At 33.4% G+C, this 72,089-nt stretch overlaps 3 protein-coding genes across 4 annotated transcripts; all 3 read left to right on the top strand.

Annotated features, from left to right (window-relative positions):
- Positions 1-54,450: 54,450 nt before the first annotated feature.
- On the top strand, positions 54,451-55,997 carry LOC121214534 (ATPase 6, plasma membrane-type). Its single transcript, XM_041088306.1, has 6 exons — positions 54,451-54,544; positions 54,907-54,972; positions 55,074-55,180; positions 55,378-55,476; positions 55,559-55,696; positions 55,781-55,997. The coding sequence occupies exons 1-6, from the start codon at positions 54,451-54,453 to the stop codon at positions 55,958-55,960; spliced, it is 684 nt and encodes a 227-aa protein (XP_040944240.1). The 3' UTR covers positions 55,961-55,997.
- LOC121214701 (plasma membrane ATPase 2-like) lies at positions 55,985-57,557 on the top strand. Its single transcript, XM_041088745.1, has 6 exons — positions 55,985-56,031; positions 56,161-56,280; positions 56,379-56,498; positions 56,598-56,682; positions 56,769-57,007; positions 57,276-57,557. The coding sequence occupies exons 2-5, from the start codon at positions 56,179-56,181 to the stop codon at positions 56,867-56,869; spliced, it is 408 nt and encodes a 135-aa protein (XP_040944679.1). The 5' UTR covers positions 55,985-56,031; positions 56,161-56,178; the 3' UTR covers positions 56,870-57,007; positions 57,276-57,557.
- Positions 57,558-58,389: 832 nt separating this feature from the next.
- Positions 58,390-62,673, top strand: LOC107910637 (RNA-binding protein 38). 2 transcript variants are annotated; one of them, XM_016838566.2, is made up of 6 exons: positions 58,390-58,532; positions 58,725-58,857; positions 59,452-59,587; positions 59,942-59,981; positions 61,080-61,344; positions 61,458-62,673. In XM_016838566.2, the coding sequence occupies exons 1-6, from the start codon at positions 58,443-58,445 to the stop codon at positions 61,499-61,501; spliced, it is 708 nt and encodes a 235-aa protein (XP_016694055.2). In that variant the 5' UTR covers positions 58,390-58,442; the 3' UTR covers positions 61,502-62,673. The 2 variants fall into 2 exon arrangements, with proteins under 2 accessions (XP_016694055.2, XP_040944678.1); XM_041088744.1 differs by having other exon boundaries at positions 61,438-62,673.
- Positions 62,674-72,089: the final 9,416 nt, after the last annotated feature.

Raw genomic sequence — 72,089 nt, 5'->3', positions numbered from 1 at the left:
ATGAAGCAATTATGCTTCCAATCACTAAAATGTGGATACAAATTTTTTGCACTCGAATTGCTCCTACTTTGAATGTCTCTAACATTAATACTTTTCGATAGGTTTTGTTATATGTTGTCCTGTAGACGAAACAGGTGTGCATCGGGACATGGATGTACCATTGTATGAAGTGGTGCATTAGTAGATAAAAAGTCAGCATTTTCTTCCCTCACTTAGTGACGGCCTTGTACAACAAGGCTGGAGTTCTAATGAAAGCCACTAAAAAATTTATGAAGCCATCTAAGAGCCTCACCGGAGACTCATTATACACACAGTACATGGAGCTTTAACGAAAGCAAATAAGGGATTGGAGCAAATGCCAAAAGGAAAAGATAGAAGTCACAACTTCATTGAAATAGAAAACAAAATCAGCATCTCAAAAAGAGGTGGGTGAAAGCATCATTCTAAACACATGATAAGATGGATTCAAGAGATGGACCCAGTTCTTCATGAATTCGCAAGGCAAAATAATAAGAGATTACCAAATTACCCTCCAAACAAATATGGTCCAATACGTTCCCATAATAGACCAAAAGAGCAATGAAGCAAGGAAGGGGAAGGACGTGATGACGAGGAAGTTGAAGAGGAAAAGGATGAGATGGAACAAGATTCTCAGGAGGAGGATGAGGATTAACAATTTTGTTTTTATTAAATTTGGGGTTGTAAATAATTAATTAAGATGTTTTTTTTTTATTTTTTCATTTTAGGAGTAAGATTAACAATAGATTTATATATATGTGTTTTTTTTCTTTTAGGAGTAAGATTAACAATAGATTTATATATATGTGTGTTCTATTTTCGAATTTTCAAATTTCCTATGTAGGAACCTCACATTAAGAGAGCATGACATATACCAGCTTTCAATGAACAAGAAAGGAAGCACCTACTAGAAGACTATGGCAATGTCATGATCAATTGGGCAACTTCATTCCTTATCTATTTAAGAGTTACAAATTAGAGGCAATGTACTCTCTAAAGTGTACGGGTAAGATCAGAATTTTTTTTATTATCAATGTTTGCTTGACCTTGTAGAAATACAAATGATTGGTTAGGAGCATGTATATAGATTGATTGTATTTACTATAAATTTGGCTAAGAATGAATGATTCTAAATTTTTAGTTATTAAACTAATAAGTTCTATATATTACACTATAAATATGCATTAAGTAATTGAATATACCAAGTGTCATAGAAAATATAGGGAAATGAGCATGCTAGTATTTATGATAAATGGTTAAAATTGTGGTTACTTGATTGATTAAATTTGTGAATATTGAGATACTATGGATGACCTAAGGCATTATTTGGCATAACCCAAAGCCAAAATTTTAACCTTATTCATCAATCCTCAGTACCTATTTTTTTGCCAAAAAAGGCTTCTTGATGAACCTTTACACAAAACTCAAGCCAAAATATAATTTTGCACTTACCATTTTTCTTTGATCACGGAATTGGACGAATTTAAACATTTGGCCATACGTATTGAGGGATAGGTAGATACATCATGGCGATTTTGTAAAAAATTAGACTGAAATAGGAAGGAGCAGCGTGATATAAAGATTACAGGTGTAGCAAAATGTTACTCAAAAGCAAAGTGAAAAGTGACTCAAAAACAAAGTCAAAACATTTGAAATATCAAATCATTAGTGCACAAAAACTCGTGAGCTAACCGTAGTTACTTTATCATGTTCTGACTTCCTAAATGGGGAAATAAGAGAGCTGAGAGAAAGAGAAATAAGGCAATCAATGGGTAAGTGTTATTAAGGGAAAGAATATGGAACAATACGATGTGTCAAAATACTTTCGTGCTTGAAACTCTTTTGATGCTTCCTATTTTTGAAGTCCAGACCAACCTTAAGCCTTAGAGCATTACAAGCTGAAAAGTCTTATGTGACCTAGGTAAATCTATTTATGAATGGACATTTATATTAAGTAATTGCAAAGATGACTGCTTGTATTTTGCTAGGAAAATCAAATTACCTGTATGAATTTTCAATGGATCCATATATTTGAGGACCTTAGTGTTTGTATACTTTGTAATATATTCAACTTTGGTGTTTGAAGTTGAAAATGGTAAGTCATTTATATATCATGCCAAAATTATATGTATGTATGATTTTTCCTATTCATATGGTCCAAAACTTGTCCTTATATCATATTTGTTCAAGAGATGTCTTTTATTTTAGTTTTTTCTATTTTCTTTGCTTGAGGACAAGTAATGAATTAAGTGTGGGGGATTTTGATCTGTCGCAATTCGTTGTAGCAAATTAAACTAATTTTTGTACTTAAGGAGCTTGAATATAAGCAATTTTTTATGTTTTACTTAGTTTTTCAATTTTAGTTTTTAATTAATAAAAGGTGTGATTTGAGTCGTTTATATGACCTTAGGGGACGAAGTAGGCCCAAGGGAAGGATAATGTGTTTAGTGAGTGTGTAGGACACCATTTAGAGGCATGAGAACTTGAGACTAGTCACCTTCTACAACACAGAAGTTCAATGTCACAACATCAAGAGTAAGAACCCAAAATACCAAGTTTGCCTTCAATGTCGCGACATAGACAGAGGATGTCACAACACACCCCTGAAGTTGAGCCTGAGCCAAGTAAACTACCTTCAATATCGTGACATAGGTAGTGGATGTCGCTACATCAGCCCTGTATGGGAAGAAATTATGAGCTGGGGGCATTTTGGTTAGCATAATGAAATTTAATGTAAAAATGATATGGAACTAGGGCTAGGGACGATGGCCAACCCTAATATTATAAATAGGCTTGATCAAATACTTGAAAGACACCTTTTCTGTAACTTAGAATTTTCTTTTCAGTTTACGCCTAAGTTTTTAGTGTCTTTTGTACTTAGGATTTCTTTTCAATTTATTTTTGTTCTGCGGAGAATCTAACTTGTGGATTCAGCAAACTATTTGAGGATTTTTGCACTTTAATCGTTCGAATACAAATCAGGATTTCTCTTTACTTTTACTCTTGATCTATTTCTCATGTATACTTTATTCTTCAAGCTTATATTGTTTATGGGATCCATGTGTAACATCCTGAAATAGGGCCTAAACGAAACAGTGGTTGTGAAACTACAAATTCGAAATAGAAAAGTTTATTACGATGAATCATCATGATTTACCGATTGATTGGATGCATGTGTTAGACTAACGATAAGAATTTTATAGATTGCATGTTTAATTTGTCTATTAGGGCTTATTTGCAAAAGTTGCAAAATATGTGTTATAGTTCATAAAGTACTTAACTGAAATGGGAGTTTAAAGTAGAGATCCTTAAATAGAAATTCGATCATTAAAGTTTGATGGAAAAAAAAATAAACATGGTTAGTAAATAAGGTATTTAAGGGCATTTTGGTAAAATGCCTTAATTAATGAATAAAGACAAAATAACATGAAATAAGCTATCATCTTCTTCATTTCTTTTCTCCATGGCTGGATGTATCAAAGGAACACCATGGCTAGGGTTTTTTTCATCTTCTAAGCTTCATAGTAAGTCTGTTCTGTCCCGGTTTTCATGTTCTTTACATTTTTAGAATCCCAGTAACTCGCTTAAGCTAATTCTACCATTAATTCGAGCTAGGATTTATATTTGGAAAATTACTCATAGATGAAAAGCGTGTATTTTGATGATTCATGATAGAATATGAAGCTTAGAATTATGTTAAACGATTTTTGCTAAGCGATTTTCAGTGAAAAGGAGTGAAACGGCATAATCGGCAAAAATTATTATTGTTCATAAGTGCATGTCAGAGCAAGAATTTGATGTTACCATAGAGGGAAAAATGTTCAGCATGTCATAAAACATAAGAAAAAGGAATAAAGTTTAATTTCCGAGCCCAGGGGAAAAATCGTAATTATGCAAAAGTTTAGGGGCAAAAATGTAAATTTTGTCAAAATATGTTTTAGGTCTAAAATGATTAGTAAATTGATTAAATAAGTTAAATATGATGTTTTAGATCCCAAAAATGAGATTTCGACCTAGAACGAGAGAAAAACTGAAAATCGGGAAAGTTGATCAAATGGCCGTTTTGGTATCGAGGTAAGTTCATGTGTTTAATATGCATTTAATTAAGCATGTTTGGATCCTAAACTGATATATTAGTTATAAATGCTTTAGTATTGATTTTTTAATATAATGATAATAGTTAAGAAATGTTCGATAGTGATTCGACATTAAAAATGAGAATTCGAATAAGTTTACATATAAGACCATAGTTGTAATGTGACTTTGTATAAGATCAAGAAAGTATTGAATAGCATAATTTGAGGAGAGTAAGATAAATTGAGGATATGATGAGATTGAGAATGTAAGTTGAGTAGCATTTTATTATTATGCAATTGTTGCTATTATTATTATTGAGTTATGTGACTGACCTTGAGAATTTGAGCAAGTATGTTTCAGCTATGATTTGTCAAGGCATTGATATCTCAAGGTCCATGTTTATAACATGGAAATTAAGGAAGAATTGACGGAAAAGACCATGGTTGGACCATGGCAATAAGTGTGCCAGTGTAAGACCATGTCTGGGACATGGCATCGGCACAGACCGAGGAGTGCTAGAGTAAGACCATGTCTGGGACATGGCATCGGCACAGACTGAGGAGTGCTAGTGTAAGACCATGTCTGGGACATGACATTGGCACGGACAGAGAAGAGTCAGTGTAAGACCATGTATGGGACACGGCATCGACTCGAGATGAGTGCCAGTGTAAGACCATTTCTAGGCACAGGTATGTACATAAGGATTAATAATATTGAGGTTATAAGTTGATGATATTAAAAGTATTTTAACGAGTATATTCAAGTATTAAGTAAGTGATAAGTTTTCAGTTATACTTATGACGTTTTGTGACATGATTGGCAATATGCCTATATTATGAAAGAGTATTAATGTGTTAAATGAGATGTTGCAGGTACGTAAGCAAGCTATTAAGTAAGGTGCTTTATTTTTTTTATTCTGAGCTTTTGGTAAGGTTACCGATGAGTAAGATGGCAAAGTATGAACTTAGCATGATTTATGCAAATTATGAAAGCTTAGTAATAAGCTAAATTCATTACTAATGATTGTCATTTTACATGTGAACTTACTAAGCTTTATAAGCTTACCTCTTTCCTTTCCTTTGTTCCAGAGTCTTATCAAACAAGCTCGGGTTGGAGGTCGTGGAAGATCGCTTCACACTATCAACTACCAAGTTACCAATTGGGTATTTTCATTGACAAACGTTTTAAGTTATGGCATGTATAGGGACTTAGTCATTTTGTGTGTATGTCTTTATGAAATGGCTAATTAGGAGTATGTTTGATGTTATTTATGCCTAAATGATAGTTAATACAAAGAAATAATAAAAGAGTAAAAATTTGCAATGGTACAGTTTTTGGACAACAGCAATGACATGATTTTGAAAAATCACCAAAATTAGTAGAAATGGAATTAGAGAGTGAATGAGATATATAATTAAATCTTATTGAGACTAATTTCATATGAAAGAAACAGTGCAGGCAAAGAAATTTTATATTATGAGATATTTGAATTTTAGTGTGACAGGGCCAGAATGGTTTCTGAAGTCCCTTATTCTGAATTTAGAAAATAATTAAAATTTGTATAGAAATAATTATGAGTTATAATTTATATTCCTAGAATTCTTAATGAGTCTATTTTCAAAGGAAACAAACAGAAATATCATCTGAATTTTGTACAATGAGATAATTCATTTTTAGTGAAGAGTGGTCAGAACTATCAGACAGTGAAACAGGGGAGACTTTAACTAATAAACTGTACTAATTGGTCAATCCAAAAATTCTTAAAATTTTATTATAATAATATATATGAGTCTTGTTTTAGGGAAAATTTACAGATTTAAATTTCAAGTTTTGTAACTCGAGTTACAATTAATTTAACAAGTGTTGCGCAGTTAGATAGTTTTATTGTCAATAGTGAAATAAATTATTTTTAATTTGTTTAAGTATTTGGAAAATTTTTAATGTTCTCGGTTTGGACTTGAACCATTTTCATTGCATGTTTTAGGGTCTCGAAGATCCTTTTTAGGGACATATTGATTGAATGCGAGCGAATTAATTTTAAAAGCAAATTTTTATGCTCTGAATTAGTAAGTTAAGTTAGGTAACGCTTCGTGCTCGATTCCGGCAATCTCGGGTAAGGGGTGTTACACCATGAGGAACTAATCCTATGTAAGGCTTCTTAGCAGATAAGTTGTTTGGGATAAGAAGAACTTAAACTCTAGGTCTAACAACCTTAGGAAGTCATCTTGGTGGGAATTAACCCAAAATTGGTATTGCATATCCATGAACCCCTTACCCCAATCCGGTCTAGACTGTGAGGTCGAGAGATAAGTAGTTCTTATCGACTTATTAGTTTAGTGGAAGATCAAAAGTTCTTGCTAGGTTAGCAGCTAGTTGATTGAGTAGAACCTGTAACAGAAATTAGTTATGACCACCGAAGCGAGTTAGTCTCCTATGCTTAGATTTGATTGAGTCAGCATATCAGTTCTTCAATTTTATTATTTATGCAATTTATTTCTTTTCTTATAGAAACAAAAACTTTTTACTTTATGTTCATCGTACTATAATTTATTTAAATTACTAATTAGATCTATTTACATTTAGGTTAATATTAATTTAATAGTCGCCTCTTATGTGTACAATACTCAGAGTACTCACGTACTTCGTTATAAAAATATATTACAACCTGACTCATATACTTGCGGGCACTGCCTCAATTCCATATTTTTAGTAGTAGTATTCATACTCTCGACATTAGTATGTCAAGAGGCGGTTATGTCCCAAGCAACAAGATCATTAGCTTGAATGAACAACATCATCCTTGTCTTCCAGTAAGAGTAATTGGCTCCATTTGAAGTATGGAGGTTTAGAGATATATTGAGATTCACCATAAAAAAACACTGGCCCAAAAATAGATGTCATCTTGTGTGGATTGAATTTATGAAAGTTAAGCTACCTCAAGGATCTTCTCTCGGTTGTTAGATTGTATTTTAAAGACTAGCTCTGATGCCAACTATTAGCTCAAATAATCAAATTGAAATTGCCAATAGGGGTTAATTGACTTTTATAAATTTTGTGAAAGCTAGCGAGAAATGATAGAAAAATTGAACACAAGAAGTTATAGTGGTTCGACCCCAATTGCATACTCCACTACATTATCTTTTCAAAACTAAGAATTTTCCCAAATTAACTAATTTGATAACCTTTGAGGATAAGGTTTAACCTTACAAACTCCATTAAGGTTTCCACCCAAACCTCAAGATACAAACCCTCTCAAAAATATACAAATAAGAAAACAAAGAAATAATCCTTACAAGATCAAAGTGTTTAAGCTCAATTACAATAAAAAAACACTTGATTAAAATAGAATGACAATAAAGCTCACAAGTGTATGAAAGAACATTATGGAAATATTTTGCATAAAGGTTCTTTGATTGATATTTATTGTTGAATATTCTTTCTTCTTGTTGTATGACCTTTAGAAGCTGGTATTTATACCCTCTAATTCATTTTCAACTGTTGTGGTTGGTGAGAAAATAAATAGAGTCATTGGGGATGAAAATATCAGATCACTATATTTGCTTGCAACAAAAAGTATCAATATTTATTCTACGAGTATTGATACTAGTAGCATTTAGTGCCTGATTCAGTGACTGTCAAAGTTATTTTCCAATGGTACCAAGGATGATTTATCAATACTTTATAAAAGGTATCGATATTTTTGAATAGGTATCAATGCATTTTGTAAATGTTTGAAAAATCCATCAAGTCAGACTACAAAACTGGTATCGATATAAAATATGGTATCGATAAAATTCAATAGGTATCGATATATTTTTAAAAGTATCAATACTTACTGCTTTTGTTCAATTTTTTATTCAAGTTAGAGATGAACTTTGGTATTGATAAAAATCATATAGGCATCAATACTTTTTGGAAAATATCAATACTTTTTGTGAGTAGTTTTTCAAACGATTTAAAATTGTTTCAATTAAGTTCAAGAGCTTAAGAAAGATTTTTGAAAATTTTCAAAATCTTCTAAGTGTTCAAAACATTTTCTAAGATGTTTGGAAGTCTTGAACTAATTTTTTATTCTTTTAACTTAATAATTTATTTGTTCAAAACCAAATTTTATTCAAAAACATTTTTTTAGTTATATCAAAATAATTTATCAAATAAATCTAGTTTAACACCATGATCAAGCCAACTCACACGTGACCTATTTTCTTCTATTTCTCGTTGGTTTTTCTCCCATGCCTTGTCGAATTTCACATCTATCCCTACCATTTTTTTTATACTCTTCTTCCATCTGCATGGTTAGTCATTCTTGGCGCATTGTTCGTATACTCCTTACTTGAGGTCCTAGCGTACTTTCTGCATTTTTTTCATGGCAAACTCTAGGGGTTGTCGTAGCTGAGTTATGGTCTTATACCCTTCCTCCTCATTTTCTGTGTCCCATCAGACTTACCCCATTTTGACTATCCTGATGGACTTTATTTGTTTTGTGTTTATTGTCCCAACGGAATACCTCTTCTATGTTTACTGTCCCCGCAAACTATCTTTTTTCTATGTTTACTGTCAAAGCGGACAATCTCTATGGATGCCATGTAGTCTTTCATCCGTGGTCTTACACCAATTCACCATTTTGGCATTCTATTGTATGACATCGTAGAGTCTTTCATTAATGGTCTTACTCATTATACTTGGCTACCATAGCATCTTTCATCTATGTTCTTACACCGTATACCTTATACCTTACACCTTGTACTATACTGCCATGGCATCTTTCATCCATGGTCTTACGCTACGTACTTCATACCAAACTATCATAGCCTCTTTCATCTATGGTCTTACGCCATATACCGTCGTCATGGTGTCGCCCCAAAGGACTAGTCGATACCGCCAATGTAGTAAATAACTTTCCATGATTTTCATTTCCCAAATCCTCCTCCTATTACCTCATTTACACCACCTAACTTTGATGCTTGAATACCGCAATGTTTCTTCCATAAGGTCCAGAGCTTCACCTAAGGCGGTAACTAAATGTTCACTCCCCTTTTTCCCATCCTATCTTCATTTATCCCCTTCAGGTTTCCCCATAATCATGAATTGCATGTTCATACAATCATATTTTCATTCTAATGCAAACATGGCATACTTAAACAATGTAAACCATAACAGCAGGTTTGGAGTCTAAAACTCACCTGAAACTTCGTTGTTTTCATAGCGTATCCTTTCTCTCAAACTCTAGAGCTTCCATTCTTCAGCTTGCTGGTTTCCCTACTTTTCGAACTCCATCCTCATGAAGTTTGCTCCATGCAGAACCTTCCATGGTTACTCCTTCGAGCAATCAAAGAAGATGAAGAACGAGACAAAATGAAATAAAGTCAGGAAGAAAATGATCCATAGGAGTTGTCTCCCAGCTATTTATAACCCTTCTCGCACTGTTACCAACTTTATGAGAATCATGCACTGCTAATCATTATTTCTCCCACTATGGAATTGACATGTTCTATCTAACCGAACCAGAATTGGATCTCAACCATGTTCAATTTAGTTTCTAACTTTCTTGTTTCTTTCAATAGGGGTTTCACGCTTGCGGTCTCTTCCAATATAGTCCTCATATTATCTCAAAATTTCAAGTCTTTAGAAATTCAGGTGTTGCACCTACATTCAAGAAAAGGAACTAGAAAATAACCTTCTAGCTGTCCAACGAGAAATTCCTCTAGACGAAAAAGGTTTCGAATCCATAAGCGCATTAAAAAGTGAAACACCTGAGACAATCCAATTTCATTGATGGGAGAATTTTTGTACAGCCCTAACTAATCTGGTGTACATTCTGATTGTGCACAAATTCTACGTTGCGTTAAAAGAGGCGGATGGGAGTAGACTAATGGACGTACCATGGATGCAAATACTAGTTTGAAGAAAGGAAATTTCTATCTCACCTCCTAGGATAGCGAGGTATTACAATGTTCCATTATATCTCTGTGATTTTCTACAATGACCTGACCTAATGTATTTCCTAAGAGAAAATATGGAAGATGTAATTAATTTCTTAACGGACGGAAAGGGTGAGTGGAAATGCCACTTAGGAACAGACTATCCCATATCATTCTCTCAGGTGAAATTAACTTCAATGGCTAGAATGTGGTTGGAATTTATGAACACTTGAATCTGGCTAGCATCAGACATGTCAAATATCAATAAGATCAAGTTAAAATTCTTGTATCCGATTTTAAAGAAGGAAAGAATTTGTGTGGGGATGTGGATATATCGAAGCATGCTCCAACGCACGAGGAAGAAAAGGTGCCAATGGGACGATCAGACTGTGTCTTACAACCAATTAAGTTTCCGAAATCAGACTGTGCCCAGGGAAGTATATTATGATTTAATCTTTGATGTATTCTTCATTAAAAGAAAGAGATTGATAAAAAGGGAAAAGTAAGATTTTTTTAGGTAACCGCAAAAGGTATATTACGCCTAGTTTGTTTAAATACTGTGAAGGGCAAGTCTCAGTAACTAGATCTGATTATAAATAAACTAAACTGATTGGACAAATGGTATATGGATAAGACTTTTGCTTATGTTTCCTTCAGATTTTGTAGGCCAATATAAAGGGCATATTTTGAAATTTTGAGACACTTGTCAAATTCTACTAAAAGGGAGTTGATTATATATATCTATGTGTTAGAAAGGTTTGTGAGAAGTTTTTTTTTCCTTCAGAGTAATTCTTTAATTCTTTATTTTTATGAGTATTAAATGTTATTGATGGTTGTTTTTCTTATGTATCTGGAAACTATTCTTCAATAAGATTGATGTGCTCCATTTCCTAGAAAGTCTAGTAACTTTGTATGTTAAAAATAAGGATGCTATGAAGTATATGCGTAGTAAATTACGCATGAGAAGCCCTACATAAGGATATTCTCTAATTGAAATGTTAGCAATATATATGTAAATGGATTTAGTAATGAATTCATTTTCTATAAGAAGCTGTGCTAGACCGAATTGAATGTCTAAGTTTGAAGCTGGTATTTGTAGTAAGCGAGTCTCAAGTGAGTCACCAATATCTATTTCTCCAAGTTTTTGAAGATAAGTCTTTTATAATTGATGTCTCAGAAACAATGAGTGCGCAAATGAATGATTGTAGAAAACAAGTATGTATCTTTGATATTGTTCCCTATGCGTTTAGAACATACTGAACTGTGTGTATGGGTGAATATGATTTTGTGGAGCAACTAAGTGTATGTGTTTAGAATGTGTGTTATGAGATATAATTGTGATGATATGTATTTAGTATGTAATGAGTATGCTTTGCTTAAGAAGATAAGTTAGTCTACTTGAATGTGTAATATATGATTGAAAATTGTTGGGGAAATGGGAGTGTCTATGAATGTGGTGTTAGAGTATGCCCAAAGATCAATCATGAGATGGTTGTAATAACATACTTGATTTATCATGTTTATTAATATAAGGCGTTACCATTACTATTTCAGTTTCTTTTCTATGTATATAAATAAATTGTTTTATAATAATGTCCTAAGAATAATATGATTATTCTTAAAAGGTCCTTAGTCAAGTATTATTGTTGGATAGGACAACAATAATGTATTAAGACTAACATGTAGTTGATTGATGATAAAGAGTTGTCATTGATATGGAATGTCAAAATCAATGCATGAATATGTGTGTTAGAGAACAACATATTGGACTGACCCGTTATGAGTATGTTTCTTGGATTATTATGTAATTGTCACAACATTACTCATAATGATTAATATGTATATGATCCTCAGACTTGAGATCATCATAATCCCAACATCGTGAGTTGTATATTTTGATACAGTCAAACATACACCGTAACTGGTTGTTTTATAAAGGTTGATTTTGGATATACCTATGTAGAGGGATATGGTTGATCGATATAGGATAAGTCCCTCCTACATAATGGGAGTAATATCTTAGGCCACTTGATTGAGTGACACTAGAAACGCATTGCCATGCTCAAATAAGTTGATATGAGATGTTATACTTATTTGTATATCATAGTCTACTTAAGATATCAAGGAACATGGAATGGACTATGCAAGTGTGACTATTCCATGACTTGTGTCCAATCCAGAGATAAAGGACTTAAGGATTATTGCATGAAAGGCTAATCATAAAAAGGTTATGTCGAATCATGATTTCTTGTGACTTAGGTAGCAATGATGCATTGGTAGGTGCCACTCATTGTTTGTAACATTGGAATCGTTCTAGTATTACTGCTAACATTACAAGAACCTACAGGGTCACACCCTATAGTTGAAATGAACAGAATAGAACATAGTTGGTATTGTGTTTGGTTGTCGCTTGAATTAAATTAATTATAGGTAATCAAATATCGAACACATTATGTACAAGGTTGTTGTACGGATAATGAAAACATGAATTTGGTTAGTATATAAATTCAAATAAATATATAGTTTACCGAAATCATTATTATAATTAATGTAATTATAATTTTCGGTTTAAAAACATTGTTATATTTATTTAATTTCTAGTAACCCTAAAAATAGATATAAAAATCCTGTTTTTTCTTTGCTTGGGGTCTAGCAGCCGTCAAAGCAAAGTCTTTTCCAAAACAATTTTAGGGATTCCTTCCGTTTATTGTCAACTGGGTGGATTACGTAGAGGCTGGAGTCACAATAGATTGTGGCTTGGTTCGATAGTATATCAGATTACTCGTTGCTGACGAATTGTTGTCTACTCAGAATAAAGATTCAGTAATTTTGAAACCTTTATTTCACCCCGATTCGTTCATCACACATGGATCCATGGTTAGGATCGCCGAATGTTTTATTTTTCCACTGCACTGTAGGGGTGCCGGCGTTCCAACATGTGGAGTGGTTGAGTTGAGAGTTTGGCCACCACGATGGTATGCGACGAACTCCGTTGAGACAGTAAACACAAATTTTGATATGCAAATTTTAAAGAGAGTCCATGGCCATGGCACTTTCTTGAAAGGGCAGATGACCTACAATTATGGATTGGGGTTTTCTACATGTCCCAAGGCGATAATGGGCGAACCTCATACGATCTAATTTTAGGAAAATCCATATCACAAATACGGCAGTTATAGGGCTCTTGGGTGGCATTTTGCTAGCCTTTATGGTGTATTTTGATATGGCCTTTATGGCATTTTGTTAGCCTCTATGGTATTCTGATATGGCCTTTGTGGCATGCTCTATAAATTGCCTTTGTGGTGTAATTTGTATTTCACCCTTATGGCATATTCTGTTTGGCCCTAGTGGCATACTATTATAAATCTGTAACAAGAATAGGTTATGTCTGAAGCTTTAATACGAATAAGTCTTAAACAAAGTATAATTCTACATGTTCAATGAGAGTACCTGTTGTGGTTATCTTTCAACCTAGTATATGGACGTATTCAATACAAGATTCTGTCAATTTGAGTTACAACTACTATGGTAGAATTCAGAGCTATCTAACATATATATTTAGAATCTTATCCTATTCTAAACTCTACTAGAATATATGATGTTTGATAAATTGGATATCTAGTTTTTGTTACAAAGTTGTGTATAATTCTTCTAAATAGTCTGGAAAACTCTCATCTGTATGGTTATGTGTTATGTTGAATCAAGTTTCAATTTGGATTATGATTCGATTTATTAATATCAGTAAGGGTATCCGCCAAAAGCAAGATCAATAAGGGCATCTACCAAAAGCAAGATCAGTAAGGGTATCTGTCAAAAGTTTGATCAGTAAGGGTATCCGCCAAAAGTATGATCAATAAAGGTATCTGCCAAGAATAGTGTTTGCAATTACCTATTTGAGAATAGTGTTTGAAAGTTGTTTAAAGAGAAATAAAAAGTGTGGTGTTCAAATGTCGAGGCCTAGAGCTAGTCAAATAGTTGAATGAATGAGAATATGGTACGAATGGCAAGTGGCGTATGAGTATGATAGTATACAACTGAGACTATGAAGGTATTTGCCAAAGACAGTTGTGGAAGGTCCAAATATTCAAAATGAAGAAATTATCAAGATAAGTTACAAAGGTAAGATGTGTTCATAACTCATTAAGTACCTTTGAACTTAGTAAGTACTTGAGGAGAAGATGTTAGGATTGTGCCAGAGAAGTAGCATGAGGGGGATACTAAGCATATAGTGGGTGTATAGGAAGAACTGGCATTTAGTAGGACTACATCAATTGAATCTGTCTTTTGTAACTTATGTGTTATAATAAAATTTTAGCAAGACCAATACAATATGTTATTTGCAAATACTTCTTTTGTTCTCTAAGTATGAAGTATTTAAATCAAATTAATGAGAAACATTTTCAGTAATGAGTTTTTGTCTTTTGTTTCAAAAAATTTATTAAGTTTTCTATGAAGTAATACCCGAAACCCAAACTTGGTGAATTGGGTGGGGTAGAGGGTGTTACTCACTGTAAAAGAATGCCTTTGTGGCAAAACTCTAGACAAGAAAGCCTTTAAGGCGAGTATTAAATGTAAAGCAACACCTTTGTGCCAAAACTCTGGACAGGAAAGCCTTTATGGCAAGTACAAAATGTAAAGAAACGCCTTTGTGGCAGAACTCTGGAAGGGTAAGCCTTCATGGTAACCTTTGTTAAAGGAACGTCTTCGTGGCGCAATTTAAAGAATGGCCCTTATGGCATCTATTTAAGGAAACACCCCTATGGTGAATAATGAACAAAAGGAATTTCCAAGGACAAGGAAGAAACAGTGTGTAAGGTCTTCTAAAGTAATGGTAAGTATAGCACCCTGAAGGCATGTAAAATGTAATGAACTCATAAAGAACAAAGTATGGGACAAGCAGAAGTAATAAGTTATTTAGAGAACTATGAAGGAAGGACCTCTGAGGAAAGTTATGGCGAACCCGACATAAACTTAAGGTATTAGTAGAAGAAATGGAGACTCAAGAATAAATAGAAATTTTGAATAACTCTACAGTAAGTAATTAGCATAGTTTACGTCGCTCCAAATGTAAATGATAAATTCGGTAAGTAAGAAATGAAGTCATAAGTGGATCGATAAGGCAAACAATATGAAAAAGGTTTGTGTAAAGACAAGATCTTAAATAGACATGGAAAGAGATGAAGTTGTATTATGGTACGCTCGTAAGAGGGAACAATTCGCATGATTATGGGTTGTACACTAGAAAATGACAAGGAAATGGTTAATGATTCGGAATGAAAGGTAAGTCTCTTAATGATATTAAGAGAAAGGAAATAACCTCAGCTAAGAAAGGATAATCACGGTAAATGAGGAAAATCCCAATAAAGACTCGCCAGAGGGAAAAGAATATCAAATGATACATAAAGGATATGCAAAGCATCTAAAACATTAAGGCATAATGAAATAGGTAATGAGGGACTAGCTCACTAAGTTCTTATAAACTTACAAAAGTTATTTCATGTTTCAGGTTTTAAAGAAGTGTGTGTTGAGAGGCACATTTAAGATTGAACCCATGTTTATACTCTTTATTGATGCTTAAAGGTACTTAGTCAAGCTGAAACTTAAATATAGATGTCATTGAAAATTTTAAGTACTATGTATTGTATTAATACTCACTTGCAATACACACATAGGAACCTCAAATAGAAAACTAAACTTTTCATACTCATAGATAGAAGTTTTACATAGGAAAATAAATAAAAAGATTAAGTTACATCTGTAATAGGGTGTATCTTCTGACATTCGGATCTGGTAAATCGGATCTGGTGGAGGCCGTTACAAAGTATGTTATGAAACATTTGAAGTTTCACAAATAACCACTAATTCTTGGATCCACCTATGTGAAATAAACTGTTAGTATTCTCGTTGCCAAAGGGGTGGTTTATGCCTGGCACGAATAATTAGTTTTCAGTTTTGTAATGGAATTCTTCAAAGTTAGAAAATTTTGAAAGGGGGAAGAGTTATCACACCCCAAATCTAGATAACCTGAATTTTAGGTGCATAGACGATAAGATGTTTGTTCTAATACACTCTAGAAGTTAGTTCACCAAATTATAGCTTCTGGTAAATTAATGTTTTAAGCAAATTGAGTATTCACCCAGGAAAGTATATCAAGATTTAGTCTTTGATGTGTTCTTCAGTAAAAGAAAGAGTTCGATACAAAGGTAAAAGTAAGCTTTGTATAGGTAACCACCAAAGTTTATTACACCTAGTTTGTTTAATATTGTAAAGGGCAAGTCTCAGTAACTAGATCTAGTTATAAACCAACTAAATTTGTTGGACTAATGGAATATGGATAACACTTTCATTTATATTTCCTTCGGATTTTGTATGCCAATGAAGGGCATATTCTGAAATTTTGAGATAGCTGTCAAATTCCACTGAATAGAAGTGGATTATATATATATGTGATAAAGGTTCGTGAGAAGGTTTTCTTCTTCCTTCAGAGTAATTATTTAATTCTTTATTTTTATAAGTATTAAATGTTATTTTTAGTTACTATTCTTATGTGATCTGGAAACTAAGGATTCTTGAATAAGATTGTGATGTTTCATCTCCTGGTAAGTCTGGTAACTTTTCATGTTAATAATAAGAATGCTATGAAGTATATAGGTAGTAAGTTACGAATGAAAAAACCTGCATGGGGATTTTCTGTAATTGAAATATTAGTAATTTGTCAGTAAATGGGTTTAATGATGAATCATGTTCTGTAAGCAGTTGTTGTTACTCGTTCGAATTAGATGTCCGAGTTTGAATCTATTCCTACAAGTTTTTGTAGACAAGTCTTCTACGATTGATGTCTTAGAAATGATGAGTATGTAAATGAATGATTCATGAAAATAAGTATGTATCTTTGATATTGGTCCCTGTAAGTCTAAAACATAATGGATTGTGTGTATGGGTGAATATGATTTTGTGCAGCAATTAAGTTTATGTGTTTGGAATGTGTACTATGAGATATGATTGTGATGATGTGTATGTAGTATGTAATGAAGTATGCTTTGGTTAGGAAGATGAGTTACTCTACTTGAATGCGTATTATATGATTGGAAATTGTTTGGGGAAATGAGGGTCTCTATGAGTGTGGAGAGGTTGAGTTGTGATTTTGGTCACTACGGTGGTATACGATGAAGTCTATTAGGATAGTAAACATGAATTCTGATATATAAATTCTAAAGAAAGTCTATTTCCATGGCACATTCTTGAAAGGGTAGATGAGCTGCAATTATCGATTGGGGTTCTCTGCGTGTCGCAAGGCGATGATGGAAAACCTCACGTGATGTGAGTTTAGGCAAATCCATATCACAAACACAAAATTATGGGATGCCTAAGTGGCATTCTGCTAGCTTTTATGGCGTACTCTGATTTGGCCTTTATGGCGTATCTTGATATGGTCTTTTCGACATTCTGTTAGCCATTGTGGTATTATGATATGGCCTTTGTGGCATTCAGCTAGACTTTGTGGCATGCTCTATAAATTGCCTTTGTGGTGTAATCTGCATGTCGCCCTTGTGGCAATTCTGTTTGGCCCTAATGGTGTACTATGGTAAATATGTAACAAGAATAGGTTCTGTTTGAAGCTTTAATATGTGAAGTTTGTGATAAATAAAAATAAGTCTTCAATAAAGTATGATTCTGCATGTTCAATGATAGTATCTAATGTGGTTATCTTTCAACCTAGTATATAAGCGTATTCGGTACAAGAGTCTGTCAATTTGAGTTACAGCTACTATGCTAGAATTCTGAGCTATGTGACATATTTGTTTAGAATCATGTCTTGTTCTAAACTCTGTTAGAATATATGATGTTTGATATATTGGATATCTAGTGTTCGTTACAAAGATGTGTATAATTCTTTTAAATGGTCTAAAGAAACTCTCATCTGTATGGTTATGTGTTGGGCTAGATCAAGGTTCAGTTTGGGTTATGATTCAATTTATCAAGATCGTTAAGGGTATCCGCCAAAAGCAAGATTAGTAAGGGTATCCACCAAAAGCAAGATCAATAAGGGTATATGCAAAAGTATTATCAATAAGGGTATCTACCAAGAATAGTGATTGTGATTAACTGTTCGAGAATAATTGTTGTTTGAAGGGAAATGAAAAGTGTGGTGTTCAAATGTTGATACTTATAGCTAGCCAAATAGTTGAACAAATAAGAATATGGTATGAATGGTAAGTGGCGTATGAGCATGATAGTATACAACTGACACTGTGAATGTATTCGACAAAGACATATATGGATGGTCCAAATATTCAAAATGAAGAACTAATCAAGATAAGTTAAAAAGGTAAGATGTTTTCATAACTCACTAAGTTCCTTTGAACTTACTAGTGTTATGTTTATGTTTCAGGTATTGTCATGTCAGTGTAAGTACTTGAGGAGACGGTGTCATGATTGTGTTAGAAAGGCAGTATAAGGGGGATACTATGCATACAGTATGCGTATAGGAAGAACTGGCATTTAGTAGGACTACGAAAATTATATCTGTCTTTAGTAACTTATGTGTTATAATAAAATTTTAGCAAGACCGATATGATATGTTATTTGCAAATACTTATTTTGTTCTCTAAGAAAAGAGTTTTTAAATCAAATTAATGAAAAAAAATTTCAGTAATGAGTTTTTGTCTTCTATTTTGAAATTTTTGTTAAGTTTTCTGTGAAGGAATACCCGAATCCTGGACTTAGTGAATCGGGTCAAGTGGAAGGCGTTACAAAAACAAGTTGAAGCTACCATAATTTCCGGCAAATAAGTACGAGGTAAAGGCCACACCGAGTAAGATGAAGGAAGAAAATGAATTCAAAGATGAAGAAGGTCCCAAAGAAGATCTGGAGGAAGAATCGAAGAGTGAATCAGACAATGCTAATGATGCGTCAAATCCTTATTCTAACTAATCCTGAACCATTTTAATTAATTTTCAATTTTTAATTTGGACTTTTTACTTTATTTTAATTTGGGATAATTTTCTACTTTTGTTTTAGTTATTATCTAGTTAGGATTTTTTTTATTTTATATCCATATTTTTGTATGTTTTAGTTTTTCTTTATAGGAATTTCACAATTTTTTGCGGCACTACAATTTCAAGCCAAACCCAAAAGGAGGAGTAGTCCCACCAATTGAGTTGCATGTATCACGTTAATCGGGTAACCTCTTTCCTTTATCCATTATTGCACTTTAGGGACAATGTGTCGAATAAAGTGTGGGGCTGGCTTAGGAAAATTTTTAATTTTTTTATGTTAATTTGTTTTGTTCTTCTAGGTTTTAGTAGTTTTTAAAATTTTTAGTTTTATGTGTTTTCTATGTACTTGCTTGTAGAAATACTAGTGATTGGCTTGGAGCATGTTGATAGTTTTTGTGAATAGACTATAGATTTAGTTCAATTTATTTTTAGTAGTTCAATTTATTACATTGTGAACAAATTTAAGATGTTGAGTATACCACGTGATAAATAGATATAGAAATAGCATTCATGTTTAATTTAATTATAGGTTGTAAAAATTGATAGAGTTGGCTTATTTAATCCATGCATGGAATTACCTAGGGACGACCTAAAGAATTGTTTGGTAGACAAATTTTTTGAGCCAAAAAGCTATCCCATAAATATTTTCCCTAGTACCTAATTTGAGCCTTAATCCATTTTCTTAATGAACCATAAATGAAACCTTCAGATTATTATATAATTTACTTGATCCTTTATTTCTTGGTCCTTGCATAGATTTAAACGTCCGGCAATTGATATTGAGGAATTAGGTAAATACATCATGATGGTTTCAAAAGGAAAAAAAATTAATGAAGCTAAGGAATTGTATGGTATATTGAGTATAAGATTTTTTATCTTGTAGAAAAAGGCAAAATGCCAAATCGAGAAAATATCAAAGAAAAAAACATAAAAGCAATGCGAGTTGGAAAAAAATACGCTCACATTTGTTTGGAAATATATATACGAGCTTAGATGATTGTACTCATGAATACCATACTAGGCCTTACTAATGGAGAAATAAGGAAGGTGAGAGAAGTGGATATAAGGTGGTCAGATTATCCGAATATTGGGAGAGTATCGGGGACAATATAATGTGTCAAACTACTTTTGTGCTTAGCCGTTTTGTCGAGCCTGTTCTTGAAATCCGAACCAACCTAAGCCGTAGAATGTTACAAGTCGAAAAGTCCTATGTGACTAGGGTAGTGAGTTATTCGAATGAAATTGTGCCAAGTTTTTATATTTGTACCCTATATATTTGGTTGAACATAATTTTATATTTGTATATTTGTTTAGATGGAAACCTATACTCAATATTCTTTTATTTGTTTGCTTTGTAATTTAATGAACTAACCCGTCTAATTTTAGAACTTGTGAGTCAATTGTATATTATTCTAGAATTATATGTTTATTTACATTATCTTTTTTAATATATTTCTTTTCAATTTCCTGTATCAAGCTAGTTCAAGTACATTTTCTTTTCTGCATGTTTATTTATTGTTTTTTGTTTAGTTTGCTTGAGGGTAAGCAAAGACTTAAGTGTGGGAATATTTGACTTGCCATCAAATGTAGTAGTAATTTTGGTCTATTTCCGCACTTAAGGATTTTGTTTTCTAGCACTTTTAGTATTAATTAGTTCAGTTTTGGTATTTAGTAGTTAGTCTTAAATATTAGTCAATTAAGTGTTTTTAACACATTTGTGAGTGTTTGTGACCTATTAGGCCGACACGGGCCTTAGGTAGCTCTAATTGGTGTAATTAAGTGTTTAGGATGATGAATTATAGGCCCAATGGATGTACGAGCAAGGGACAAGTGATGAGTAAGCTTCCTGAGCAGCTAAAGCATGACATGAACCAAGGGAGGCATAAATCACTCGTCGTGTCGTGCCATAGGCCTTGTATGGCGCGACATATCCCCGGCGGGGTGCCCAAGGCTATTTTTATCCACACAATCAACTTTATACTAAAACCTAGGACGTGTCAAAGACATATCGGGCTACAAACACTCCTATAAAAAAAACCTTAAGGGTTTGATGTAACTAAGTCATCTTAGATGCATCCAAAAACCCTCGTAATTTAGGAGTAGGATTTAGATTAAGTTTCCCTTTCTTTTCATAAACTCTTTGTTTTTCTCTCTTGAAATCGGTTTTGATCCAATAGTTATTTTATAATATTGAACTATTTAGTTATTTCTCTTTTGCAAGCAACGATTCTAATTGTTCCAATCGAGAGATTTTCTTCTCCGTTCTTCAATCAACATCAAATCAGGATTATTCTACTCTCTTCTCTCTTTTGATTTATTCATGTTCTTTACATGTCTATTTCAATTAGGATTGAGACTATGAATGTCATGAGTGGCTAAATCCCTTATGGAAGGTTAACGAGTGGATGGGGACATGATTAACGGGGGATCTAAGGTTTTCAATAGGATTAGTTGGTAAAAATTACATGTTCTTAAACCCTAAGCTTGACAACCCTAAGAAGTAATCATAGGTTAAACGAGATTGGGAGATAGTTTGCCAAGTAAATTGTAATCTATCCTAGTTGAGAAAGTGAGGTCGGGAGATAAGTGAGTATCAACCAATTAATTAATCAATTAGAAGTCGGGAGGTAATAATTGGTTAGTTAATAGTTAATCCACCCTAAACTCTAATCTAAAGTTAAGTACAACCCTTGAAATGAGTTAATCTTCCTGATTTGTTTCATCAATTTCATCGTTTGTGTTTTATTTTCTATTATTTATTTTAGTATTTAGTTTTCACTATTAATCTCTTTTATGATCTGTTGTATTATAGGATTGATACGGGGTTGCGCGCGGACCAAGACCGAGTTGCCAAGTCACGAGAAACTCCTATGAAAGCTCTAAACGAATCAGATCTGAAATCAAAACAAAGAACAAGATTAAAAGCAAATCAGAATTGAATTGAAATTCCCCAAATTCAATTAAAAGAGCAGCAAGAAACAAAGAAATAGAATAAGCAAATCAAACGGAATTGAAAGTATGGAAAGGATGCGAATCTGCCAAGGGATTGATTCGGCCAAGAATGCCTAATTTCCAGCAATCAATTGATCCCCAAATTGAAAGAGATTCAATCGGCCAAACCCTAGGAATTGGGGATTTTTGAGAACGACTCTTTGCTGCCAATGAATGATGATTTAATTCGATTCTTTGAGTTGAATATGGCTGGAAAAGCAAAAGAAGAACAACAAAAAAATGAGATAAAGAATCGGCAGAAGTAGGAATAAAGAAATAAAACGAAACAGCAAGAAATAAAGAAAAGAAATTGAACAGCAAGAATAAAAGATAAGTCCTAAAGATCCTTGAAATCCGAAAGATTTCACAAATCTCTTCAAACGGCTCTAATCTCCCCTCCAAAGAATATCGATGGCAAGAAGAAGGTTGAAGATGGCTCCCACAATCAAAAGATTGTTAAAACAACTTCTAAAGAAAACTTAAGAGAGAATTCTTGGAGAAAACCCCAAAGAAAATTCTGCACTCAACAAATCTGAAATTTGATAGAAAAAATAATAATAAGATGTGTTTACAAAGGGTGGCTGGCCAATGCTTATATAGGCCTCCAACAAATCCTAATCTCACAAGTAACTAATAAAAAATTAAACCTAATTAATAAAATAACAAGGTAAATTTGGCCATGCACTTATATGGGCTGTTTTGGGCCGAATTTTACATGTAATGCTCCTAAAGATTAAAAAATTAAATTAAACAAGTAAGATGTTTACAAATTGGGCCCTTTGACATTTTGGCCTGATTTTCAACTAAGTATGAAGAAATGTCTCGATTGGGCTGGATTTTGGTTATTAGGCCTCGCCTTCAAGAATTTGGGCTCGTGATCCATCTCCTACCAAAATTGGGTCGTTGACGCTCGTAATGGAGATCCAATGCGTTTTGGCTACAAGATTTGGTTTCTTGGACCAAGATTTCCAAGATTTGAAATCTTGATTTTCTTGATTCTTGAAATCTCTTCAAACAGCAAAATTGGGCCAAGATTCGGTTTCTTGATTTTCTTGAAAACAAGAAAGTGAATCTTGATTTTCTTGTTCTCTCGTGTATGCATCTAAGGCCTTGCTAACAAGCTCTTGAATGGTCCCATTTAGTTTGGACCGCATTTGTCGGGCCTTTGATCTCGTTATTGGGCCTTGTGGCAATTTGAGCCAATCACGTTCTTGAACTTGGATTGGGCCTTTATGACTCGTATCATTCCCCCCTTCCTCAAAAAGATTCGTCCTCGAATCTGAAAAATCAAATGGGGACAAGTCAGCCACATTAAAAGTAGAACTTACATTGTACTCACCAGGTAGATCAATTTTATAGGCATTATCGTTGATCCGCTCGAGTACTTGGAAAGGCCCATCGCCCCTTGGGTCCAACTTAGTCTTCCTTTTTGTAGGAAATCTTTCCTCAAATGGACCCAAACCCAATCTCCGGGTTCTAGTACAACCCGTTTGCGCCCCTTGTTTGCTTTGTTGGTGTTGGCGTCATTTGTTTTGGCTATTTGCTGTCTAGCCTTCTTATGTAAGGATTTCACCAACTCAGCTTTCTGTTCGCTATCTAAATTCATAACGTGTTCAAGAGGTAATGGTGCAAGATCAAGTACTGTTAGTGGGTTAAAACCATAAACAAGTTCAAATGGGGAATAACCAGTTGTAGAATGAATAGATCTATTATATGCAAATTCAACAAATGGTAGGCATTCTTCCCAATTTCTAATGTTCTTTCCCACAACAGCTCGTAATAAAGTCCCTAAGATTCGATTAACTACTTCAGTTTGACCATCAGTTTGGGGGTGACATGTAGTAGAATAAAGCAATTTAGTACCAAGCTTACCCCCACAATACCTTCCAAAAGTGGCTAAGGAATTTGACATCTCTATCAGAAACAATTGTTTTAGGGATGCCATGAAGTCTTACCACTTCTTTAAAGAATAAGTCTGCCACATGTGTAGCATCATCTGTTTTGTGACAAGGAATAAAATGTGACATCTTTGAAAACCTGTCAACAACAAAAAATATACTATCTCTTCCTTTTTTTGTTCGAGGCAAACCTAAAATAAAATCCATGGATAAATCTACCCAAGGTGAAGTAGGAATCGGTAGAGGAGGGTAAAGGCCATGAGGCATTACCTTAGATTTTGCTTGTTTGCATGTAATGCACTTGGAACATACCTTTTCCACATCCTTCTTCATATGTGGCCAATGGAAGTGTTCTTGCAATATGTCTAGTGTTTTGGCCACTCCAAAATGTCCCATTAATCCCCCACTATGGGCCTCATGAATCAACAATTCTCTCATGGAACACTTTGGTATGCATAACCTGTTTAAACGAAAAAGAAAGCCGTCTACAAGATAAAATTTTTCAAAAGCAGTATGTCCATAATTCTTATAGATATGGCTGAAATCAGTATCATCATCATATAACTCTTTAATATGTTCAAACCCTAAGACTTTAGCATTCAATGTAGTTATTAAAGTATATCGTCTAGACAAAGCATCTGCGACTACATTATTTTTACCTGTTTTATATTGAATCACATAAGGGAATGTTTCAATGAATTCTACCCATCGGGCATGTCTTTTACTCAACTTACCTTGTCCCTTTAACCATTTAAGAGACTCATGATCTGTATGTATGACAAACTCATTAGGCAGCAAATAATGTTGCCATACTTGAAGTGCACGAACTAATGCCAATAGTTCTTTGTCATAAGTCGAGTAATTTAACTGTGCACCGTTCAATTTCTCACTAAAATAAGCAATAGGTTGCTTATCTTGCATTAAAACGGCGCCGATTCCAATTCCTGAAGCATCACACTCAAGTTCAAAAGTTTTAGCAAAATCAGGTAATTTAAGCAAAGGAGCAGAACATAACTTAGCTTTTAGAGTTTGAAAAGCTTTTTCTTGGGTTTCACCCCATTTGAAACCCACTGATTTCTTTATAACTTCAGTCAATGGGGCAGCAATAGTAGAGAAATCTTTCACAAATCGTCTATAAAAACTGGCTAAATAATGGAAAGATCTCACCTCAGTTACCGATTTAGGAGTCGGCCACTCCTTAATTGCCTTAACTTTGTCCTCGTCGACATGAATACCTTGAGCACTAACTATGAAACCTAAGAATATTAGTTTATCACAACAGAATGTGCATTTATCAAGGTTGGCAAATAATCTTTCAGTTCGTAGAATATCCAAAACGGTTCGAACATGGAAAACATGATCATCTAATGACTTTGAGTAAATTAAAATATCATCAAAGTAAACTACTACAAATTTACCCAAATGTAGCCTCAAAACATGATTCATTAATCTCATAAATGTACTAGGTGCATTAGTAAGGCCGAAAGGCATAACTAACCATTCATACAATCCAAATTTTGTTTTAAAGGCTGTTTTCCATTCATCCCCTTCCCTCATTCGAATTTGATGATAACCGCTTTTTAGATCAATTTTTGTAAATATTATTAAACCATGTAATTCGTCAAGCATATCATCAAGTCGAGGAATTGGGTGTCAATACTTTACCGTTATCTTGTTGATTGGGCGACAATCAACACACATACGAAACGTACCATCTTTCTTTGGCACCAATAGGACAGGAACAGCACAAGGGCTTAGGCTTTCACGAATGTACCATTTGTCTAGTAACTCTTCAACTTGCCTTTGCAATTCCTTTGTCTCCTCGGGATTGCATCTATAGGCTGGTCGATTAGGAATCGAAGCTCCAGGTACTAAGTCAATTTGATGTTCAATCCCTCGTAAAGGTGGTAAACCTTTAGGGGCCTCACTAAAAACATCCTCATAATCCTGCAAAAGAGATTGAAACACACTAGGCAAATTTTCGTTAACGTTAGATAAAGATAAATAATTTTGCCTAAACCTCACAAGGATACAAGGCTGTTTATTGAGTAGGGCTCTCCTCACATCTTTTTTTGTTGCCAAAAGATTTTTTCGCTCATTTTACCACTTGAGGATTCACTCACCTTTGGGCTTTTTAAATTGTGACTTTTTTCACTACTAGCCTCTTTTCTCTCTGTCTTTTGTTCTTGCCCTTTCTCCCTTACCCCCTCACAAAATTTCATCATCTTCAATTGATCTTTGTATACATCAGTGGGATTTAAAGGAGCAAAAGTGAGTTTCTTACCTTTAAATACAAGGGAGTATCGATTAAGTTTACCTTGGTGTGTAACATCACGATCAAATTGCCAAGGTCGTCCAAGGAGCAAGTGTGCCGCATGCATTGGGACCACATCACACCAAACTTCGTCTTCATAATTGCCGAGCTTAAAAGTGACCAAAGACTGTTTTGTAACTTTTACTTCGGAACATTCATTAAGCCATTGAAGGTGATATGGCTTAGGGTGTTTGGTACAAGGCAACTTTAAAGAATCCACCAAATAACTACTCACTACATTCGAGCAACTCCCATTATCAATAATGAGTGAACATAAGTTACCTTTAATAAAACACCGAGAATGGAAAATATTGGTCATTTGGCTCTCATCATCTTTCATCTGAATGTTAAGGGTTCGGCGAACTACAAAGCAATGGAAATTAGCAAAGTCCCCTTCTTTTGGTGGTTCGACCAACTCTTCGCCATTATCACTGTCATCCACAAGTTCTGGCATATCTGGATCTGGTTTATCAGAGTCGGAAGTGTACTCACCATTATCTTTCATAAGAAGTAATCTCGTGTTAGGGCATTCCCTACTATAATGACCACGCCCTTTGCACTTAAAGCACTCAATCTCACGAGTCCTCTTCGCACTCGAATCTCCTAAATTGTGCTGCTTAGAAGGTGTTTGCGTTTTAACAGGAGCCCCTTTTTTCCAATCTGATTGCTTGCTTCCATTACTCAAAGAAGACTTGTTAGTAACGAAAGGTGATTTTGAGCTCTTAAAATCAGAATTGGAATTGTTACCTCAGTAATATTGCGAAGTCGAGAAGGAACCAAACCTTTGTTCCTTTAGTTGTTGCTCGATCTCAATGGCTTTATGAACTGCTTCTTCCAAATCAATGTAAGTTTGTAGCCTCAATGTATTAGCTATCGGCCTGTTCAAACCATCAATAAATCGAACCATAGTTGTTTCTTCATCCTCCTCCACATTAGCTCTCTGAATGAGCATCTCCATCTCTTTAAAATATTCATCCACTGTCCTACTACTTTGGATAAGTCTTCTCAGCTTTGTTTTAATTTCTCTATAGTAGTGAGGTGGAATAAACCTTTTACGCATAATCTGTTTCAACTCATCCCATGTCGAAATCTCACCTTCATAATTCCGATGGCGGTTTACCCCAAGTTGAGTCCACCAACTTAATGCATAATCAGAAAATTTCAGTGTTGCTAACGCTACCTTTTCATCATCCGGACATTTATAATACCGAAACATAAGTTCAATCTTAGATTCTCATTCACAATAAGCGTCAGGATCATTCTTACCACGAAATTAGGGAATTGTGAATTTCGGTTTTGCCAAAGAAGGTTGCCCACGATCATGAAAATCATCATCCATTCTAGTGACTCGTCGAGGGCCGCGCCTCTGGGGTTGGTTATCCCTATCTTCTTTGATTGGATCTCGATATTGAGGTTCTTGATTCAATCGCACCTCATTGATAGTAGCAGTCAAAGCTCGAAGAGTAGCAGCCTGTTCATCCAACTGTTGTTGGAATTTTTTAAATATGTCACTATTATTATCACCTGTAGACATTTTTTTTTAAAACCTGCAAAACACTCAATACTCAAAAATAAAAGTTATCAAACCTCACCGTTAATCACTCAAAAAGAAAAAATCAAATTCTCAATGAGGTCGAATTCAATCTTGTGAGTTCTTTATCAGAGTTTATATCAACCAATTAGAGAGTGTGAACCAAACAACCAAAGAATCCTAATTTGCACTAGGATGCCAAAAACTGACGAGACACCAAGTGATTCGTGTTGCACCGAGGAAGGAGTTGTGCACACGTGTAAATCCTACTAACACAAGAAACAAGAAGGTGTTAGATAACGTAATGGAAGAATAAAAGCAAACAAATGAAAACCTACAGCTAAGAATCAATAAAAATTGCTGAAAACAGAAAACCCGAAAAACTGCGGAGTAACTTGACAACTTCGTTCGAGGTGTTCCCGATCTCTAAAAATCACGAAATTAAATTTGGAATGTCCTTATATATTTAATTTTTGATCTGGAAAGTTTGGGCACCAAATTCAACCCGCTGAATATTTTTTTAAATGTTTATTGGATTTCGCCTTTTTTGATTTTTTTGACTTTTTTGACTGATTTTTTTGCGGGATTAATTTTTTTATATTCAATCATAGTGCCAAAAACATGTATGTAAAATTTCAGATCAATTGGACAATGTTTACCCACTCAAATGAATTTTTTTGAATAATTTTTCTGGGTAAAACTGCTGTTTGTGCTTTAAAAAATAGAGATCAGTTTAGAAATCAACCAAGAACACCCAAAATGCCCAAAATCTGATACCAAATGATACAGGGTTGCGCACGGACCAAGACCGAGTTGCCAAGTCACGAGAAACTCCTATGAAAGCTCTAGACGAATCAGATCTGAAATCAAAACAAAGAACAAGATTAAAAGCAAATCAGAATTGAATTGAAATTCCCCAAATTCAATTAAAAGAGCAGCAAGAAGCAAAGAAATAGAATAAGCAAATCAAACGGAATTGAAAGTATGGAAAGGATGCGAATCTGCCAAGGGATTGATTCGGCCAAGAATGCCTAATTTCCAGCAATCAATTGATCCCCAAATTGAAAGAGATTCAATCGGCCAAACCCTAGGAATTGGGGATTTTTGAGAACGACTCTTTGCTGCCAATGAATGATGATTTAATTCGATTCTTTGAGTTGAATATGGCTGGAAAAGCAAAAGAAGAACAACAAAAAAATGAGATAAAGAATCGGCAGAAGTAGGAATAAAGAAATAAAACGAAACAGCAAGAAATAAAGAAAAGAAATTGAACATCAAGAATAAAAGATAAGTCCTAAAGATCCTTGAAATCCCGAAAGATTTCACAAATCTCTTCAAACGGCTCTAATCTCCCCTCCAAAGAATATCGATGGCAAGAAGAAGGTTGAAGATGGCTCCCACAATCAAAAGATTGTTAAAACAACTTCTAAAGAAAACTCAAGAGAGAATTCTTGGAGAAAACCCCAAAGAAAATTCTGCACTCAACAAATCTGAAATTTGATAGAAAAAATAATAATAAGATGTGTTTACAAAGGGTGGCTGGCCAATGCTTATATAGGCCTCCAACAAATCCTAATCTCACAAGTAACTAATAAAAAATTAAACCTAATTAATAAAATAACAAGGTAAATTCGGCCATGCACTTATATGGGCTGTTTTGGGCCGAATTTTACATGTAATGCTCCTAAAGATTAAAAAATTAAATTAAACAAGTAAGATGTTTACAAATTGGGCCATTTGACATTTTGGCCTGATTTTCAACTAAGTATGAAGAAATTTCTTGATTGGGCTGGATTTTGGTTATTAGGCCTCGCCTTCAAGAATTTGGGCTCGTGATCCATCTCCTACCAAAATTGGGTCGTTGACGCTCGTAATGGAGATCCAATGCGTTTTGGCTACAAGATTTGGTTTCTTGGACCAAGATTTCCAAGATTTGAAATCTTGATTTTCTTGATTCTTAAAATCTCTTCGAACAGCAAAATTGGGCCAAGATTCGGTTTCTTGATTTTCTTGAAAATAAGAAAGTGAATCTTGATTTTCTTGTTCTCTCGTGTATGCATCTAAGGCCTTGCTAACAAGCTCTTGAATGGTCCCATTTAGTTTGGACCGCATTTGTCGAGCCTTTGATCTCGTTATTGGGCCTTGTGGCAATTTGAGCCCATCACGTTCTTGAACTTGGATTGGGCCTTTATGACTCGTATCAAGGATTTAATTATTACTATTTATACTTGTTATTATAAAGAGATTTTCAATAGATTTAGTCTATCCTCCATTGGGTACGGTCCTCAGAATACTTCCCTGTGTTCTGTTGTAAACACATTACTGTATTACAATTTGACTCGTATACTTGCAAACACCACTGATTTAATGTTATATATTTTGGTGTGATATTTATACTATAAACGATAACACATTTATAGGCATTCAACAACATACTTGACAACATACAGTAGTAAAACGACTATATGTTGCTAAAGATTGAATGTAGACAAAGACAACACAAAAAAGGTTGGGTTAAATAAAATATTTGCCTAGTGAAAAATAAAAGTTGGGATAGGTTAACATTTTCCCAACTTTACTTAAAAAGTCGGGATATTATTATATTTTGCCAACACCCATAAAAATTGCTTAAAGGCACAAATTTAAACGACACAAAAAATGGGCAGCGTAGTAAAAAAAGAGTCATGTTAGGCTTTTCATATGGAGAGGCTTTTATATAGTTGAGAAAGGTATAATAAAAGTTGGCATAATGTTGGACAAACCCGACTCTTATTTAAGTGTTGCTTTAGGCATACATATCTCAACCCTTATACCAATAGTTGACTAAAGTATATGTTAACAAATCTATCTCGACTCTTAGAAAAGTGACATCCCAAAAGTACCGTCTTAAGGTTGTTTGGTTGTAGAGAATGTTACTTGAATATAAATACATAGTTCTTATATTTAAATAATTTAAATTAGAAATTAAATGATCGAACATGAAATTAAATTATCGAGCGTAAATTTATTAATGAAAGTAAAATGTAAAGGTAAAATACTTAGAGTAAAATGCGACGACAAAAAATAAGAAAACGAACTAAAAAATTTTGTATTAATAACATAGAGCTTCATGTTTAAATTTCACTTCCTTATAATTTATACAATTACTTTATTAAAGATTTTGAATTCGAGTTTTTTCAAGTTCTATTTTTCAAATTTAAACCTTTCAAAGTTTACGGGGTTTTTTTTGGGGGGGGGGGGCGGGGGGATTCAAGCATTTTCAAGTTTGAAATTTTCAAATTTGAGTTTGATCATGTCGATCTTTAAAGGCTATTTATGAAATAAAAAAATTTACTACCAGTTTACCAAATACTCACTATATATATACTCAACATATATATACATATGTATTATTTCAATCAACCAAAAATCAATTAAGTCCATTGACTTAATTCGCACCCAATTGAGCAATTGAGAAAAAAACCTTAAAAATTAACAGAGAATCAATTACGTTACGACACGTGACAACCCATGATTTAATCTTTTATTTTTTAACTAAAAATTCTTTAAAAAACATGAAAAATTCTTTAAAATATCATTAAATCATCAAAAAATATATAAAATTATTTAAAAAATTTATTATCCAACGGTTGCATATGTTAGAATATATCAGCATGAAATAGTCTAACAACTATTCTCATTATCCAATAATCGGTCTATTGCCAATGTTCATTCTGATTTTAGGGGTTTAATTTTTAAATTTTGTAATAAATGTTTACTGATTTTATTTTTTTTAATAATGTATAATTTTTAAAAAATTATATTTTTATAATGTGTTATTCTTTTTAGTTTTTAGAAATACTTTATAATATTTGTAAGTTTATATAATTTTTTAATATTTTTAATATGTTTTTTATTATTTTTATAAAATTTTCATAATTTATTAAAAGTTTTTAGAATTTTCATCAAGTTTTTATGAAATGTTCCTATATTTTTTTAGAAATTTTATAAGTTTATATATACCTAATTTTTAATATTCAATATAATTTTATTTATTTTTTATAATTTATTTATATTTTTTAGTAAAAAATGAAAGATTAAATAAGAGATTCTCATATGTCACATTCAGATTGAGTACTTGTTAGTTGAGTTTAATGGTCAATATGGTAAAAAATAGAAACGGTTAACAAAGAGACTTGATTGATTTTTTTTTTTTTTTGCCAATGGTAAAGGTTCAATTGGATGTGATTTTAAGTGAAAAAGGTTAATTAATTTTTTTAAAAAATTTATTAACTTTTTATACTTATAAGCCAAACATCAAAAATATGAATATAAATTTAATTTTGATAGAGTTAAAAAAGAAAAAGAAGAATAGGGTTAAAACCGGTTTTAAGCTTCAGTGTGAATCGAAGTTCTTCTAAACGACAAGTAATTAGGAAATTCTAAAAGAAACATGATTTTTTAAGGTTTCATTGATATTTAAGTTCGAGATAATAATGTTGAATTTTTAATGTTGAATTCGAGTTTTAAAGTTACTTGAATGAAAATTCATAATTAATTAATAATATTAGCAATTAACTTTCATCAAATCAACCCTAAAACCTGAATCAAAACACATCCTATTTAATAAATTCAATGTAAAATTAAACAAATTCGCCATTAATACTAAATTTAATTTATTGGCAAAGTCATTAAAAATTTTAAATGAGCAATTAACTTTCATCACATCAACCTTAAACCTCGAATTAAACATTAAAAAATTTAACAATGTCTCTTTTGAATATTAAAATGTATAAAAAATATTAAATTAAGTAAAAAAATAACACAATTACTTATGTACTAAATGATATACTTTTTTTTTTCTAATTCTCGGAAAGTATGGAATAGGGGAGGATGAGGCAAAAGTGGGTAGTGCATTTGGATTAAACTCCCTTGCTAACCTGGCCTTTGTTATATTTACTAAGTAATCTTTTTGAAAATTCTACTTTCAGAATTTTTATGTCTGGAAATTTTATATAATTGTCCAAATATTATAGGATTATTACGGTTTGCACTGATTGGGACAAAAAAACAAATCATAAGTAGGATTGAGAATTGAAAATTCCTTTGGTTTGCTCTTCATTCCTTTGGCAAAACAATTTGTTTTAATTGTTTTTGAAAAGAGATTAGGACAAGACAAATTTTTGGCCAGGTAAAACAAGATCCAAAGTAATGAGGGAAATAACATGTAAAATTTGTAAATGTAATCCGGATTCATCAATTCTACTCAGATTGTTAACAAACCATTCTCCCAAATACTTTATTTTACATTCAATAAAGTTCTCCAAATAATACCTTGAAGAGTGTTACTAAAGTACCCAATAAAATAACAAAATATAAACACCAAAAACACTAAACCAGGCTACCAATGTGAGGTAACTAAGCCTATTTATAGGCTGATACAAACAACCCTTTCAGTAGTGTTTTAATAAACTTTAAATACTCATTTAAAAGTTGAAATTATCTTATTAATTATCTTGAGCATTTATCTCACAAAAGACTTTATAAACAATCTCCCCAACAGCACCAAATACTTTGAAAGATAAGAATAGTGATAAAGATGAGAATCTACAAAAGTTCAAACTTTTCATCTTCCTCTTCAAGGTTAATCGAATAGATGATGATCATTTTCTAATTTACTATGAAATTCTCTCATAATTTTTTGTTAAATAATATTAAACCAAGATCCATTAAAAATCAAATATGCCAACACCCAAAACTTTGACTGCTGAAATTCTAATTGTTGTTTGAGCAAGAATTAGAACAAGGTAGTCGAATATTTAGCTGAAGTTAAGATTGTATTCTTTGAAATTCTCTGAGATTCAACGGCGGACAATGGTGGAGATGATAGTTTGGTGGGCGATCGAAATACTAAAAATGTTTGTTTTAAGGGTCTTTATTTTGAGGTTATGAACGATATGGTGGTATATTCGCCCCTTGTGCAGGGAGTCTCTTGGAGAGATAAGGTCTTAGGCAAAGGACTGATGGATCTGGTGTTGAAGGGGGGTTTGAATTTTTAGAAGGTGACATAGTGAAGTCTTTTGTAAATGGAATACCGACTATTAGTTTTTCTAAAAGGATGCAACAGATTTTGGTGAGAGACATGGCATCCATAGTGGTGGTAAAACTCTTGGGCAGAAATATTTCCTATACCTTATTGCAAAATAAGATTCATAGTTTATGGAAACTGACTCATTCGTTCCAACTCATAGACGTGGATAATGGTTATTTTTTTTGTAAAGTTTCATAATCATGATGATTATGAAAGAGTTCTCACCTAGGAACCGTGGATAGTGCTTGGCCATTATCTCACAGTGCAACCATGGTCCTCGACATTTCCCCCTTCAATTGTTTCCCAGTAGCACAATGTTGTGGGTTAGGCTATCTGGACTTCTGGGATTTCTTTATAAGATAAAAATCTTAGAGGAAATAGGAGGCTTAATAGGTACCGTTACCAAGCTAGATTTCCAAACAGATAAGGTTTTGTGGGGATGTTTACCAGGATGGTTGTATGTGTCGATCTTAGAAAACCATTGGTCTCTTAGATAATGGTAAACAAAACGGTGCAGAGAGTTGAGTTTGAGTCACTCCCGCATGTGTGTTTCAGTTGCAGACGTTTTGGACACACGAAGGAAGCTTGCTCAAGTAATTCAGTTTCAAATGGATCTAGGATGGGAAAGGAGAAAACAGGAATCCTCACCAGAGTTAGGAAAAGCGGTGGAACAATCGGAGTTTTTTGGCTTGTTGAGAGGAGACCACGACGAAACTCTAGGGCTCGTTAGAATATCGTTGTAAATCTGACGCTATGATTTCTATTGGATTGAATCTACCCGAGATTGATGCGAAGGTGAATGATTTTTTTGGGGTGAAGTTCAAAAAAGGTGATTTTTTAAGGCAAAAAATCAAGAGAAAATTTCTAGACTTAAAAATGGAAATGGAGCAAGTTCTGATCCTACCAACACCTTTAGTGTGTTGGAGCACCTTTCGTGTGTTGGAGCATTTTTGTTTAGAAGGGCTGGAGATTTCGTGTGGGACCAAGTGACAGCTGAATTTTGGGCCAAAAAAGATAGGCCCAAGGGAAAATATGGAAGTTTTTAGGCTAGTTTCAGATGTTCCTTTAGTTGGACAACAAAATTTTACGGTGCATTTTGGGCCAGATCACGTCATCTCATCAGTTGGGCAGCAAGGGCCTGTGTCGCCAAATAGGCCAGTGTACATGGTTCCAACCGTCGGGCAACAGGGACTTGCAACGTCATCTAGGCCAGTGCACAAGGATCATACAGGCAAGGTTTTAAATTCTTCAAATTCTTCAACTAATATAAATTTTTTTAATTGATAAGCAGGACAAATCTATGAAATTAGGAGCACATTTGGAAAAGAAAGCTAACAGGGAGAATGGGACTTACGGGAATAAATTCTCATTTTAATCCTACCTTTGATGGACCAGTAGTCATTAGTGGTAATAAATAGGGATTTCCTTAGTTCAAAAAATCATTCGTCCGTTTACTTTTAAAGAAAATGGGGGAATAAATAATACCAAGCCTTTTGGAGTTGGTGATCCGGTTGGGAGAGGAAAAAAGACCCAAGTATCAAAAGGAAGAGGAAGCCAAAAAAACTCAAGAACGCAGGGGGCATTTAAGAACTCTGCTAGTACTAGGATGCCACTAGCAGATTCTATGAACTCCGTTGCCAAGCTTATTAGCTCACAAATTTAGTTGGACGCTGAGAAAGGTAACTTAAATAACAATGGGAAAGACCATAAAGGTACCTGATAGCCATGGTTTATGGTAAGTTCTCCTTTTTTTTTCTAAATTTTATTTATACTATCTTTTCTTGGAATTGTCAAGGGTGTGCTAGCAAAAAGTTTTTGCGGATTTTTAATGAATATAATCGGGAACACAAGCCAGATATTTTTGGCCTTCTAGAAATAAGAGTCAGTGGCAATAAAATTGATTCGATTATTGCTAGTCTTAGTTTTCAGTGCTCTCATTATGTAGAAGCAATTAGGCATTCTGGGGTATCTGGGTTGGGTGGAAGAATTCAATTCAGGTGGAAATTATTTGGAGTCACCCTTAATTTTTAGTGACTAAGGTTTTTGACAGTACAATACTGTAACACCCCTAACCCGTATCTGTCGTCGGAATAGGGTTACAGAGCATTACCGTAAAAACATAACTCAAATCATTTATTTCTAACATTTCGTAATCATTGCAAATTCCAATCAAACACATGCATAACGTCTCTAATTCGAGCTCTCAAGGCTTTAGAAACACTTTAGAAACACTTTAGAAACAATTCGGGACTAAATCGAAAACATTTAAAACTTCATGAAAAAAGATGGAAAAATTCACACTGCAGGGGTCACACGGCCATGTGGTCAGGCCGTGTGACTCACACGGCTGAGACACACAGCAGTGTCTCAGGCCAAGTGGACATTCGAAGTAAGGACATAGGCCATGTCCCAGCCCGTGTCCATGCCAAAGTAACTCTCTGACTTGGTTCAAACGGCCAAGCCACACGCCCGTGTGCCGGGCCGTGTAACACTTGAAATGCAACCTTTTGTAAGCTATAAGGGACACGCGGCCGTGTCGCATGGTCGTGTGTCACACACGGTTGAGACACACTCCCGTGTCTCTAGCCTTGTTGACGAAAAATAGGCCATTTCCAGGCCATTTTTCTCAACCAAGCAAACATACATCTACAACCACTTTACCATATATGAACAAGCATTTCAAAGTGCACCAAACCATGCAACAACAAATTATCCAACTAAATATTTGATCATACAACCAATATGCCCAAAAGGCACCTCAATTACAATAATTTTACATGTATTACACAAGTGTATAGTAAACCAAAATTTACAACCAATTTGTAGCAAAGTTTATACCAAAACTTACCACTTAATTCACATATCAAAATTACATTCATTATACTAAATTTACCGTTTCATAACCATCAGCAAAAACATTAGCACAAATAGTCCCATATGTCAATTACACTCCCTATACCAAATTGACCATATTCAAGTATATTAAAGAACATCTCATAATATGCATTTATATTAACCATTCTAAACTCTCATCATTCAAGCACCATATACCAAAATATCAACCATTATAAGGTCATAATTACATGCCAATATAACAACAAAACCATCACTCAAAACACCGTAATTAGAAGCTAAAATATAACATAATTGATATATAACAACCATACCAATTTAGGTCATTTCAAAACATACACCAATTTGACCATATTAACCACAACCAACAAGCTATCAATAGTACCTTAAGTACCTCAAATCCAAGGCAACATTTCATGCCATAATCATCGACCAAAATAACATATATATATATATATCAAACTCATCAATTACACATTAGACATAGTCCACCTGTACATGTCATTATAACCATGGCCAAAGTATCAAAATCTACTGATAAAATCGATGGATAGTGTGATGGATCTTCGATTAGCTTCCAACTTGAACGAGCTTCTGATAATCTGTAAAGTAAGAGAAAGATAACTACGTAAGCAATGAATGCTTAGTAAGCTCGTATAAATCATAAGCATAACATTACATTTCAATAATGAAATTTATAAGTTAAATACAAGCCTATACCAATGCCTTAAGATTTATCCAACCATAATTATAAACTCACAATTGAATAAGTTCATTAACGTTGCATAATTATTAACCATTCATAACATGATAGGATTTCATAAGACATAATAAATAATCATCAACCTTTCTGTAAGATTATATATCTTTCTACTTACTTTCTTTTCATTTCGTTCCTAATGCTTATCATAAGCCTAAACAACATTATCAATTCCCGACTTAGTATATTTATCCATGATATAGGTATATTCATCCATAGCATAAGCAATTTGCTCACAGATAAATACATAATTTATCACATTAAACCTTTTATAACATCATAGTACATCCCAATTATGTACTTATCATTTCATTTCCTTTTCTTACCCATTTCATATGCATAGTACAAGCGTCATTATAAACATCAATAATATCCACAAACTTGGCATAAGCCTAAGCACATCAACAACACATGTTAGTTCATTTAAACATGATTCATATGAATTTGACGTGGATAACCATTATACTTAAGCATAATTTAATTGGATTTATCATCCATCTTATAACATATCATGTTTTTCATGTATCACCATTTCAATGAGTTTCATACATACATATCTTAATTCATACTGAACACTTACTATTTTATTTGCATAACACATAAGACATAAACATAGCATTAACCATAGTCACAAGTTAGTGATTAAACACATAACTTAGCTATATCATCACTTAGGAAGATATGGTACATAAACATAACATCACTTAAATCATACTTTTCATAATCATGAATGTTCTTACTTTGATCATCGATACATCATACCTTTCTATAATTGTCGTAGTGAAATCAATCAAACCCTTACCAGTTCATCCCTTTTCATGCCCGTTGAACCACTTAGAATAATACCAGATACACGGGAAAGCTCACACAAAGTGTACTAAACATATAGTCGTAGCTCATACAAGCTGTAAAATGAGTTTGCTCATAAGTTGTCGGCTGGAATGTAAGCTACACGATGTTGCTCACACAAGCTCTCAAGTATCTGCAACTAATGCCAAACCTCAGCCATCATTAGGACATTAAGACCAGTACTCGAAACATGGTAACTTGGGTCTGCTCACACAAGCTATCAGTCAGAACGTAGCTACACGGTGCTGCTTACACAAGTTGTTAAGTATCCTCAACACATGTCGAAACTCAGCCATCGGTAGGACATTCAAGACCAGCACCCGAAACATCCTATCACTAATGACATGTCATTTGTATCCTATATATTCCTAAGGTTCAAATGAGGCTCGATAATCATCATACGTCGTTAAATTTTCATCGTTTCTTGACAAGATAAATTGCATAATAACATTATATAATGATTCAATCACAATAGAATCACATAATAATATTCAATTTAATCAACATTATACAAAATTCAGTTCATACGAACTTACTTGGCTAAATTGCAGAAATGACAAAATATAGGGGCATTTTGGTAATTTTCTATTCTCTTCGATTTTCCACTCGATCCTAATCTAAATTAATAATTTCATTCAATATAATAATTTATACAGTAAAACAATGCACTTTATGCAATTTAGTCATTTTTAAATTTTTATAAAATTACCCCCAAAGTTTTACTTTTATTCAATTTAATCCCTGAGCCCAAAACATGCAAATTAACCATTTTTAATTCCAATTTATAACAACCGAATATTCAAACCATATTTTTAACAATTTCACATCAAATCCTTGAAGTTTTACTATTTTAAAAATTTAGTCCCTAATTGTAAAATTCATCAAAAATCACTTAATAAAATATTTTTAAATAACAACTAATATCTCAAATTCATTATTTAACATCTAAAATCACAAGATTCATCAATTTCAACATTCAAAATCTTTAACAGTTTCAAAATCGAAGGTACGGTCTAGCTGGACATAGTTGCAACAATCTCAAAACCATAAAAATTAAAAGAAATGGATGAAAAATGGCTTACAATGCAAATGTAGAGCCATAGTCGAACCTTGAAGCATAACAATGGTGTTTTTTGATAGTGAACAAGCCAAATGAAGAAGAAAACTTTATGTTTTCTTATTATTATATTTTTAACCTTTATTTTTTATTTTAATAATAAAATAACTTATAAAACTTATAAAATTAAAAGAAATTAAAATTTAAACCATCCACCATCTTAAGAATGGGTAATTTACCCATTAAGGCCATCCAATTATGATTCTTTAATCAATTAACACCTTTAAACTAATAGCGATTGACTTTTTCAACTTTTACGATTTAGTCCTTTTCGCTTAATTAACTATCGAAAAGTTAAAATTTTTTAACAAAACTTTAATACCACCTTAATGACACTCTATAAATATTTATAAAAATATTTACGACTTGTTTTATAGAAATGAGGTCCTAATACCTCATTTTTTAAAACCACTTGACCTTAAGGTCTTACCACTTGAATTTAATAAATCACTTATATAACATAAATTATCAAATCAAAAACCTTTTTAAAATCACATTTGACTCATAAATATTAAATAATAATATTTACGAACTTACTCGTCAAATTTGGTATCCCCAAAACCACTATTTTCGACACCACTAAAAAATGGGCTATTACAAATACAGGGGTCAATTTTTGTTGCCTTTGTTTATGGTAGCCTTGATAGTCGGAAATGAATGAGACTTTGGAGTTCTTTGAAGGATTCTATTTCGATCTATGACTTTCCTTGGATGGCGGTAGGAGACTTTAATGCTCTTTTAGCCTTTAGTGAAAAAAAATGTGGGTGAGTTAGTGGTAAACGATGTTCTCTTTTGGGGGATTTTATTGAGTCTTTTAAGATCCATGACTTGGGTTTTAAGGGTTAACCCTTTACTTGGCTTAGGATTGATATTTTTGAGCGTCTTGACAGAGCTATTGGAAATGACAATTGGCTGGCGTCTTTCCTGAATTGTTCGGTAACTCATCTTCCAAGGCTAAAGTTTAATCATAGGCCTCTTCTTATTTCATTACGTCCTCGACTTCGTTCTCCTTTGGGTAGATCATTTCACTTTCTAGCAGGATAGGTTGAGCATAGTGATTTTCGTAAATTCCTTAAAGATAATCGGACTTTCATTGGGTCTATATCCACCTCGATATCCAATTTTACGAGTGTTTTGAAGGATTGGAATAAGAAGGTGTTTGGTCACATTGGTCTCCGAAAAACAAAGATTGTTTCAAACTTTGGAAAATATTCAAAGAGAAATGGATTACTCGCATTCTGACTCATTATGTCAAAGGGATTGGGCGATTACGGAGGAATTGGAATATGTATTGCATCATAATGAGCTCCTTTGGAAACAAAATGTGAGGTATGATTGGCTTTCTTTAGGGGATCGAAATACAATTTTTTTCCATATGTGTACTATTAAAAGAAGGAATCAGAATAGGATAATGGCTTTAAAAAATAAGACGGGGACTTAGATTTTAGATGAGAAAGAACTGTGTCATGGGGCAATTGATTTTTTTGTGAATCTGTATGGAGATGATTAGACGATATCGAAGGGTCTTCCCGCAAGTTCTTTTCTAAGACTTGAGGATGGTGAGATTAACTTTTTAAGCTAATCGGTTTCTAATTAGGAGATAAAGTCCGCCATGTTTAATATGGGGCCTTTAAAGGCTCTGAGAAGTAATGGATTTCATGCCCTATTCTTTCAGAGTTAGTGGGATTGTCTTAGAGAATCAGTTTGTTCGTGGGTCAAGAGTATCTTTACTGGAGAGAGGATCGATCTAGAACTTAATAATTCTCTAATCGTCCTCACTCCAAAGGTTTCGAATCCTGAATGTTTTTCGCAGTTTCAGGTGATTAGTTTGTGGTCAGTCTTGTATAAGTTGGTAATGAAAATCATCACTAATCGGTTTAAGCTGGTTTTCCCAAGAATTATTGGTCAAGAGCATACGGGGTTTATTGCGAGAAAAGCCACTACGGATAATATCATCATTACTCAAGAGGTGTTTCATTCCATGAGAATTAAGAAGAATACCAGTAATTGGATGGCCGTAAAGATAGACCTTGAGAAAGCTTATGATCGAGTGCGTTGGGAGTTTATTAGAGCTTCTCTCCAACCTGTAAGTATTCTGAACTTTCTCTGTAATATAATTATGTCTGCTATCACTAACTCTACCATGAAAATTCTATAGAATGGAACACCAACCCAAAAATTTCGTCCATCTAGAGGTGTCCGACAAGGTTGTCCACTTTCCCTTTATCTCTTTATTTTGTGCATGGAGTGGCTCAAACATAGTTTTTAATCTAGTATTTTTTTTTTGGAAAATGGAGGCCTATCAGACTTTCCTGATCAGACTCTCCTTTGTCTCATCTTTTCTTTGCAGATGGATTGATTTTGTTCGGTCAAGCTGAAGAGATCAAGCAATCGTTTTGAAAAAGGTGTTGGATAACTTTTTTTAATTTTTATGGGCACAAGATTAATGTTAATAAAACAAAAATATGTTTCTCTGAAGGTTTTGGCGATACACTGTAGGTGGTAGTCTTTGTTGTATCCTTGGTTTTTGCAAATTTTAGAACCTTGGTGGTTATTTAGGGGTTCTCCTATTCCATGACAGTGTCACGAATAGTACTTTGAGATTTGTGGTGAAAAAGGTTCAGAACAAATTACAAAGTTTGGAGGCGAGGTCGTTGTCTTTAGCTGGTAGAGCTACTCTTGCACAATTAGTTTTAATGGTGATCCCTAGTTATTTCATGCAATCGATAATGATTCCCAAAGGTCTTTGTAAGGAGATTGAGCGCATGGTTCATCAATTTGTTTGGGGATCTTCGAGCAATAGTTGAAAAGTAGATTTAGTAGGTTGGGAAGATATTTGTTAGCCTCGAGAACGAGGGGGCTTGGTTTTCGAAAGCTGCAGGATCACAATACTTGTGGTTGATTCTAAAGCCATTTGGGTCCAGGTTCTCTGCGTTAAATATAGGATTACTAATGGAATTCCATAAAATTTATCAAGGAGTAGATGCTCTTTTTTGTGGAAAGCCTTCATAAAGGTTTGGCCAATTATTTGAGAGAATTTGCTCTGGTCTATAGGAGATGGGAGAAATGTTAGATGCTGGCATGACCCATGGATTCCTAATGTGGAGCCCCATGTTGATTTGATTCCTGAACATTCGAACCTTGATTTGAATTGCTCGCTAGGTTATATGGTCTTAGATGATGGTACTTGGAACCTTTATTTGTTTCGAATTTGGTTGCCTGAGATGATCATATGTAAGATTATTGGCACCCATCAGCAAGAGTAGATAGGATTATCTGGGAGGAAACGACGACAAGTTCATTTTTCATCAAGAACGCATATGAGAAAATACGAGAAAATTCATAGAATCATTAGGAGGAAGAGGGAAATTTCTTAGAATTCATAGAATCAAGGTCCACCAAGAGTTAGATTATATTTGGCTTGTGCTCAAACAGAGATTACTCACTAATGTGGAAAGAGTTCGGCAAGGGATTAGTCATAGCTCGACGTGTGGGGTCTGTAGACATATCCCTGAAGATCTATGGCATACTATTCAGGACTACCTTCCTGCAAGAGAAATCTGGAACCTTTTAACACCTACTGATCTACTTGTTAGTTTTTTTTTGGTAACTTGCAGGAATGGATCATTTCTAATTTGTAGAACAAATACGATCTTAGCTTTGGTGAGGTCGATTGGCAATGCCTTTTCGGAATACTCATCTGTCCCATATGGAAAAATCGTAACTTATTTATTTTTCAGGGTGCGTCATAGAGCAGCAACGACACTATTAAGGCCTCAATTAGTTGGGCCAAACATTTTATGATGGCCGATAGGGGACATGCAAACTTGTTTCAGCGACCTTGTTCTTGCCTTAACATGTCTAGGTTTGGAATTTATTTAAATACTGATGGATCAGTTAGACTTGAGGATGGCTTTGCCACAACAGGGGGAATTGTACATTATCATAGTGAGCAATGGATCTTGGGTTACAATAGATTCCTGGGGAGCTGTTCAGTGTTCGAGGCAGAATTGTGGGGCATTTTAGATGGCTTAAGCATCTTGATTAATCGAGGTTATAAGGAGGTGCAAATTCGGACGAATAGTATTGAAATGGCTAGTGCCATCCACGAGATTACATTAGATGGACAGACTACGGCTTTGATTAGGAGGATTTGTCAAGTACTTTCACAGATTTAGTATTAGAGCATTTGTCATATTCCTAGAGAAGAGAACCAAGAAGCTGACACACTGATAATGTTGGCTCACATAAATAAATAAAGGTTGCAATTTTTTTAAATCTCCCCGCTAGGGGGTTTGAATTGTGTTACGTAATTTTGTTTCTTTATTTTCTTATTTATCACAAAAAAAAAACAAGGAACAAGAATTTTTTTAAATTTTTAAATATATGTAAAGTACATATATTATTATCATTTCAACCTTGCTTCTAGTTTTCTTCATTTCTGTTCGCAGTTATATATATTATATGAGGTTTAAAAACATAATATTATTATTTTTATATTTGTATATTTTGATGTAGTTTAGGTTTATGTTTCATCTATGATTATCCGTATAAATGATTTTTTATACAAGCAATAAAAATTTGTCACACCTCAATCTTAAATATCTTTCTAAACTTTATTATATACAAGAATAAATTTAAAGATTTTTTTTATTTACATCTTTTTATAATTTATAAAATTTTAAATTTGTAATAGTAAAATTGTACTTTGATCTCTAAAAAATGATTAAAATTTAATTTAATTCTTTAAAAGTTATAAAGATATAGGCTAATAAATGATAAAATTACATTTTTACTATCATAAAAATACACAATTTAATTCCGCCCAATATATTTTTTAGCTTCCCCTAAGATAAACAACAAGAAATAAGGTCTATGCTTTGATTTAATCTTTTACAAACCTTAATAGAATAGAACTAAACTAAATTAATTAAAACAATCCCAATTAATCACAAATTAAATAATTAAAAAATATAAATATAAAACATTTAATAAAGAAATTGGCAAATCGCTTCATCTTGTGGTTTAAGGCTTTCAATCTATTTATTTTGTGGTTTAAAGCTTTTAATGAAAAATCACGAAGGATGTCTAAAGTTTTGAATGAAAAGTCGTGAAAGATGAATATGATATTTGATGTAAAGAAAATATTAGTCGAAAGAGAGGAACAAAAGGAATAAAGAATGTAACTCTGGTCATATATTTTCTTTCACTTGAATCATGTAATTGTAATACAAATGTTGGAGGTAAAAAAGATTTTGATAAAGCTTATAAAACCAAAGATAAATAAATGACGTAATTTATCACTCTTTAATATTATGAATATCTACATTACATTAACAAGTTAAGAAATTATGTTAAGTTACTTCATCTCTAAACTTATAATATTTTATTAATCTAAGCGATAAAAACTCCTTTTATATCAATATAATTTTAAAAGTTAATGTAAATTATAATTATTTATATTATATGTAACAGTATATGTTAATGTAGGAGAGAATTACTCGTCAAATATAAAATATTAGATAAAATTACTTATTTAGAGATTTTATTCTTTCTAGTATTATCGATAATTTTTATAATAATTAATATTTTTTAGAATTTAAAATTATGGGGTTGTGTAATTACAATTTATATTATCAAATATGGCATAGAGGATAACGATATAATTTCACTTTAATATTAGTCTATCATAGACCTGTTCATGGACCGGACTACTCGTCTGGGCCCGAAGCCTACCCAAAAGTAGGAGGATTTGGGCAAAAATATTAAGCCCAAGAAATGGGCTTGCACAAAAAAATTAATTAGGCCCGTTTAAAATATGGGTCGGGTTTGGGCTTGAACATTCAAAGCTTGAGCCCGGCCTATTTTTAAGTTTATATTACTTTATTTTATGTTATTGTTATATATTATATAATTTATAACACATTAAAAAATAAATCTATACTAAATGTATAATATTACTCTAACGTAAACATTAAAATAATATTACGACGACTATATAAAAAATTCAATCAATAAAAAAAATTAATTATTAAATATTAAAATAATATAATATAAATATTTTAAAAAAATTTAAAAAAACAATAAGGGTGAGCTTAAAATGACTTTGAGTTAATCTTTTGTAAATATAGACAAATTTGGATAAAATTTTATGCTCATATTTCGAACCGGGCAAAATTTAAGCAAGTATAAAATATGTTAATATCATGCTTATGTCTGAACTCAGCCCGACCTATAAGCACCATTAGTCAATCATTTCTAACAAATTATAAGTCATTGTAATTAATTGAGAATATAATAATTACACTTTTAACCATTTACTTGTAATGTGTAGACACATAATTGGCGACTAATGAATAACTAACATCAAATTAATAAATCACTAATACCTAATATCACATGTAAAGTCACTAATACATGTAGAATTACAAATTTAAATGCTTTGTTCAACTAACGAAAACAATGTTCCTTATTCAGTATACTTTAAAATTTTATTACAAATTTTTTACTTTTAATCATTATTTTTTAATTTTAAAATTTATATTTAATTATTTATATTTAAATCACAAATATTATTTAAAAAACATTCATCAACCTTCAATTGCAGTATTTCTAAAAGTTTAAACAGATAAATAGTTTTCTTCCAAAGCGGAGATATTTGTAGGTGAAATCGGATTATGTTTGTGTTTGGATTGGATTTAAGTATAATATTAATATATTTTTATTTGTTTAAGTCTGGCTTAGTCTAAAATATGAATTAATTTTTTTTCTAAACTTATACATATTTCTAAATGCTAACCCAAGTCATTTTAAACATAGTCATATTATTTTTCTAATTTTTTGAAAATTGTTTATAATTTAATATTTAATAATTTTATATATTATTTATTTAATAAAAGTTTATACATAGGTAATTTAAAATTTTTTTAATATGTTTACATTATTGTATTATATATTATTATAAATGTTAGGGATTGACCCAATTAAACAACGAATAAGTAAAAAATAGTGGAAGAAATTGAGAAATTGAACACATGAATTTAACGTGAAAAAATCTCTCTAAAGAGGATAAAAACCACGAGCAAAGATAATTTTACTATAATGGCAAAAGAACGAAGAGTACAAAAGATGAAGATAAAAACTAAACCCCAAAACCCGAAAACAAAGAACCCTCACAACGTAAACACAAAATTCTCCAAAAGTGTTATGAGTTCTAATCTTTAATGGGTGTGTTTTCTAAGGTTGTAAAAGAGCCTATTTATAAGCTAAATTCGTAGATCAAATAATTTATGCTAATAAATGCTAAATATATTATACTAATAAATATTAAATCTTCTAGAAATAATTGTTTAACTTGACCTGCAAGCAATCTTTTATTTTATTTAACAGGAATTTGAGTCACACAACCCTAACAAACTCCACCTTGACACGGATTCTCACAGCACCATCTTTGCCAAAGCCCACCACAGGCCTATCTTGAACTATGCAGGGAATTAACTGAGTTAGATCTGTGCTTAAAAGTTGGAAGACTCCTAGCATTCGACTTGAACACTGCCAAATCAAAACTAACTCGAGTCTAGTTTTCACGAATACAGTGTCCTAACTTTTCAAAACCTGCATCCAAAAGAAAACCTCTTTTCAACGAAACGGTCATACCTTTTTCCCTTTTATGACCAAGTTGTCTCCACTTCAAATAAGTTGACTTCAAATCCGTAACGGACGAGGGACGTCCGATTTCACCGGTCACTGTAGAACTTTCCAGTATATAAAGACTGTCGGTTCTTTTACCTTTTAACAAAATGAGAGCCCCACGAGACACATTAATGCCGCTTAACTCGATATTGATTCTACAACCTTTCAAGTCTAAAATACTTAGGGAGATGAGATTCTTTCGTAAATCAAGTATATACCTGACATCTAAGAGTGTCATTATCTTCCCATCGTGCATCCTAGTTTTAATAGTATCAATATCGATTACCTTACTGGATGAATCATTTCCCATGCGCACAACTCCACCTTCAACCGAACTGTATGTGAAGAACCATTCTCTGTTGGGACACATGTGGAAAAGACATCCTGAATCTAGGATCCACTCGGACATAAGCTCGGAGCTATCGCTTATTGACACTAATAAGAAATCATCAGCGCTTTCATCGGCCAAATTAACACCAATTGTATTTTCCTCATTATTCTCAGTAACCCTTTTATTTTGCGGTTTATAACAATTTACTTTGATTTGACCTAACTTCTTACAATAGCGACAACTTTTGTCTCTTTTCTTTGATGTTACCAAAATAAAAGCTTGTCTATCTGTCTTGCTATCTGAACCAAACTCTTTTTCAAGTTTGTCTTTACTTAACAAATGACCTTTCACATCCTCAAATGAGAGTATGTCTCTGTCATAAATCAGGGTCTCCCTGAAAGACTTGTATGAAGAGGCTAAAGAGCACAATAATAGCGTAGCCTGATCTTCATTGTCAATCTTAACCTCAACATTCTTTAAATCATTCAACAGAGTAATAAATTGACTAATGTGATCTCTAAGAAGCTCATCTTCGTTGATGCAAAACGTAAATAAATGTTGTTTCAACACTAAATAGTTAGCCAAAGACTTAGTCACATAAAGAGTTTCTAACCATTTCCACAAGGCGAATGAGGTTTTCTCCATCAATACCTCCTACAATACCCTATTCGCGAGGCACAACTGGATTGCAGATAGTGCCTTTTCATTAAGCTCTTCCCATTCTATATGATCTAGATTCTCATGCTTTTTCTCGGTAACAACCTTTTTCAGGCCAGTCTGAACTAGAATTGTCATTATCTGAACTTGCCACAAATTGAAACTTGTGACACCATCGAACTTCTCAATGTCAAACCTTATTGCTGTCATCTCTGAATGGGCTGATCTACGAAGAATTGAACTAGCTCTGATACCACTTGTTAGGGATCAACCTGATTAAGAAACGAACAAGTAAAAAATAATGGAAGAAATTGAGAAATTGAACACACAAATTTAATGTGAAAAAATCCCTCCAAAGAGGATAAAAAATCACGGTTAAAGATAATTTTACTATAATGGCAAAAGAACGAAGAGTACAAAAGATGGAGATAAAAACTAAAACCCCAAACCCAAAAAATAAAAAATCCTCACAATGTAAACATAAAATTCTCCAAAAGTGTTATGTAATAGCTCGTTTTTAATGGTGTCAGAAACAGTGGTTTTGGGACCACAATTTCGACGAATGAGTTATTATTTTAATATTTATTTAATGTCTACAGGATTATTTTAAGGTCGTATTAAAATTTCGTTAAGAAATTTTGAAGTTTAAATGGTTAATTGGGTAAAAAGGACTAAACCATAAAGGTTGCAAAAGTGGGTATCTATTAGATAAAAAGGTTAAATCGCTATAGAAAGGTAAATTGAAGGATGTAGTTGGTAAATATACCATAATGTATGTTAGTGGATGCGCATGGATAGGTTTTAATAAAATTTTAATAGTTTTAAAAGGTTAGTATGATAATTTGATAATTAGGTTAAAAGATTAAGTAAATAAAAGATGAAACAAGCTATCATCTTCTTTCTTTTCTTATTTTTGAATCAAAATTTTCCATTGAAGGGGAGAAAGCTTCAATTTTGAAGTCCTTCATGCATGGCATGTAAATTTGTCCTGTTTTTAATGATTTTTATGTTTTTGAGTTCGTTTTAGCTTAATCTAGCTAGCCCAGGGGTTAATTTGCAAAATTTTTAAAGGTTGAGGGACTTTCCATGGTTGATTTTAAATATGCTTTGAATTTATTTGATAGATTATTAATCTTGGTTGTTAAACAAACTTGTTTTGTTAAGTGATTTTTGATTAATTTTGAAATAGGGATTGAATTATGGAAAGCGTAAATCCATGGGTTTTATTGTGAATTTTTTATAATTATGGGTTGTGCCAAGGTCCCTTGTAGCATTGATTAATATGGGTTTAGGTTAAAATGATTAATATTCAAGTTATAAGCTTAAGGACTAAATTGTGAAAAGTTAAAATATTAGGGGTAATTTCATAATTTTACATAAATATGAATTATGATTGAATTGAATACTTGAAGTATTTAATTAAATAAAATTATCTATTTAGATCAAGATAAACAAAAACTGGACTTAAATTGAGGAAATACTAAAGCTTTAAATTAGATTTTAACTCGACTATTACGACCATAATTATCGAGGTAAGTTCGTATGAATTATAATCGTATTAATGTTAGTTGAATATACATGTATCAATGCTATGAATAATTGACGGATAATGAATCCCATTTGAACCTTAAGAACTCTTAAGATACGAATGACATGTCATTAGAGATTTCATGTTTAGGGTGTTGGTCTTGAATATCCTACCGATGGCTGAGGTCCTACATTTGTTGTGGATTCTCTACAGCTTGTGTGAACAACATCATGTAGCTAACATTCCGACCCACAGCTGGTATGAGTAGGCTTATTCCACAGCTCGTGTGAATAGGCTTATTTCACAACTCGTGTGAGCATTATTGACAAGGAAAGGTTACAGTTATATGGAAAGGCACACTATGTGTGAGCATTCCTAAGTATTCGATGCAATTCTAGATGATTCAACGAGTAAGTAAAGGAAATGGTATGGTAAGTATACAATTGAAAAGGTTCATGATCTTATGAAAAGGTTGATGAGTTAAATGATATGTATATGAAATCTACTTACTATATGATTGAACTCATATGTATCATGGATGAGCCTATTAACTTGTGAGTTTGATGGTGCTTGTATAGGCTTTTACTAATCTTATGGTCTCGGTAATGATATTATGTTTCTTCTATAGTTTGTACTAAAGAAATGGTAAGTTATGTTTGAGTTCATACGAGCTTACTAAGTACTAGTTGCTTCCGTAGTTACTTTCCTTTGTTTTATAGATTAACAGAAGCTCGACCGGTTGGAAGATTGTTGGGGATCAATCATACTATCCAACAACCATTTCGGTATTTTTTGAGTAGTTTGACCAAGGTTATATATGACATGCATAGGACCTTTTGTAATGGTAGTTCATGAACGTGTTAATGGTTGATTTGGTATGTATATGCTTTTGAAGTTTATGTTTGGTTTGATGGACTTTTTGTTGGAACGCCGGCACCTTCACGGCGCAGCAAAAATTAATACATCCGGTGATCCAAACCATGGATCCATGTGCGAGGAACGAATCGGGGTGAAATAAAGGTTTCGAAATTACCAAATCTTTAAACTAGATAGACAACGACGCTTCGGCAACGAGTATTCTGATCTACTATCGAACCAAGCCGCAACCTTTTGTAACTCCGGCCTTTACGTAATCCACCCAGTTGACAATGAACAGAAGAAATCCCCAAAACTATTTTGGAGAGCCACTTTGCTTGACAGCTGCTAGACTTTTTAAGCAAAGAAAAACGAGATTTTTAATTTTTTTAGGATTTTTTTTAAAAACACACACTTTTCCCTCTTATAATTGGTATATATATGATGAATCATAATTCATTAAATATTTATTCGAACATAATAATCATAATTGAAATTAAATAAATATAACAATGTTTTAAACTGAAAATTATAATTACATTAATTATAATAATAATTTACGTAAACTATATTTATTTGAATTTATATACAAACCAAATTCATATATTAATAGAACTATGTTCTCATTATATGTACAACAACCTTGTACATATAATATGTTCGATATTTGATTACCCAATTAAATTAATTCTGCAATTAATTTAATTCATGTGACAACCAAACACAATACCAACTATATTTTATTCCGTTCATTTCAACCATAGGGTGTGGCCCTGTAGGTTATTGTACTGTTAGCAGTAATAATAGAACGATTCTAATGTTACAAACAATGAGTGGCATCTAGTAATGCATCATTGCTACCTAAGTTATAAGAAATCATGATTCAACATAACCTTTTTGCGATTAACCTTTCATGCATTAATCCTCAAGTCCTTTATCTTTGGGTTGGACACAAGTCATGGAATAGTCACACTTGCATAGTCCATCCCATGTTCCTTGATATCTTGAGTAGACTATAATATACAAATAAGTATGACATCTCATATCAACTTTTTTGAGCATGGTTATGCATTTCTAGTCTCACTCAATCAAGTGGCCTAAGATATTACTCCCATTATGTAGGAGAGACTTATCTTATATTGATCAACCATATCCCTCTACATAGATCGTGGTATATCCAACATCAACCTTTATAGAACAACCAGGTATGGTGTATGTTTGACTGTATCAAAATATACAACTCACGATGTTGAGATAATGATGATCTCAAGTCTGAGGATCATATACATATTAACCACTATGAGTAATGTTGTGACAATTACATAATAATCCAAGAAACATACTCATAACGGGTCAGTCCAATATGTTGTTCTCTAACACACATATTCATGCATTGATTTTGACACTCTATATCAATGAAAACTCTTTATCATCAATCAACTACATGTTAGTCTTAATGCATTATTATTGTCCTAGCCAACAATAATACTTGACTAAGGATCTTTTAAGAATAATCATATTATTCTCAGGACATTATTATAGAACAGTTTATTTATACACACATAAAAGAAACTGAAATAATAATGGCAACGCCTTATATTAATAAACATGATAAATCAAGTATGTTATTACAACCATCTCATGATTGATCTTTGGGCATACTCTTACACTTTTAATGCCTTGTCAAGTTAGGCCATTTTGGCCATATTTAGGTATTTGAAGTACATGATCTTTGTTGGTATGTTTGTATTGATATACAAATGGTTACATGTGATGTATTTGGTAGTTGAGGAACTAGGTTTTGTGCTTGGAATATGGCCTTATTGACTTGTTTTGGTTAATGATGTTTTAGTATAAATGTGGTTCCATTGAATGGTATATTGGTTAGATGAAATAGGATGTTTGAAATGGTATGTTTAGGTGTAATTGAATGATGTTTGAATCTCTTGAATGTGTGTACAAATGGGATGTTTGGTTAGGTGTGTTTTGGCCTTGAAATGGCTTGTTTTAGAGTCAAATTATGGATCACATGGCCTGGGACACAGCTGTCACACGGTCGTGTAACACACACAGTCTGGCTACACGACTGTGTGTCATTTGTAAATTCTTAGTGTATTAAGTTAATGGGTTACACGACCTAGCACATGGCTTGCGGCACGACCGTGTGTCGCAAGTTAGAGAGTTACACGATTTGGCACACGGCTTGCGACACGGCCGTGTGACCCAACTCAGTGAGTTACACAAGGAGAGACACAGGTTGGGACACGACCATGTGTCCCTTTGTTTGATTGTTACACAGCCTGGGCTTTGTCGCACGGCCGTGTGACCCTTGTTTTCAAATTTTGCAAAATTTTCCCAAATATTCTGTTTTGTTTCAAATTAGTCCTGAATTGCTTCTAAGCTATTTTTAAGGCCTTGAAGGCTCAATTTAGGGATCAAATGCATATTTTTGATTGGTTTTTAACAATATTAATTTATTTAATGTTATGATGATAAATGTTATTCCAATTGTTTGGTAATGCTCCATAACCTTAATTATGCGACGGAGACGAGTTAGGGGTATTACATGTTATGAGTTATAATCTTTAATGAGTTTGTTTTCTAATATTGTAAAAGAGCCTATTTATAGGCTAAATTCATATGTCAAATAAATTATGCTAATAAATGTTAAATATATTATACTAATAAATACTAAATCTTCTACAAAGAAAATATATTTTGTTTAACTTGACTTGCAAGCAATTTCTTATTTTATTTAATAGGAATTTGTGTCACACAACTCTAACAATAAATTTAACTTTTATGTGATATAATTTACATAATATACATAAAAACATAGTATAATATATTACAAAAATTAGGAAATGGGGTGGATAGATCGGGATTCAACCTTCAATGCTTTGAGTTTGAGCTCAATCAATATTTTAAATAAGCTTAATTTTTTACCTAAGCTCATTTTTTAGCCTAATAACTTTTTCCAAACTCTCTAAAATTTTAGGTGAACTGTTAGACTCAGATAGATAGCTTGGAATAGCATATTATTAAAGGTAATTATTTAATACACAAATTGTTGAGTTAAACATGATTAAAAGTGTGACAAGTGATACATTTGTTTATATTTTAATTTTTTATTTTTTACTATACACTATAAAACATATGTAATATTTAATCTGCTCGTGAAGTCTAAAATTTTTAAAAATTATAGGATTTTTTTAGAAACAAATTTTCATTCCAACTAATATGATATATTTAAAAATTTAAATTAATCCAATCATAATAAAATATTATAATTATTACAGTCCAGAATTGTCAGCTAAATGTACTAAATTGTTTTTCAATGCCATCTCAAATTGTAATTCCTTCGGTTCTTTTTGTCTAAATGTAATATACACAGAATCACAGCTTTAGACAGAAGCAACAAGCAATTGGATGTTTGACCGTTGACCTCCCGCGTTTCCTAAATTTCCCCGTTCCGTTTCTGCCACTAAGGACCTTCGAATCAATAATTATAAATCAGGTTGGTAAATCTCGTAGTTATCTCAAAAGTGGAGGGTATAAAAGTAATTTTCGCCTGTCCTTAAAATTAAAATAATAGAAGGTACAGCTAAGCTAAGAGGACATAATAATTCTGCTACTAGTGAACTCCATTCTCAGAAGAGCGCGTGGTGGCTTGAGCTGCTGAAGCACAACATTAATTCAAGCGGGGAGAGAGAGGGGCGCGCGTGAGAAAGCGAAATGCATAATGTAAAGCGGTGGTGGGGCAACTATGTATAATTAATTCAAGGGTCTTTTTCTCTTTTATCTAACTTTTGCTTTCTCTTCCCTCCCAATTCCCCCCTCTCTCTCCCTCACCTAAACCTAATTCTTTTGATTGTCAGAGAGGTACCAAGGAGAGGGTGAAGAAGAAATAAAAAATATCATTAGTGTTTTTTGAATTTTGATTGTTAATTTGGGAGTAGTGAAGGAAGAAGTAAAAGAAATTAAAGAAGATGACTCCAGCTAATTTGACAGGGCAATTTGGTGACACCACATACACTAATACTCCTTTAATCCATTGTTTGGTTCAGTGTATTGTTATTACAGGTCTAATCCATTACAGACCTAATCCCCAAAATCCACCGATTTCTATTCCGGATGAAAAGCTCTGTTTTGCTGCGTATTAAGTTCTCCCCATTTTTCTACCCTGTTTTACCCTCCTAATTGCTTCTTCTGATTTTTCTGATTCCATAACTTTTTCCTTCCTTTCTGCCGCCACATCTGCTTCTTCTTCATCACTCATTAGCAGACTGCTTCTTCTTCTTCATCCGCTCGACCCTGTTGCTATTTCATGGTGGTAACCGCTTGATTCTCAACTTATTGGCTCTCCAACAATGGGAACAAAGACTCCAAACTTCGCCACTTTACCGGAAATGATATTCGGTGAAAGTTGTTTGATTCTCTTAAAGACGTCGCAAGCGGCAACGATATTCGTTTCAATGCATTAGATGCTTTTTCCGATTGGAAGCATGAAGGTTTGCCTCCTGTTGAAGTTCCTTCTGCTGCTCAATGGAAATTTAGAAGGTAAAAGAAATGTCAATTATTTTATTTAACGTTTTTGGTGATTTAAATTCAGTTTTACGATCATTTATTTTACTGAGAACATCCCGTGCAGGACTTACATCTAAAGATGCTGAAGTTCGAGTCCATATTTTTGGTCAGAATAAGCTCGAGGAGAAGCCCGTAAGCACCCGTAATTTCGTATATATATATATATATAGAGTTTCAAATTTTCAGTTAAATCATCATTATTTATCTGTAGTTCTAATTATAAAATTGCAATAGAGTAAGGCCTTGCAGCCTATTAGCTAAACTAGCTGTAGTTTATCTGGTTTGGTTTGAAGCACTGTGACAATGCTAGCTTTTTTATCATTCTCCAGGAAAACAAGTTTTTGAAGTTTCTAAGTTTTATGTGGAACCCATTATCATGGGTTATGGAAGCTGCAGCAGTGATGGCCATTGTCCTTGCCAATGGTGGAGTAAGTTATATATCTTTCCCCATATACTTTTCAAAGCTTGAATGGTCACCCTGATAGCTTTCTGCGGTTTGTTTTGTTTCAGGGTGAGGGTCCTGACTGGCTGGACTTTGTAGGGATTATATGCCTTCTGATTATCAATTCAACAATCAGTTTCATTGAGGAAAACAATGCTGGAAATGCTGCAGCCGCACTCATGGCTCGTCTGGCTCCTAAAACAAAGGTCTGCAACTCTCTTCAAGTTTCTTTAATGCCTTTGCAAATACAATAATGTCTAAATTTTCATAATCATTTTTCTTTTATGCAGGTTCTCAGAGATGGTCAGTGGCAAGAGACAGATGCTGCTATTTTAGTACCAGGAGATATAATTAGCATAAAACTTGGAGATATCATCCCTGCAGATGCTCGCCTTCTTGAAGGCGATCCACTTAAAATTGATCAGGCAAGTGCTCTACTTGATAGTGATAAAAGTCAATTAAATAACTGAAGATATATCATGTAAAAATTCCTGTATTATCTGTTACTCTTGCAATCGGTTCTCATCGACTGTCTCAACAGGTACAACTCTTATTCCATGCACATCATTTTCCAGTAAAAATAAGCTAAAACATCCAAAACAGCACAATGACAAACTGAAATACTTATTCTACGTTGTTTACAAATCTATTGTTTGGTTTGTTTTTTTAGGGTGCCATTACTAAAAGGATGACTGCAATTGAAGAAATGGCTGGAATGGATGTTCTATGTAGTGACAAAACTGGAACTCTGACCTTGAATCGTCTAACCGTTGATCGGAACCTTGTTGAGGTACAATAGCTGGACTTCAAAAATTTGAAACTCCTAGTTCTTGCAATGACTCAATTTTCAGATAAAGGTTAAATAGCCATGTTCACCTTTTTCTTAAGGTTTTTAGCAAAAATATGGACAAAGACTTGGTTGTTCTGCTAGCAGCAAGAGCCTCCAGACTGGAAAATCAGGATGCTATTGATGCAGCCATCATTAACATGGTTGCAGACCCGAAGGAGGTAATACAACAAAAAAAATGTTCAATTTCAAGGTTCTCTTTTTCATTTGATTCTTTTAGATGTTCATGTCAAATAATGAAAGAAACCTTGCATATTCAGGCTCGTGCAAACATCAAAGAGGTTCACTTTCTTCCATTCAACCCAGTCGACAAACGTACCGCAATTACATACATTGACTCTGATGGTAATTGCAAAGGTTTATTTTTGTGTCCCAGGATATTTAGGATAGTGATTGATGATGATTTTGTTGTCATTTTAAATTGCAATCAGAACCCAAGGGAAGAAATTTCAAAGGGGAGCTCAGGCCTCTATTGGGAGGATTGCACACTGCGGCTTGCTTATGCAAATCTATGTGGTTGACATTTTCTTAACCATCTCTTCATTTTTTCACTCTGTATCCTAAAAGAAATGCTAATTTCAGGTTCATCTGGTTGCTTGAAAAACTCTTAATACATAAGCCACTGCACTCTTTTTCTCTCCTGAATTGATTGAATCAATCTTTATCTACTGTAAGTATATAATCATTGACTTCCTCTCTAGTTTTTCGTGTTTGCCTATGCCACACTAGCATGTTCACTTTTATATGTGTTTACTTGGGAATATTATCTATCATACTTGTTAATTTCCTTGTAAGTTAAAGTGACAAATCTTATTTCCTTGTTACTGCAACTTTAAAATGTACCATTTCAAGTAGCTACTCTCCCCTTCTCCTTTTGGTGTGATTAGGAGTCAGAAAGATTGTTTTTCCTGATTTATCAATGCATCATATAAATCCAGAATTGGCAGAGATTGCTTTTTCCCTTAACTTGAATGGACACATGAAGTTGAAGGTTATTTCCAATGGCAACTTTGGACAGTATTCGTTTTCCTGCTAGATTGATGAGCTATTTTGTTTGAAGTGAAGAATTGGTTTCATGGAAGGCCAATTGGAGTTGAGAGCAGGGTGAAAGAGATATTGTATCGGCTTGAATTTCTTCTATTGAATTCTTACTTTATATTTTTAGTTGAAGTGAGATATTGAGGCAGTACTTCCATTTAATTCAGAATTGTTGTAAATTCAATCGAGTTGTTGATGATAATTCAATATGGTTATGTTTTTTTTTATTTTTAGAGTTCAATTCTATATGGTTATGTTTTTTTTATTTTTAGAGTTCAATTCTTACTCACTTATTAAATTTTATTAGTTATAATTATTTTAAATTTTATTAAATCATATATTTTAATTAAAATATATTTAATATTAATTATTTCAAATTATCTTTTATAGTATAATATATTATGATTTGAGTAAATTCATATAAGAATATTAATTATTAAGAATTTTATTAAATTATATATTTTAATTAAGATATATTTAATAATAATTATGTTAAATTATCTTTTATAGTATCATATATTATGATTTGAGTAAATTCATATAAGAATATTAATTATTAAGAATTTTATTAAATTATATATTTTAATTATAATATATTTAATAATAATTATGTTAATTTATATTTTATAGTATCATATATTATTATTTGAGTAAATTCATATCAGAATATTAATTATTAAGAATTTTATTAAATTATATATTTTAATTAAAATATATTTAATAATAATTATATTTAAATATGATTAAATTATTTATTATTGATAATAATAATCTTATTAAAATTTAAATAACAATAACAATAATCATTTACCAAGACAAATTTATGCTAAGGGTATTCTAGTCATTTTAGTTTTTTCCATTATGCTATTACACGTCTATTCCATTCAACCAAACACAAGATTACTATTACGCCTCTATTCCATTACATTCAACCAAACAGTTGATTTGCTATTACACCTCTATTCCATTACACCTCTAATCCAATACATCTCTAATCCAATACAGCGAACCAAACGTGATCTAAGGTGTTTGTGGGAGGGCTGGCATGGGAGACTCACAAGGATACCATGAAGAAGTACTTTGAGCAATTCGGTGACATCTTGGAGGCTGTCGTAATCACTGATAAGGCCACTGGCAGATCTAAAGGCTATGGATTTGTATGGTTTCATTCCTTTCTTCTCACCTTTTTTTTAACTTCATTTTTCAATTTCCATATTATATTTTTTATCACTTCATCTTCAAGCAAATAAAAGATCTAGTCACTAGTGATGGATTTTGAAAAGAGTGAAACCAAAGTAGATGATGAGATTGAAAATGTGCTGCTTTGTTTTGGATTATTATTATCATAGGTAACGTTTCGTGAACCGGATGCCGCCATGAGAGCTTGCGTTGATGCTGCTCCTGTGATCGATGGGAGAAGGGCTAATTGCAACCTTGCTTCTTTGGGTGTTCAAAGATCCAAACCCTCTACTCCAAAGCATGGTAATCAACTGCTTCGTTTCCTTGCTTTTCAATCTATTTGTTTCTAAATGATCTATGGAATTATCTCAACTTATTAGGTTTTAGGTGATCGCATATGTATATTTCAGATCTGAAGTAAAAGATACGTGATGTCATTTCTTTCTTTGTTTTTTTCCTTCTTTTTGCTTTATGGTTGCTTAATTATTGTCAAGTTTAGCAGGTGTTTACTATACGTTTAACGTTATCAGTGAAAAAGAAATTGATATCTAGGGCCCAACCAACATTCCATTTTCATGCAAAAATTCACCATGGAATATAGTGAAGAATATTCTTCAAAAAATGGAAAATGGAGCAGCCTTATCCCGTAACTTATGCGTAATGCTGCATGGGAAATTTACTAAATCCTGATCAACTCATGTCTTTTATTTTGTTGTTCTATTGTAAACTTCTGCAAACAAAGAACAAAGAAAAAAATAGTACTACTAAATACTGAAATATGTCCATAATATTTGTGTTCATGCATTAAAGGAGCAATACTGAAAGATTATGATTGTTATTTGTGTTAGTTTAACAAAAAAAATATTTAATAAATATGAAAGCGGGTTGGTGTTGCAGGCAGGAATTTTAGGGTAATGAGCACATTTCAAACAGGGTTTGGAGGTGGAGTCGGAACTGCAACAGCTTTTGCTTCGGCAGCAACCTTTCCCCCTCATTATGCCATCCAACAAGGGATCCCTTGTAATGTTTATGGGTATGCATGCTTCTCATGCCATTAAACTAATTAATTAGAGACATTAATTATATTCCATTTTCTCTCTCTAACTTCTTTTACATATCTGTATCTGTTCTCTCTCTCTATATATTTCAAATATAATGATGACAGCTCATGTGATGTTTTGTATGTACACATGACATTTCATATATATAAGTTATATTATATAAAAGAGCGTCTTATGTTATGCTTTGCATGCGAATGCACATGCATACCCGGGATATAAAGGCAAATTCCATATTTCTGCTTTGATTTAAATAAAATGTTCTATTTTTCAACTACGATTCTCTAAAGTGATTTTGCTAAACTTTGTTTCCATGCACACTCTTTTAGGTACTCTTCATACTCGCCAGATTACTCTAATTACCCCACGGTTTGTACACACATCTCTCTCTCTCTCTCTCTCTCTCTCTCTCTCTCTCTCTCTCTCTCTCTCTCTCTTGATGACTAAATATTTCTCCTTTTCCTTTTGCTTTATCTTCACTACACCTTAGGATGCGTTTTCAAGCTTCCTCTTTTTTTTAAAAAAAAAAAGAAATTCAAGGAGATATTGACCTTTTACCTTGATGCTTCTTTCTACTTCTAAATTCTAATGGTTATTATATGTTTAATTAATTTCCTCTCAAAATGATAATCGATTTTATAATGGGTTAAATTCATAAGAACTAGAATAAAATAATAGCTTCTATCAAGAAAAAGAATAGCCAGACTTGGCAAGAGGAAGATAACTTTTTTCGCTGGTTGTAGCTGGCAGGCGGAAGGCTTTGTCCCGCCTTTTAGTGATTTTGTTTCCACTAATTTAATATAGATTTATATTTTGAGAAATTTATATCCTGATAACAAGGAACTCGGGGGTTTAAGACTTTTTAATCTTCCTTTGTAATAAATCTCACAGAAATATTTTATTAATAATAAAATTAAATATAAATATTTGATATTTTTCTAAATTATTTATTTTTAATTTTTTTAATGTATTCATTTGAAACGGGGCTAGTGACCATCAATTGAGTTGTTAAAATGACATAATAATTCACCAAAACTTTACCAATTTACGTCAAATATAAATCTATTTAATTTTACCCAACACAGTTAAAGAGTGACGACTGGTGGGGGTGAAACATTTTATATGTACGGCTGACTAGGTCAGAGCCTTTGTACTGATTGGCTCAGCATTGACATTAGCACTTGCATTTGCATATGGATACAGCTGTGGAGGCTTTGCTTTGTCCTCAACAAGTTCATGATTAGAAATTGGAAGCAGTGGTCCATCCCCCACACTTGCATTATTCTTCTAAAAATTTGTGAAACTAGCAGTCTTTATTCCTAGTCTTAGCTAGGTTTGTTCCAATTGAATGTCCTCACCAAAGAATTGATTCTTGCAATTCCATGGCTATAAAGTATAAAGCCTGTAAGTGGCAACATGTAAATTTGAGCAATATTACTAACTGTTTGCAACTTTGTTATGGTACAGAGCTACTATAATGTGTATGGAGGGGCCACAGCACAGTTTCCAATGTACGGTGCTGGACCGGGTGGGTTGATTACTGGCACGGGAACAACATTCTATCCCTATCTTCAATTCGGAGAAGGAACCGGGGGTGGAGCCACTGCCTACTCTTCCGGCCAAGGATATGGTCTCCAGTATCCACATCACCTCTTTCAGTTCTCAACTGGGAGTTACCCACAGCACTATGGCGCGCCCATGTCTCTTGCACCCACTCCACCCTTACAATCAGGTTTGTAGTAGTACTATTTAAATCAATTTTCTCAAATAACAACATGCCGTATTTCCTAGTTCAACGAAATAATAATGTTAATATCTTTGACAGTGTGTTTTGCTAATCCACAGGCGTGACCATGCCTCTTCATGCACCTGCAATTCCACATCGTTGAGAGACTCATTCCAAAATAGCTAGCTACTCCAAAAATACTCAGTTGCTCTAAATTCTCTGCCTTTGGTCTAACCATGGTTCTCTTTCTCCCTTTGCCTCTATCTAACTCAAGTCAAAGCCCATGCTTGGCATCTGGGCCTTTGCACACAGGAAAAGCCCCCCATAGGGGCTGAAAATCACCTCCGAAGCCGGAGAATCATGCATTTTTTTTTTCCTATTGCATCTTTGTCAAACAAGGGTTCCTTGAAGAGAACCAAAGTATTTTTATCTAAATGCCAACTTCAGCTATTGGATGAGCTATGTTGGGAAAGTTTTTTGCGCCGGTAAAAGGCAAATTAAAACAGACTTTTTTTGTTACTTTTAGCCCAGGCAAGGCTAATAAACAAAAAGATGGTTTGCAAAACTGTAAATTTCAACAACACAAAAAGCAAGCCTCACATAAACGGCTAATCACCTCTTGACAACGAGGCAGTTTTAGCAAAATCTGAGGGCATTGTATGCCCCCAAGGTTTTTCTTTTCATTTTTTTTGCATTGACATGTAGTCATAGGGTTTAAAACTAGGAGAACATGTAGTCATATTTTTATAAATGTTTTTTTCTACCAGAAAACATCACTTCAGATCTTATTATAATATGTCTGAAGCTAACAACATCTTCTCTTAGGGAAAGGGAAGATAAAGTTTACTTACTAACACTTGTTTCTTGTAAATTCATTGTGGCTAAACTTTGGAAGTATTAGCCCATTTTGATTAAACCATATATAGAAGGGTTAGTAGCGTTTGCCTTTTGCATTTAGCTTTTCTAATGTTTCATCATGAAAAGTAACTCCATGAATGGATGTGGAGTTCAAAGCATTTGCATGTAACCCTGGGAGATATTTTGGTTCCTTTTAGGGTTCTTTTCTTCTAACGGACCAACCATGGTTAGACTTAGGTAATCACCATCACTCTCTCTCGATCGCAATATCACTTCCCTTTCCTTTTCTTTCATCCCTCTCTGTGGAACTTGTTAATCTTTTTTATGTATAAGCCTATGGATTTGGATTGTAACTAGGGATTCTTTCTCCATCCATGACCTTGATGCATGGTTGAGAATGAATTTGCCACTTACTACTATGCTTTCATTTCAAACTCTTGTGTCTATGTTGCTAATGCTTTGTCCTTGATCACCAAACTATGATGTCCTAAACTTCAAATTTTGTCGTGTTTAATTATATTTGGCTGAAATTATAACTATACTATTTCAACTGCCAACTATTTCTTTTCCATTCAATTTTTTTTACAACATACATTACTGCCTCAACCCATTATATCCTTAAAATAACTTCTCCATATTAATTCAAAAAAAAAAAAAAAAAAGAAAAAAAAAGAAAAAAAAAGGAAAAGGTAACAATAGAGAAGAAAAACATTTTAAAGTTGTGGACAAAAGCAACGTTTTTACCCCAGCAAATTGAAGAAACATTACCTATTTATTTGTTGTTGGTTTTTTTATTTTTTTTGGGAGGGGGGTGGTTGTTGTTGATTAGTTAGATGGTGAAGCGAAAATCAAGATTTTAAACAAATCAACGAAACCACTGCATTTGTTTGACTGAATAAAATTTGAAAAATGGAATAATTTTTTGGAAAAGTTAATATTTTCTTTTGATAATTTTTTTAAAAAAATTGTTGTTAGTGAAACAATTATAATATAAATATATTTATAATAATAAACTATTTATTTTCTTTTAACAATCGAAATTTATTTTAGATTTAAGAGTATAAAAAACTCTCAAAGTTTTTCAAGAAAAACAATTAAGCCTTTATCTTTTTTTTTCACTCAATTAGGTACTTAAGCTTTCAAAATGCAACAAAAAAGACCTTAAACTTTTTAAAAAAAAAAGCAATTAAACCCCCTTTTTTTTGCACTCAATTGAGTACTTGAACATTTAAAATGCATAAAAAAGGACTCTCAAACTTTTTCAAATCAAGCAATTAAGCCCTTGATTTTTTTTACACTCAATTGAATACTTGTACTATCAAAATGCATCAAAAAAACCCTTTGACCGTTAAAGTTAACCGCCCCTAATGTTTTTCAATTAAAACCACCACGTGTCGCACCCACGGCGTGACATGCGACAAAAAATGGTAAAAGAATGAAAATCAATAAAATTTATAAAATTTATTAAATTTTAATAAAAAATAAAAAATAAAAAATATTAAAAATTTATTAAAAATTATAAAAATAGTAAAAAATTATAAAAAAAATTCTAAAATTTTATAAAAAAATCGTAAAAACAATTATAAAATATGTAGAAATATAGAAAAAAATTATAAAATTTTATAAAGTCATAAGAAAATGATAAAAATGTAAAGAAATATAAAATTTGTAAAAAAAATTAAAATTATTGTAACAAAAGAAGAATTTTGTAATTTTTATTTATTTTTATTTTTTATCATTTTTCACCACATGTCACGTTGTCTTATGACACATGATGAATTTAATTGAAAAAAATAGGGGTCGTTAACTTTAATGGTCAACGATTAAAGTCAATGGTTAAAGGGTACTTTTGATGCATTTTATAATTTGTTTTTATGATTTTTATGATTTTTTCTATTTTTAATAAATTTTAAATATTTTTTATATTTTTATTAAAGTTTAATAATGTTTATAACTTTTATTGATTTTTATTTTTTATAATTTTTTTACTACATGTCACGCCATGGTTGGGACACGAGGTGACTTTAATTGAAAAAATTAGGGGCAGTTAACTTTAATGGTCAACTATTAAAGTTAACGATCAAAGGGCCTTTTTATGCAATTTGACAGTTCAAGTACCCAATTGAGTGAAAAAAAAAAGCAGTGTCTTAATTGTTTTATTTTTTTTTGAAAAAATTTAAGGGCCTTTTTGATGCATTTTGAAAGTTCAAGTACTCAATTGAGTGTAAAAAGAAAACAAGGGCTTAATTTTTTTTTTTGAAAAAGTTCGAGAGTTTTTTACACCCCTAAGCCTTTATTTTATAATAAGATAGTATTTAATAATAATTAATATAATATATATAAACTTAATAATAAATAATGTCTAATTAAAAATTAATTTAAATTACATATATGGGAGTGGATGGTGACACATTAATTAGAGTTGGAGGGAATAAATGAAGCTAAGTATGATTTAAAGAAACACTCATATTTATATAATTAAAATATACGTACGAAGTATGGTTGAAGGAGAGGCTGCTAGATAGCATTTTGAGAAGTTCGAGTTCGTTCCTTTGGAGAACTCTATATAAGGTTTGACCTTTGCTTAAAGATAATTTAGTATGATTTGTGGGACATGGAAGGTCGATTCATTGTTGGAAAGATCATTGGATTGCGAGTGTAGTGTTAAGATATGATAGGAACTAATCTTTTATTAAAACTCTTGAAAACTTCAGTACAAAGTTGCTGTTTATTTATAGAGCAGGAAGGTTAAACTGCACTAACTGACTTTAACAACAGACGTAATAGTTTGTTTATTAACTAACTAGTTAACTGATTATAGTTATAACATTCTCCTGGTTCGGTTTGAATTTTTTCACTTTGATCACACAGTTGAACTTTTAAATCCTGTCGAAAACCAGCAAACTGCTTTGGAGGTATGGGTTTTGTGAGAACATCAGCTATCTGTCTTGCAGAGGGAACAAAATTGACCTGGAGAGCTCCTGCAGTAACTTTTTCTCGTATGAAATGATGGTCAATCTCGACGTGCTTCATGCGTGCATGATGGGTTGGATTGGCGGCCATGGAGACAGTAGACGTGTTGTCACACCAGACAACTGGTGTTTGACACAAAGAGACCCCGACCTCGTCAAGTAACTGTTTAATCCATAATAACTCAGCAACGCAATTAGCCAAACTGCGATACTCAGCCTCAGAAGTTGACCGAGATACAACTGATTGCTTTTTAGAGCACCATGCAACTGGATTGGGACCAAGGTAAATTACGTACCCCGTGGTGGAACGCCTATCTTCAACCGAGGCAGCCCAATCTGCATCCGAGTAACCCACTAACTCGCACTGCCCTTTGGAAAAAAATAAACCATGGTCCATAGTCCCAATGAGATATCTCAGAACACGTTTTACTGCTTTCCAATGATCATCACTAAGAGAGTTCATATATTGACTTAGCTTGTTGACGCAAAAGGCCAAGTCGGGACGTGTAACACACAAATATTGAAGCATGCCAACTATGCTTCGATATAGCTGACCATCAGCAAACAATGAATGACCATCAGATGTAACAAGTTTTTGGGTACTCACCATGGGTGTTGGAGTGGATGCAGCTCCTGTCATCTCCGTTTTCTGAAGAATCTCTGAAACATACTTTCTTTGACTGAGGAACAGTCCCTGAGTTGTGTGATGAACCTCAATCCCTAAGAAGTAGTTCAGTTGCCCCATATCTTTGAGTGCAAATTTTTCGTGCAGTAAGCGAACAACAGTGTCTATCTCCTCATCAGAACTCCCTGTGATTACAATATCATCAACATATGCCATAAGCAGTAATAGATGTCCACCAGATGAGCGAATGAACAAAGATGGATCTGCTTTTGAAGCCCGAAAACCAAGATGAGAAACAAGATGCTGTTTGAGTGTCTGAAACCAAGCACGAGGGGCTTGTTTCAGCCCGTAAAGCGCTTTGGTCAGTCTGCACACAAGTGTCTGCCCATTAGCTCCTTTTATTTCAAACCCAGGAGGTTGAGCCATATATATCTCCTCTGTCAGATCACCATTAAGAAAAGCGTTATTCACGTCAACTTGCCTTAGAACCCAGCCATGCATGACTGCAATAGATAAAACAGTTCTAATTGTTGCTGCTTTAACAACGGGGCTAAATGTGTCTCGAAAATCAAAACCCGGGTGTTGAGAAAACCCTTTGGCCACCAACCGCGCCTTATACCGCTCCACAGTGCCATCAGCCCGCTTTTTTACCTTAAAAAGCCATTTGCAGCCAATAATCTTTCGATTGTCAGGGAGAGGGCAGAGATCCCACGTCTTGTTGCGAAGTAGGGCCTGTAACTCCTCTTGAACAGCAGTTTGCCAGCAGCCATGTTGCATGGCATCATGAATATTAGTAGGAGTCTCTGGAACCTCATGACTAACACTACTAAGATATGCCTTTGGTTTATAAATACCTGCTTTGCTTCTGGTAGTCATTGCATGTGAGTTTACAGGCAACGAACTAGGTTCAGTAGGAATAGTAGGGCCAACTGAAGACTGGTGTAAGCTGGTATGTAACCGAGAACCATGATCTGAATTAGTGCTGTCAGAAAGCAAATTATTACTGAAGGAGACCATTGGACTGTGCTGTCGAGCTAAAGTATTACAAGGCTCAGGTAAAACTGATGTAGTGGATGGAGCTGAAACAGTTGGGCTGGAATGAAGAACCAGCAACTTGGAGCTAGAAACAGAAGCAGGAGGTTGAGCAACTGTTGTCTGGGAGGGAGACTGTTTGAACGGAAACTCTCCTTCATGAAAAGTAACATGGCGAGAGATATACACCCGACCATCAACTGCTTGACAACGATAGCCTTTATGACTAGGGGAATACCCTAGAAATGTACATGGACTGGATCTAAACTGCAACTTGGAGTTATTAAATGGCCGTAGATTAGGAAAACACAAGCAACCAAATACCCGTAGAAAACAATAGTTGGGACGCTCATGAAACAACTTTTCATAAGGGGATACCCCTAAGGGAGAAGTAGGCAACCTGTTCACCAAGAAAACAGCACTAGAAAACGCATCATTCCAGTAGGTGATGGGTAGACTTGCGTGAGTCATTATAGAGAGACCGGTTTCAACAACTTGCCTGTGTTTGCGCTCTACCAGACCATTCTGTTGAGACGTATATGGGCATGTGACACGTCGAATAATACCATGATGTAACAGATAACCAGCCAAAGATTGAAACTCTCCACCACCATCAGTTTGCAAAGCTTTCAACTTGCACCCAAGAAGCCGTTCAGCTTGTCTATGAAAAAGAGGAAACACACTCAGAACATCAGACTTTCTTTTAAGAAAATATATCCACGTATATCTTGAATAGGCATCTGTGAAAGCAACATAGTAGCGAAAGCCATTTGATGTGACTGGAGCAGGTCCCCAAACATCAGCAGCTACTAGTTGTAATGGGGCAGTGTATTCAGAATTAGAGTGTGCAAAAGGTTGCTTGCGTTCCTTCCCTAAATGACAAGCAACACAACAATCAGTATTTTTATTTTCAACAACTGAGATATTACATTGAGTCAACGCTTTTTTAAGCGTGGCATTACAGGGATGCCCTAGTCTATAATGCCAAACATCAAGTGGTACCATAGTGCTGGCAGTTAAACAGTGAGCAGAGTTCATCTTTGAGTCAGAAGCATTCGAGTGTAGCTTGTATAACCCGTCACTTACAGAACCAGCAAGAAGAACCTTTCTCGTCTGTAGATCACGTACTTGGCACTGTGTGGGATAAAACTCAAACATCACATTATTATCCTTGGTAAATTTGGAAACAGAAAGCAAATTCTTTGTTATGCCGGGAACATGCAGCAACGACTTCATAAGCAAAGGTCGTGATCGAGTAATTAAGGATGATTGACCCATTGACATAACAGGAAGAGCGGATCCATTACCCACATAAACTTTACCTGGACCGTTGTACGGTATAGTTTCACTGATTGATGCCCCTGAATTGGTCAGATGATGAGTGGCTCCAGAGTCGGGGTACCAGGCATTATCCGCCACCGTTCCAGGAGTTGTAAGAAAGGCTTGAGACTGTAGAGTTGGAGTGGATGCAGAGACCTGAGACACGTTACCATGCTGTGGAGAGGCAGGAAGAAATGGATTAGACCAGTTAGAAATTTGAGTAGGTGGACAATACCAACCTGGGGAAACATTCGGATTCACTGCAGGTGTAGGGCCGACCCAAGATGGAGTCGGATAACCTGCTCCAAACATACTGAGATTTGCTTGAGGGGCTGAAGAAGGTCTGTAACCTATACTTTTATATGACGCATCGAAGCGATGGTAACACCGATCAACAAGATGCCCGGTCTTCCCACACAACTGACATTGCACTCTTGACCCATACGAACGACCACGCCCACGTCCTCTGTTATTAGAAGAAGGTCGATAATCTGGTGTGGATACATTCTCATTCACAACATTCGGAACCTGACTAGATACTAAATTTGCCGAACTAGGAACCTCACATACGATAACTTGTTGTCGTGTCTCAGCATCAAGAAGAATGGTTGTAACTCCTTGAAGCGTATACGGAACCTAGCTGGAGGTGACAATCGTGATGACGGACTCATACTCAGGTGGCAAGCCATTAAGAATGGCAGTGATGTGCTCATGATCACTAATAATTTCCCCACAGCTCGCAAGACTATCACAATAGGTTTTGATTTTCACAAGAAAATCTTTCATAGAGAGATCTCCTTTCCTTTGTGCATGCAAGGCTCTCCTATACGACATCAACCTAGATGTTGTCTTGCTACCATACAAAGTAACAATGGCATTCCAGATTTGAGCACTGGAATCCATACCAATAAGATGTGGCAATACACCCGGACTTACAGAAGATAACAGCCAGGAGGCAAGAGCGCAGTCTTGTTGCTCGAACCTGGCAAACTCCGGATTCTCCTGAGGAACCCCACTTTGATCCATAACCTGTTGAGGCGGAGCAGTCGTGCTTAAGTCAAGAAAATGCTGTAGACGATGGGTTTTGAGAGCCAAAAGAATCTGCTGACGCCATAGCAAATAGTTATTATCATCAAGCAATACGCTGATTTTCTTGGTTGCAAAAAAACGACTATCAACAATTCCATCAGCAAGATTAGACACCATTGTATAAGCAGCGGATTGCACACCAGAAGGACTGGAAGGCAGATCCATCAAACACAAAAATAAGAAAAGAAGAAAAAAAAACTACAAGAAGTAATAAACCTCTGATACCATGTTAAGATATGATAGGAACTAATCTTTTATTAAAACTCTTGAAAACTTCAGTACAAAGTTGCTGTTTATTTATAGAGCAGGAAGGTTAAACTGCACTAACTGACTTTAACAACAGACGTAATAGTTTGTTTATTAACTAACTAGTTAACTGATTATAGTTATAACATGTAGGACCATTGATGCGGCTAATTCCTTTGCATGCCGACTTGGATCCTGATTGCAAGCTTGACGAGATGATAACGGCGGATGGGGTGTGGAATATTGATTTATTTTGGGTGTGGTTGTTTGAAGTCATTGTTCGGGGCATAGTCAGTATCTTGACACCCCATTCTTCAACGGGACTGAATAGAATTGCTTGAAGCCATCAACCTACTGGGTCTTTTTGGGTTAAAAGTGCGTATCATATCATTCAGGAGAATTTTAGGAGACCTAGAGATGAGTTTTGGAAGACGATATGGAAATTTCAAGGGCCGCAAAGAGCCACTTCTTTATGTGGCTTGCTTTAAAGCAACGATTACTCACAAACATGGAATGTGTTAGGAGAGGAATTGGTTAGGATCCTTCTTGCCCAGATTGTGGTCATGCCTCTAAAGACCTTCTTTATGTTCTTAGAGATTGCTTAGCAGTGAAAGAGGGATGGGCGTAGTACTTGTAAATCAAAGATAATTTTTTCTCTGCTTCCAACTTTGCAGACGGGTTAGTTTCTAAACTTATCTCACATTTAAGGGTGCTTTCTAAGGAAGTTGTTTGGTCCTACTTCTTTGGTTTAATTGTGTGGCATCTTTGGAAGAAAAGACATTTATTCATTTTTCAAGGTTTGACTTGGAATGCTTCAGAGATAATTAAAGTTTCATTATGTTGGGCTCAACAAGTTTTGAACGTACATACAACTATGATGTTTGAGCTTATGTTCAATCTTTGTCAGGTATTTGTGTTTTCTTACATGCTGATGGGGCAGTGAATGTGAGCACAGGATATGCATCCGCTAGTGGTGTAGTGCGAGATTAGTTTGGAGACTGGATTGTCGAGTTTAATCATAATTTTGGTGTTTGTTCGGTCATTGATTTTGAACTTTGGAGTATCTAGGATGGTTTACTCTTGTTACAAGAAAAGAGGTATGTTAAAGCTTTAATTCAGACAGGTTGCTTGGAGGCAGTTATGCTATTCAAGATGGTTATTTTGAGGTATCAAATTTGGTCTTGATTTGACAAATTAAGCAGATGTTATAGTACAAGGAACACTGGATAATTAGGCATGTCCCTAGGGGGAGAAATCAAGTTATTGATCGTTTAGCTAAAATGTCTTCTGTTGGGATTGATGGTATGCAGAGAATAACAAATGTGCCTAGGGAGTTGATTGACTTTCTTGAGCAAGACAAAGTTGCTGGTACTCTTGTTCATTTAGTTTGATCTTGTTATCTCATTTTTTATTTACAAAAAAATCCATATTTTATAATATAAAACATTTATTATTAAATATTTATAAATTATAATATATGTTATTGAAATTTTAATATAAATATTTTTAATAATATATTAATGATATTACTTGGAACTTAAAATTATTATAGTTAATTTTTTATTAAAATAAAAATTAAAAATTAAAAAATATATTAAAATAATAATTTAGATTAATAATAATTTAGATTATTAAATATAAATAATTAAATATCTATGTTTAATAATATTGGACATAATAATATTTGATATACTTTAAAATTTTAATATTTTTAAAATTTTAAATATAAATTTTATTATTAATATAATAATATTACTCATAAAAATAAAGGAACCCTTTCATAGAAAATAACTTACATTTTTCAAAAGAGTAAGTCAACCTATAGGAAAAAAGACTTATTTTCCATTAACTATAAGTTATTTTTTGTTGATCAAGTTATTTTTCATTTAACAAAAAAAAAAGATACAAAAAATATTTTTCATAAATCATTTCCCCTAAAACAAACACACCCTAATTCCATTATATTTAAGATCCATTACAAGAACTTAGAAATATTTGTGTTAAGACACATATTTCCTTCTTTTCTTTTCTTTTTTTTTTACCTAAGATTCAAATCCACAATATATTCAAGTTTTAATTGTTGGATATCATTATCTAACATTACCAATTATGGTTTTTTTTTTAATCTCCCATTTCCATCTTTCACTTTATATAATGTCAACTTGCTATATCTTTCTAATATATCCATCTTTCATTTGTATAATGTGTTCAAATCACCATAATCGATTTTCCCCAATCTAACTCTATCTCCTAATTTTATCCGAGATTTATTTGAACATTTTTGTCCCAATTACACTAAGTTATTTTACATGTAGCATTTTGTTAGCTTAACATTCAATATCATAAATTATATAATTAAAGAAAAAGAGAACAATTTGTTATCATATAGCAAAGTATAGGTGTCCTTTAGAACTTAATTCACCCCATTGTGCTCGATATGTTTAAATCACAACTCAGTCTACAAAATCTTTATGATATTAATATTATGCCAACTAAAACTCTAATATTGTATAAACAATAATTTTACGATCTTTAGATTGATATGGTTTTTACAAGTTTAAGAATTATTCGATACGAAATTGGAGTTGACCATTAGATTTGACGAAGAA

This window comes from Gossypium hirsutum, chromosome D02 (genome assembly GCF_007990345.1).
Source record: "Gossypium hirsutum isolate 1008001.06 chromosome D02, Gossypium_hirsutum_v2.1, whole genome shotgun sequence".
NCBI classification, from domain to species: Eukaryota; Viridiplantae; Streptophyta; class Magnoliopsida; order Malvales; family Malvaceae; genus Gossypium; species Gossypium hirsutum.
Note: the sequence above shows the minus strand (reverse complement) of the source record. Positions and strands in the feature narration are given on the sequence as shown.

Bases quoted from the DNA above. Each gene is read 5' to 3' on its own strand.
- LOC121214534 (XM_041088306.1), top strand. From the start codon at position 54,451: ATGACTCCAGCTAATTTGACAGGGCAATTTGGTGACACCACATACACT. The intron at 55,477-55,558 runs GTAAGTTATATA...GTTTTGTTTCAG, and splicing joins TTGTCCTTGCCAATGGTGGA to GGTGAGGGTCCTGACTGGCT. The intron at 55,697-55,780 runs GTCTGCAACTCT...TCTTTTATGCAG, and splicing joins GTCTGGCTCCTAAAACAAAG to GTTCTCAGAGATGGTCAGTG.
- LOC121214701 (XM_041088745.1), top strand. From the start codon at position 56,179: ATGACTGCAATTGAAGAAATGGCTGGAATGGATGTTCTATGTAGTGAC. The intron at 56,499-56,597 runs GTAATACAACAA...TTGCATATTCAG, and splicing joins TGGTTGCAGACCCGAAGGAG to GCTCGTGCAAACATCAAAGA. The intron at 56,683-56,768 runs GTAATTGCAAAG...AATTGCAATCAG, and splicing joins TACATACATTGACTCTGATG to AACCCAAGGGAAGAAATTTC.
- LOC107910637 (XM_016838566.2), top strand. From the start codon at position 58,443: ATGAAGAAGTACTTTGAGCAATTCGGTGACATCTTGGAGGCTGTCGTA. The intron at 58,858-59,451 runs GTAATCAACTGC...TTGGTGTTGCAG, and splicing joins ACCCTCTACTCCAAAGCATG to GCAGGAATTTTAGGGTAATG. The intron at 59,982-61,079 runs GTTTGTACACAC...GTTATGGTACAG, and splicing joins ATTACTCTAATTACCCCACG to AGCTACTATAATGTGTATGG.